Source organism: Oryctolagus cuniculus, chromosome 13 (assembly GCF_051225735.1).
Source record: "Oryctolagus cuniculus isolate XC-2025 breed Fujian yellow rabbit chromosome 13, ASM5122573v1, whole genome shotgun sequence".
NCBI classification, from domain to species: domain Eukaryota; kingdom Metazoa; phylum Chordata; class Mammalia; order Lagomorpha; family Leporidae; genus Oryctolagus; species Oryctolagus cuniculus.
In genome coordinates, this window is record NC_142879.1 from 23,228,259 (window position 1) to 23,300,057 (window position 71,799).

Below are 71,799 nucleotides of genomic sequence, written 5' to 3' on the forward strand. Positions count from 1 at the left end.
ATTCCATTTCAGAAATGAAGGCAAGTGGAGCCACAGTGGGGTGAGGAACCTGCTCAGGTTTTCCCAGTTAGTTGGGTGACTTGAATTCAGGCAGTGTGGTTTGGAAGTCTGAGGATCACTGCTCATTCCTGAACAAAAGACACATGGTGGACTTGTTGAGTGGTCCATATGGAAGCCAGAGTCACTTGTTTGTTTGTTACTGTTTTCACAGGGGTGGGTTCTTCACAGCTAATCTCATTGAATTTTCTAAATAATTATGGCAATGACAAAATCTCAAAGCAATTTTGCAGTGATCAGTTTGCATCCTTTTAGGGCTGCTCTAGAAAATCAGGCAGACAAAAATACTGATTCAGTGCCTGGGTTTTCATACATGCAGAACTTACTAGCCCTGAGTCTTGGGGCTGGATACCTCTCAGCCTCAGATTCCTCTCTGGTGAATTCCTCAAGGGGTTACTGTGAAGAGCAAGTGGAACAGGGTGTACGCAGACTGGCTGGCTAACAGTAACACCTGGTCAAAGTGTTTTACCATCGTGAAGACCATCCATCCTGGGGTGTTCCAGATCATTGCCATGATGTACTGGTATGCCACAATCACTGCTGGAGCCTATAATTCCTTCCAAATAGAATGAAAGTATCAACAGTTAAAAATGGTCCAGCCTTTTTATAGATTAAAGTACGGTAAAGGTGCTCTCTGACTTCTTGCCACTTTGGCTTGAGTTTTCACATGGTTTCATGAGAAGGGAGAAAGGAGGTGAAGTTTGCAGGTGAAGAAGCAATTCAGCAAAGTCTAGATAAATGCAAGGGCATGTCAGAGGTCAAGTGTAAGGTGGCAGAAAGGCACCAGAGAGCCTCAGCACTCGTCATCTGGTACCCTCTCTGGTGGCCAAGAATCTGCCTGTGAGCTGTGCTCACCCAGCAGGGCTGTAGACAGATCTCTTTGGCTGTGTGCTAAGCAATGCCTACAGGAGGAATGAAAGATGGGTCTTGTTTTCACTTGTGGAGCTGATTCTCAAAATGTGTGTGTGTTTACTTATCAGTATACTCGGATATACTGTTGGAATTAATAAAGTAAAAATCCATTGAAAGGAATAATTGAATCTACAGTCGCTTTTTGTTATTATATATTTCTTAGCAAACACCAAAAGGATCATGGTGTGGAAGTAAAGTCAAGTTTTTTCATATTAGAAAGGCAAAGGTGTGGTGTGCCCAGAAAGGGGGAGGAGGCCCAGCTCACTGTGAGCGTGCAGCAGGGTCTGGCTTGGGCAGCTGCTCGATGCCCGCTCTGTCCTGCCACAGGTGGCCAGCGGGCTCTTGGCTCTTGTCAGGGAAGGGGCACATGTCAGAAGTCTGGGTGGATCTGTCTGTTCTGGGTAAAAGACAAGGTGGGCATGGAGGGTGGGGGCCTTCAGGGTGGTGCTTCTTGTCTCCATGGATACTGTGTCTGGGTTGCTGTCACGGAGATGTGGCAAGTGTGTGTCATGGCTGCTAAGCCGGCTCTAGCTCTGGGGAAGGGGTTGTAAGAGTCCAGAGTTTGGCATCAGTGGGGCCTGGGGTTTGAGCTTCTCGGCAGGTGTTGGAAATGGTGGGAGGGTGGCCCCCGAGCCGCTGCCCACACAGACTGGGAGGCAGGAGGGAGGCTGCAGCCAGGGGCCTAGAGGGTCTATGGCGGCAAAGTCAGCCTTAGACACGGTCGGCACAGCGAATCTGGAGATGGCCCCCATCTACCGCGGAAACCAATGGGGCTGCCCCTGCAGGCAGCGAGAGGCGATTCCTCTCAGCTGGGGCGGGCGAAAGCAGTCAGGAAAACTGTACGACTTCCCCTTACTCAACATTCTGCGTGGGGGCCATGCTGTCTCTGTGCGCATCATCAGGAGCGGAGTGGAGTCACGTTCTACCAAGGGGAAGAAAGCTATTTATCTTTTACTTCCCTCCCCCTCCCTCCCTCCCTTCTTACTCCTTTCCTTCTTCTCTTTCCCTCCCCCCTCCCTCCCTCCCATCCATCCATCCTTCTCCCTTCTCGCTCTCTCTTGCTCTGGAGAGGGGGTCCCTGTGGGGTGCTGCCGCTTGTTCCAGCAGACAGCTGGAAGAAAGTAAGATGGCGATGTCAGATTTCCAGCTTGGTTCTGAGTTAGGACCTGATTCCTTTATCAGAGGACTTCAATAGAAAATTTTAATGCAAATAAAATAGTTATATGGGGAGAGTGTGTGCGTGTGTGTGTGAGAGAGAGCGAGAGCGAGCACACATGTGCCTGGTGGGACAGAAATTTCTTCAGTGTTGAGGAGCACGGCATTCCTCGGGAGGCAGGACCTAGCACATTAGAGTTTGCTTGTGCGTTCGTACTTGTTGAATTCTGCCTTCCTTTCTGTCCCTTTTTATTGTTGTTTTCACTCTAATCTTGGTGCCAGGCACTGTGCTCCGTGACTTAGATGTGATGTCACATCTAACCTTTGCGGCAAAATCAGAATCCGCAGCACGGAAAGAGAGGATATCGAGGCTCTTATTGGTTAAGTGACTTTCACAAGGTCACTGAGCAAGAGGCGGGCCAAGCGCTGAGGCCTTCAGAGTCCTTGTTCACAGCCCTTTGCGCATTTCCTGTGCTTTCCTGTGCCCAAGCCTTACTTTCACTTATTAGAATCCTAGAAGCTAGAATTAAAAGTTAGAATTACTGTTCAAACCTTTCTCCCAAATTGTGTGTAATGGGATCACAAATTTAACTTCCAACCTAACAGGGACATGCAGAAGAATAAAATATGAAATTTTACTTTTGTCTATAATTAATTTGGACTTTCTCCCGAACTTCCACTTAGTGGGGGAAATAAATTAACTAAATGTCCAGTCTGATATAACCTTAGTCCAATTTTAAAAGTTAAATAATTCCTTCAGGTAATGTCCAGTCTTTCTGGAGGTTAAAAAAAATTGAAAAAGTCCTTATCTCTCTGGCATGTGGGCATAGCGGGGAGAGAGAGGCATAGGCTTGGCACTGGGCAGCTATCTAAGTCACGATGTAAAACGATTGACTCTGTGACAGCCCTCCCTTCCCAGACCTCAGGGGATTCGCACACAGCTTTATTTCTTCTCTGTGTCACAGTTGGACATGGAGGGGGTGGCTTTTCTCCAAGAGTGACTTAATGGTGCACGCTTGCTCCCTCTGTAAATATACAGCATCTGAGTGTGCTGTGGAGAGGGGGGAGGGCTCATAAGGGAATTGTGCCCGGAGACAGGGGACAGACCTCAATATTGCACATGTTCGTTCACCAGAATCTGGTGGCAAGGTCCCAACCCGACTGCAAGGGAGGTCAGCGTGTGCCGGGCTCCCGTGGGCTCAGGGAGAAGACGCAGATGGGAGGGATCTAGCGAGGCTCCCCATGAGCGAGGGGCTGCCCGCCACCCCCACCACGGTACAGGCTGGCAGAGTCTGCTCTCTGCCTGGTCCTGCACTCACATCTCCCACCTGTTGTTATGGCTGCTGCCGCTCAGGCCCATTTCTGCTGGCACAGACAGCATTTCCAAGGGCACTCCTTGTCTGAACTGGCCTCACCTTGGCTCCCACTGGCGTCCTAATAGGGAGCCCCACACCAAGTGTGGCTCAGCACGCTAGGCAGAAGTCCATGCTCAGGCCCTCCTGTGGGCTCATCTTGCTTTGCCATGGGAGATTCCCAGCCAGGACTCTCAGTGAGGCAGGCATCTCACCCAGGAGCTCCTTGCAAGCCCAGCCTTGCGACCTGAGCGTCAGGGCTACTGTCTGTGTGACCACAGTTAAATAGTGGTCTCTGGCTGAGGCCCAGCCTTGGGGGCTGCCTTTAGCACAGTTCTTCCCAGAGTTCCCAGAGGGACAGGAGGCGGGGCTGTTCCTACTGTCAGCCTGTGCGTTCGCCTTTCCTACCTCTCTGAGCTTAAGGCCAGAGAAGGCCACGAGGTGACGCTGCTGTTCTCTGCGCCTCGTTCCCTTCCCACCACCACACCCAGGATCCGGCAAGGGTGGGGCTCTGCTCTCCCTCTCTGTGCCATGGCCTCCACCTCACAGAGCAGGTTCCTCACCACAGAAAACCTGCCTCTGCCTGAGTCCACGTGTTGTTTGGCATCAACTATTGCTCTGCAGAAGGTCGTGAGTCTTGGGTCGTTTTGCTCAGGGTGAAGGCTAGCTTGCCAGCTATTGTAGAGCATCAGTAGTCTAGATTCTGACTTTCCAAAATTGACTATCACCTAGGTTGTTTTTTAAGGTTTATTTACTTTATATTTGTTTGAATGGTAGAGCAACACACACACACACACACACACAATCTTCCATCTGCTGGTTCATTCCCCCAAATGCCTGCAACAGCCTGGGCTGGGCCAAGGCAAAGCCAGGAGCCAGGAATTCCATCTGGGTCTCCCACATGGGTGGTGGGGACCAAGCACTTAAGCCATCATCTGCTGCCTTCCAGGGTGCCCATTAGCAAGAAACTGGGTTGGAAGCAGAGGCGGGACTCGATCCTGGACCTGCCTTTGCTTACCCCTGCAGCAGAATGCTGACTCAGCTTTTCCTTTTCCTTTTGTAACGGTGTCTAGCCTTTCCCAGCCAAGGCGGATGCCTGTGGTGGAGAAGAAAGGAATGTGTGCTCAGACGAAAAGGAAGCCACATTGATTTAAAAATGACTCAGTTTCATGCAGACGGTCTTAGGGTTGTGGGCCAGGATGCATTCGCATTATTGATTGTGTTCTCAGCACTGTTCTAGGTGATGAGGATAGTGCAGAAAACACAGCAAATAAAATCCCTGCCCTTGAGAAATCCGTGTTCTAGTGAAGAGGAAGGATACAGAAGCAAATGCAAAGTAAAGCAAGTGAATATCTATGTCTCTGTCTCTCTCTCTATCATCCCTCTAACTCACATGTATGTTTAACATGCTAAATAATGGTGAAAGCTAAGGGAAAACAGAAGCAGGAAGGTGGCTAGGTGAGGCAGGTGGAATGTTAGGATGAACAGGAAGAGCCGCATCAGGAAGGAGGCTTTTGGCCGGTGCCGCGGCTCACTAGGCTAATCCTCCGCCTAGCGGCGCCGGCACACCAGGTTCTAGTCCCGGTCGGGGCGCCGGATTCTGTCCCGGTTGCCCCTCTTCCAGGCCAGCCCTCTGCTGTGGCCAGGGAGTGCAGTGGAGGATGGCCCAGGTGCTTGGGCCCTGCACCCCATGGGAGACCAGGAAAAAGCACCTGGCTCCTGGCTCCTGCCATCGGATCAGCGCGGTGCGCCGGCCGCAGCACGCCGGCCGCGGCGGCCATTGGAGGGTGAACCAACGGCAAAAAGAAAGACCTTTCTCTCTGTCTCTCTCTCTCACTGTCCACTCTGCCTGTCCAAAAAAAAAAAAAAAAAAAAAAAAAAAAAAGGAAGGAGGCTTTTGAATAATACCTGAAGGAAGAGAATGACTTTGGAAGAAAGAACGTCCCTGGCAGGTGCCTTCCTGGTTTCCTGAAGGAATATGAGGGAGCCCGTGGCTGGGATTGGAAGTAGAGAGAGCAAAGAAGATCTCAAAGTAATTGGTCACTGTGGTCATGCAGAGGAGGCGGAGCATCTGTCTTTTTTTTCTTGTTTTTTGAAAGGCAGAGTTACAGAGAGAGAGAGAGAGAGAGAGATCGATCCTCCATCCACTGGAAGTGTTTGGAGCACCTGCTGCTTCCCAGGCACATGAGCAGGGAGCTGGATCAGAGGTGGAGCAGCGAGGACATGAACCAGGATGCCTGCATCACAGGCAGCTCCTTGACCTGTTATGTCACGACACTGCCACCCCCCACCCCTCCAGAGTCTCTGCTTTTGACTAAGATGTGGAGTGGGGGGAGGTTCTGAGCAGAGGAATGCTCTGACATAACTTCTGTTTTAACAGAGATACCTCGGGCCAGTGTCATCACTGGGGTTGAGCCGGTGTGGGCCGTCCACCTCTGCTTGAATTGTTACGGAACTGAGGACATGTTTCTTTGTGTGGAAGTCAGAGGTTGGACAGGCTTGATTGTAGAGAGAATCTTCTCTGCTTTTGTCCTATGAGCCAGGGGCTGACAAAGTACTGTCCAGCAGTCAGACTTGCCTTTGCCCACTTTTGTAAGCAAAGGCTATTGGAACCAGCCATGCTGTGCATTTATGTATTACCTGTGGTACATTGTGTTACAGTGGTAGAGTAGCTGCAACAGAGATCAGAGTGCAAGCAAGGCCTAAAGTATATTTACTAACTGGGCCTTTACAGAAAATGCTTACTGACCTCTGATATGGGAAACAAAATGCTGGAAATATAACTAGGAGAGAAAACCAAAACCATATAAGATGTGGGAATAAAAAAGGCATGAAACAAAAATGTGTTAAAATATAATACAAATTTTTATTCTAAAAATGATCATGGCATAGCAGCTCCTGTAAGCTCATACAGGTGCCAGTTTGTGTCCCAGCTGCTCCACTCCAATCCAGCTCCCTGCTAATGGTCTGGGAAAAGCAATGGCAGATAGCCCAAGTGCTTGGGCCCCTGCACTCACGTGGGAGACCCAGATGAAGCTCCTGGCTCCTGGCTTCAGTCTTGCCCAGCCCTGGCCATTGAGACCATCTGGGGAGTAAAGCAGCAGATGGAAGATCTCTCTGTCTCTGTTTCAAATAAATAAATAAAGTTTTTAAAACCCCAAAATTTGCCATAAAGTGAAAGGAAACTAGGAATCTAATTGAAATATAACTCCCTAAGAGTTGGGAGTTTAGATGATGTCAGGAATGAATTTTTAAAATTGCCTTGAGGATGCCAACATTAGAGGAAGAGTTTACCTATTAAATTCCTGCTTTCTCCAGAGGGAGCCCTGAGGATCACAAGCTGGGCAGAAGCATTCCATCATGGGCTAGCTTGGCTGCATCTCTATTTGACCCGATTTGCAAATTACCTTGCCTTCATCTTAAGTGTGTGGCTTAAGTATATGCTGATTTAGTCTAAGAGATCATCAACCCCCTTCCATTATCAGCTCCTGTATATTAATGTCAGATAATAGCTGGTAATAGCCTTAGACTCTTGGAAGTGTGTTTAATTTTGCAAAAATAATGAGGGCTTTCTTCTTCCCTCAGACCCTGTTCCATGCTTCATTCTCTTCTGCTTAAATATCACTGCCCAGTGTGAGGCCACCTCTGGGAGAGGACACTCGTGCTAATGCCCAGGCATGGGGTGCATAGAGCTCAGCTCGCTTCTTACCTGAGCCCTCTGCAAAGCAGCTGCCTGGCCTCCTAAGTGCCCGCCTTCACCACTTTCATTGGTGCCACTCAATGCATGCACAGCCACCAACACATTTTCCAAATTAGTTGTAATTAATCCTCCAGTCATTACAAGCGTGGTATCTCAGGCCAACGCCAGTCTTCTCTTTAATGGCCAACATAGGCAGCATCATCACAGTGAGGTTGCAGCTACCACAGTCCGCCTACAGGAGGAAGTTGTTGTCCAGAGTCATGTCTGTGGCTGCAAATAAAGTCATGTTGGTAAACAGCCTGGCATAAACAGCGGTTACTTAAGCCCCCTTTTGAACTTTTGTGTAGTTGAGGACTTAACAAATGCCACGCACCTTGGAGTCATTTGCACTGTTGCATGAATGTGCACTTTCACTATAGCAGCAGACACTCATGTCTTGGAATCCTCTTGGGTCTCTGGAAAGTAGTGTTAGTCAGCTATTTGTTACTGTAACAAAATGCTGGAGGCAGGTTACTTTATAAAGAAAAGAGTCTTACTTTGGTTCATGTTGTTGGAGTGCAGGATCAATGAGCCATATATGGTGATGGCCTTCTTGCTGGCAGAACCCCAAGGTGGTTTAGAGCATTATACTGCATGAGACGGAGAGTGTGTGAATCTGTGCATCCACGTGTCTAGCCTCTCTCCTTCTTCCTATAAAGCTACCAAGATTCCATCATGGGGCTCTACCCCAGTGACTTTTCCTAATCTTAATCACCCCCAAAGGCCCCACCTCTGGAAGCTGTAGTTGGATGAATTTTCTACCCTCTTAATATCTCACAGTTCAGATGAGACGCCCACATGACTTTGGGGGAGCAAACTGTATTCAGACCGTATCACAAGTTAACACTATGACCCAATAACCCAAATGCATAAGGAAAGTCTGCTGCCAAGACTGGGCCAGGCCCGTGCAGTAGCTTTGTAGGACTGTGTTCGCTCTGTGAAAGTTGAAGCCGTAGAGTTAAAGTGATGCATTCAAGAGCCTTCCGTCTGGAGCTGACCTGGGTGAGAAGCGGAGCATCTTCTTTTAGAGGCTTTGTGTCAGTGTCAGGGGCATGGATTTTTCCTCCCTGTTGGGTTCCTGCTCTCAGCTGGTCTACACCTCCATGGACTGGTAGAAGCTGGCATTCAGGGGTAAGTTAAAAGCTTGTGTGCTAAGAATCTAGAAAAAAACCAGACTCCTCAGATAGACAGGAATGTTAAGTTTCCATGACTGCAGCCCAGTGCTCTCACTCTAGTTTGAGGGACTAATGTTGGCCCAGGGCAGGCTCACTGCGCAGTGTGGCCAGCGGAGATGAGCTCCCGGTTCACTACCATTCACAGGCTGAATTCACAAGCAGTCACAGCGTTGTAGTCAGCAGGTGTCATTGGAGCTGGGCTGTGAGAGATAAGAAGCAGGGACTGTAGAAGCGAAGAGGACATTGTGTGTTCAAGAAACAACTTGGGCAGAAGCAAGGAATTAGAAAAGTAAGAGAATTGCCCAGGGAAAAGCTCATGTTAAGTTGGCTTACAGTACTGAGTACATGAAGAGGAGAAGAAACTCCTAGTTTCAGAAATAAAATCTATTGTGCACCAGGCCCTTTCTGAATGGCAAAGAAGGAGTGGGGCAACATAAAGATAAAAGGGATGTGGCGCCTGCCTCCAAGAGGCTTCCGCACCATGGACGCCTGTGTAGCATCTCTGCGGCTTTTTTTTTTTTTTTTTTTTTTGACAGGCAGAGTGGACAGTGAGAGAGAGAGACAGAGAGAAAGGTCTTCCTTTGCCGTTGGTTCACCCTCCAATGGCCGCCGCGGCCAGCACACCGCGCTGATCCGATGGCAGGAGCCAGGTGCTTCTCCTGGTCTCCCATGGGGTGCAGGGCCCAAGCACTTGGGCCATCCTCCAGTGCACTCCCGGGCCACAGCAGAGAGCTGGCCTGGAAGAGGGGCAACCGGGACAGAATCTGGCGCCCCGACTGGGACTAGAACCCGGTGTGCCGGCGCCGCAAGGCGGAGGATTAGCCTAGTGAGCCGCAGCGCCGGCCTATGTGTAACATCTCTGTGGCAGCAGCCGTTTGCTGTGGTGGGCGTGTGCCCCAGTGATGCTCGAGCAGAGGTGCTACGTGCATACAGCTGGGAGGTGCCCAGGCCTCCAGCCCTGGGATTCGTGCCTGTGGCAGTTGGTGCTGCCATAGTCGGGGAGCTGGCAGAAGAGGGTTCCCAGCTGTTGTAGTTAATTTTATGTGTCAGCTTGACTGGTGTTCAGAGCATCCGGGCATTCAGCCCAATATTACTCTGGACTTGTCTGTGAGGGTGTGTCTGGATGTGATGAACACCCAAATCCATAGAATAAGTAAAGCAGGTTGTTCCCCCTACACACTGTGATGGGCCTCATCCGATCTGCTGTGGGTCTGAGTAGAGCCAAAGGGTTGAGTAAGAGGCAGGTCCTTCTGGTGTGGTGCCGTATGTGAAGCGGCTGCCCCAGATGGCCACATCCCATTATTGGAGCGACAGTCAGAGTCCCAGCTGCTCTACTTCCTATCCAGTCCCCTGCTAATGCACCTGAGAAAGCAGTGGAAGATGGCCTAAGTCCCTGAGGGCCCTGCACACATGCGGGAGACCTGGAGAGATTTCTGGCTGCTGACTTTGGCCTGGCCCAGCCCTGGTTATTGTAGCCATTTGAGGATTGCACCAGTGGGTAGAAGGCCTTTCTGTCTCTATCTCTCCTTCTCTGTTTTTCACTCTGTCTTTCAAAGTTTTTTTTAAGAGGCAGGGCCCCTTGGCTGGCAGCGTGAGCTGGGACAATGGTCGTTTCTGGCCTTTCAGCTTGACTGAAGCACCTGTTCTTTCTTGGTCTCCAGCCTCACACCATCGGCTGTCCCAGGTCTCAGGCCTTTGTCCTCAGGCTGGATTCTGCCGGGTCTGCAGCTTGCTGGGACAGATCTTGGGACTGCTCAGCCTCCTTCATTGTATGTATCCATTTCTTAAATAAAATTCTGTATTCTATTCTATTAGTGTATCTGGAGAACCCTGTCTAAGGCATGAGGTTGGCGGACACTCGGGAGGAAGACAGTAGTCTCTAGTGTTTAGGTGAGGTGAAGCCATGTGTTAGCTGGGCAGAGTTCAGGACGTACCCTTTTCATCCTCAGGAAGCCCCCGCTGTAGGGAGAGGGTGGGGTTAAGAGAACTTGAAATCCCCCACTTTTGGCTCTCAACCCCTTCAAGCCACCTCCAAGCCTTTGGAGGTTTATAATTCAGCCTCCCGCCAGGGGATCTGTGTGGCGACAGTTCCCAGGGAGCGCTGGGTCACCTGGAAAGTGATGTCTTATTTTGCGGTGTTGCAGGAACTGCTGTCTCACACACACACTGCCACACACCAGCACATTCAAGTGGAAGAATGATTACTCTTCATTTTTCTTTTCTCTGTCTTATCAAAAGGCTTGGCCATTAACTAGAAATGCTTCCTTAAAGATTTTCACTTCGTACCAACCGCAGTGAGTGAAGCTTAAAGGGAAAGAAAACTCCACGGGAACAGGGCTATCGTTAGCTACCCATACAGCTCCGGCGCTGTGTTGCGACTCAGACTGGATCTGTTTGTTCTCAGCCGCGTCCGTGCGTCCACACGGGTACACACAGGGAGGTATGGGATCACACTGAAGGCGGTTTTACTACAATGTCAAAAAGATGTGGTCTCCATCCAGTACAACACACGGATGAAACCCCTTTGTATTTCTGAATTCTTTCATCTCACCCTAAAGTGCTATCCTGTATCTCCTTTATCTCCCCCCAGTCCACAAAGTCAGAAGCAGTGGGGCTGGTCCCCCTCGGTGGAACATGAAGACATTTAGGACGAGGTGGATTAAGCGATTTGTTGTGAGTCATGCAGTGCAGTGTCTGGATTAGAGACTTGCTTTCTCACACCTTCCCTGCCTCCCTCCTTCGGCCTTTTCATCTGCCGTCTTTTCCTTCTTCATCAGACGTTTGGAGAGAATCTAGAGGTAATTTCCTACATGCTGATGCTGCGGGAGTGCAGGGTAGACATAGCTCCTGCCTCTGCGGCCTTCTCAGTCGAGCAGGGAACACAGACGTGTTGATGCCTAAGGGCGATGCGGTGCTGGAGAGGGGCTCACCGGGGTTCGCACAGGCACCGTGAGCCACCCGGAGTCAGGGAGGCCAGATCCACCCGGTGTGTTTACGGAAGTGTAGACATCAGAAGGAACATTTGAGTTAGGGATGGAAGGAAGTGTAGGAATTTTATAGGTGAAGGCGAAGGGGCACTTCAGGTGGAGAAAACAGCTCGTACAGAACCACGGCCATGCATCAGGGCTTCCTGCAGTCAAGCGACTGCACAATGGTTGGCTTTGTTGAAACTCCGGGGGCTCCTCTCTGACCAGCTGGTGAGGACTTCCAACGGGAAATACACACCCCCCATTTTGGCTCATCCGCAGGAGTACAGCACAGGCAATGTGTCGTAAACCCTGCCTGACACAGATGCATCCTGCCTGCCTGTTGCCAGCCTCTGAGGAGTGCGCCCCTTTTTTCAACAATGAAGACAGCCATGTCAGTCTAATGACTGTCATATTATCTCCCATTAACTTCATTTATTGGACACTAACTGTTTCTAGTAATAATTCATTCGCTGGTAATGACTTGGTGTCCCATTCCTGGATAATTACTGTCACAAGCGCCATCAGACAGGCGTGTGGAGTTGCTTCCTCCATCTGGTTGGGGCACACATCAGCTGAAGGCTCAGAGCTTGTAGGGTTTTCCTGCATGTGAAAGAGGACAACAGCCTCGTGAGTGATAGGGACAGAGATTTCTGGGGATTCTGAAAACACAAAATAGATTTCCCCCTGTTCTGGAGCTTCTGGACAGGCACACAGGTCTGAGTGTGTGTGCTTGCGCGTGTGTGTGTGTGTGTGTGTACACGCTCTCTCTTATACACAAGTGCAGAAGCTCTGGCTCAGAGGAAACATCGAGTCCTCTCACTCGTAAGGACAGTAATTGGTATCTGGCCAGAGCTTCTGCTGGATTAAGTTTTATAACCCATGACATGCAGAGGCCTCGGCTCCCAGATGACTCCGCTCTAACCATCCCCGTCTGTTTGTGCACAAAGACATGCTGTTTGAGTGGAGAGGCAAACAGGAGAGCTCGGAACTGCCTGTGGAGGAGATAACATTGGGAAGACGAATGAGATCTGCCACAGAATGGAGGGGCAAGGCTGATGGGAAGTATCACAGTGCAGAGAGGAGGAGCCGGGAGAAGCTGGGGAAGAAGGATGGACAGAGGTCAGTGAGGGGACCTTGGGACTGGCCAGAAACCTCCAATCAGGCTGGGAGTTTCCCCATCACTCCTGTAGGGAGAGAATGTTTCTAACAGAAGCCAAACCCATAGTTTTGGTTTTCTCTGTCTTAACAGATTACCACAAACACAGCAGTTTTAGACAACAGAAATCTACCTTCTCATGGTTTCCATGGACCTGAAGCCCAACAGCTTTAGGACTAGGAGTATCTTGAGGTTGAAATCAAAGTGTTGACTGGCCTGGGTTCTCATCTCAGGGCTCTGGGGACAATCAGATCAGGTTCATACAAATTGTTGGCGGTGTGCACTTCCTTGCAGGATGTTGGTGGAAGGCGTTCTCAGCTTCTGGAAGCTTCTCTCATTCCCTGGCCCCCATCATCTTCAAAGCCACAATAGTGTGCTGGATCCTTCCTGTGCTTTGAATCTCTGATGAGGATCCCTCCACTTCTTTTGCTTTCCTCACCTGTTAAGATGTCATTGACTCCTCTCAACACACGGAATAATTTCCCTATTTTAAGAAAAAATGGTTACAGATGTAATTAAGACCATATACATTAGCATATTTATAGTACTGAGGATTAGAGTGTGTAGTATTCTTCTTGGAAATCATAATTTTGCCTAGCATCATGATCCAACTTTCATTTCTTTATTACAGGAATAGCCTTAAAATTAAGAATTATTTACACATAACAAATGACAGAAATAGTTTTGTGCTATCTTATTGATGTTTACTTTTCTTTTCTTGGTCATATTTTGGAATATATCTTAAGCCCAGCAACTAAGACGCTGCTTGGGATGCCCATATCCCTTGTTGGAGCACCTGGGTTTGAATCCTGGCTCTACTCCTGATTCCAGCCTCCTGCTAACGTGGACCTTCAGAGGCAACAGGTGATGGCCAGACATTTGGATTCCTGCCGTCCATGTAAAAGACTTGGACTGAGTTCCTGGCTCCAGAACTCTACCTGGCCTAGCCCCAGACACCTGGGGAGTGAACCAGCAGATAGGGGCACACTCTCTCTCCCTCTCTCTCTGCCTCTCAAATAAATGTAAAAAAATAAAAAATTTAAAATATATCCTATTTGATATGCTAATCATTAATTAATTATTAATTGCTATTTAAGTTACCTAGGGATGATTTATAGTTCCCAGGAGGACATGCACAGGTTAGATGCAAATATTATGCAATTTTATTTAAATGACTTGAGTATGCTTGGATTTTGACATCTGCCAGGGTTCTGGAACCAATCCCATGAGGATACTGAAGGACAACTTAATGTAGCATCTTCTCGTGTGTGTGTGTGTATCTCAAATACAAGGGCACCTCAGAAAGGTTATGAAAATAGAATTAAAGAATAACCTCATTTCAGATAAAAAAAAAAAGTTGAAATCCATGCATACAAGATCCATGATCTTCCAGTTTTTTTTTTGTTTGTTTGTTTTTGTTTTTGACAGGCAGAGTTAGACAGTGAGAGAGAGACAGAGAGAGAAAGGTCTTCCTTCTGTTGGTTCACACCCCCCAAATGGCCGCTAAGACTGATGCATTGCGCTGATCCAAAGCCAGGAGCCAGGTGCTTCCTCCTGGTCTCCCATGTGGGTGCACCTGGGCCATCCTCCACTGCCTTCCCGGGCCACAGTAGAGAGCTGGACTGGAAGAGGAGCAACCGGGACAGAACTGGCACCCCAACCGGGACTAGCACCTGGGGTGCCAGTGCCACAGGCGGTAGATTAGCCAAGTGAGCCGCAGCGCCGGCCAAATCTTCCAGTTCTTGAGAGGGCCTGGCATTGGGTGAGGTAGGTTAAGCTGTAGCATCCCATATGGGAGCCTGTTCAAGTCCTGGCTGCTCTACTTCCAATCCAGCTCTTTATTAATATGCCTGGGAAAGCCGTGGAAGACGGACCAAGTAAGTCCTTGGGTGCCTGCAAGCACGTGAGAGGCCTGGATGGAATTTCAGGCTCCTGGCTTTGGCCTAGCCCAGCCCCTGTCATTGAGGTCATTTGGGGAGTAAACCAGCAGATGGATAATCTCTCTTTGTGTCTCTGCCTTTCTCTCTGTAACTTTGCTTTTCAAATGGATGAATAAATCATTTTAAAAAATTCTTGAGAAATTGGAATTATGAAAAAATTATATGTGAATTTCAAAATTTTAAACAGGCTCATTTTGAAATTCAATTTCTACACACTTCTGAAGCATCTTAGAACTTGTTATCGGCCCAGGTTTCCCTTTCTCTTCTTGTGACTTGTCTATTGTATCTCACGGGTAATATTTTCTAGTGCTTCATGGCTTATGGCTTATGTTCATTCCCACAAATACTAAAACTAAATCCCCAAATCTGACTAATATTTAAATTGGTTTGCATGCAGTGAACTGTGTGATGAATCCACCCATCCACCCATGGAAGAGAGTTACTGACAAATAATAGTTCTTGCTACACACTGGTGTGTCTAACAAGCATCTTTACTATGCAATCATACCCTACCCTGATCTAGCTTTTTTTCATTCTTCATGGATGGTTAGCTCCACTGCATAGATCATAACACTGTCAGTAGGATTGTGGATTTAGTTCTGGTCTCAATCTGTGCCTGAGGGCAACAGCAAGTCTATGACCTCACTGTGCATTGATCTCCAAGGGGAAAGTGCCATAGAGGTGGCGTCTGACCCCTGTACCACCATCCCAACCACCGGGAAAACAACTCCTAAGGTGTGGTGGATACCAGAAGTTATTTTTTGCGTAGGGCAAGGACAGTTATAAATGGCAAATCCATCTGCAAATGGACAAATGGAACTTTCTTACGTGCACAGCAGGCAAGATTGGTGACTTAAAAATTAAAAGAAGGGGCCAACATTGTGATGCAGTGAGTAAAGCCACCATCTGGGATGCCAGCACCCATGTGGCTGCTGGCTCCAGTCCCAGCTGCTCCACCTCTGATCCAGTTCCCTGCTGATGTGCTGCAAAGAAAGCGGAAGATGACCCAAGTTCACCCAAGTTCTGGGGCCCTGCACCACGTGGGAGACCCAGCAGCAGCACCTGGCTCCTGCCTTCGGCCTGGTTGTTCCGGCCATTTGGGGAGTGAACCAGCAGATGTAAGATTCTCTCTCTCTCTCTCTCTCCCTCTGCCTTTGAAATAAATAAGATAAATTAAAAAAAATAGAAAATTTAAAATGAGGACAAAAGAAAAGCCCTTTATGGAGTTGGGTATCATTGAATTCAAACACCATTAAAATAATGAGATAGTTTCACTTTCTAACTCAGATTGTTATTATTCATTTCTTATTTTTTTAACCTTGTTAATTATAAAGGTGGTTAAAATATTTTCAAAAAAGTTGCAAATGGGCTATAGGCTCTGTGTGGTTTTTGATATACCCAAGAGGGAATGGATTCTTATTGTTAGGTGTGGGGAGCAACTCGGACTAGACTAAGTTACTGGAATTAAGACTTATTCTATGCATCTGCTCTCCCACAATATGGCGCTGGGAGAGGAGGAAACAGCTTCTACACAGCTGCCTCCAGTTCAACCAATAAACAGCAGGACCTGCTCCTGATTGGAGGAGAGCAGTGTACTCGGCGTGTGGGTAGCAGAGTTGGGATTGGTGGAAGAGGACTATAAAGGAGGAGAGAGACAACATGCACCAGGAACATCTATCTGAAGGAACACCTGAGCAGCCCCTGAGAGAGCCGGCCGGCGGTGTGCCGCTCCCCTGCGGAAGTGGGGGAAGTGACAGGGGGAACCGCCCTTCCACGGAGGTGGAAGGGATGGTAGCCAACCCGGGAAGAACCAGCAGCAAACCCGGGGAGGGCCGAGCAGACAAAAGAACAGCGCAGGGTCCTGAGTCGTTCCTCCGCGAAGAGGGGGAGCGGCAGTTAGGCACCCTTTTTTGTACAGTACTTAAAGTTAGCATGTGCTGGTTTGGAAATCTTGAATTAAAAATAACCGCATGGCACAGGAGGCTGACTCCCTGGAGCTAGACTGGTTTGCTGAGATTGGATAACCTTTGGAGCTGAGCTGAGCTGGTGGCGGGTTAGGGATAGGGATGGGGAATCAGGTCCACTGGTCTGAAAAGACCAGAAGCTAAGAGATCTGTTGTGTTCAAGAGCCATGAGTTTTAGCTGATTCTGGCCAACTGAGAAAGAGGCCCATTCCTCATCAGATGTGGATGGTGCAGCACTGTACTGGGAGTTTCAGTGGGCTACACAGAACAACTTTGGACTTGAAGCCATAAAGCAGAATTGTCATGAATCTTGCTGTTTTCTAAGCCTACAAAAAGTGTTCTTTCCCAGGCCATAGTGGCTGGGAACAAATAATCTGTATCTATCAATTATGAATGCAGCTATAAAAATAGACCAGGGTAATAACCAAGCACTGTGAGGTGGTGACTTGTTCCCTCCCCATCTCCCCTGAAAGCCACAGTGGACTGTGAAAAGGTTGGTCTGTAATCTGTCTGCACCTCCACAGAGAGGAAAGGTGTCTACAGCAGGGCCTGCCCTGGGCTGCCCCTGAAGACCACCTGTGAGTAGCTGGGTGGCTGGGGAGGAGGCAGTCTAACGTGCGGGCCTGGGCCTTTTAATCTGTGATGGTTGTTCCAATTCCTTGGAGGTGGCATCTTGAATGTAGGACCCCTGCTCTGATCAGGAGTACTTGATCATTTCTGCTGTGGCCAGGTATTTGTTTTGCCTTGAAGCATTTTCATATATAATAAATTTCATATATAATAATTTCACTTTCCAGAAACATTTTTCTTTCCATTTTTTAAAGATTTATTTATTTATTTGACTGTCACAGTTTTATGTGTGTGTGTGTGTGTATATATATATATATATATAAAGAGAGAGAGAGAGAATGAATGAATGAATGAATCTTCCTTACTGGCTGCAACAGCCAGGGCTGGGCCAGGCTGAAGCCAGGAGCCAGGCGCCCCAACTGGGCCTCCCACCTGGGCCATCTTCTGCTGCCCTTCCAAGGCCATCAGCAACGAGCTGGATCAGAAGTGGAGCAGCTTGGATTGGAGCTGGCACCCATATGGGATGCCAGTATTGCAAGCTGTGGCTTTACTCTCTATACCACAACACTGGCCCATCCAGAAACATTTTTCTAACCAAATACACAAAATATATAGTAACAGGCTTCTCCCTTTGTTTCCCAAAAATCCAATCCTAGGTACAATAAATTCTGGAGTGGAGTCACTGATGTGCCCTCAAAGGCTCTAATTAAAAGGGCTGCAGGTAGCAATCTACAAAGTAAGAGAGGGAGTGTCCATAAATTATAATGAAGAATGATGATAAGAACAAACACTGTTACAAATATTTTTAGACATTGCGATGAACCTTTTCTATGCATTATGTCACTTAATCCTCTCAATGACCTCATGAAGTAGGCGTCATGATTATTATTTCCACTTTACAAGGAGGAATTTGAAATATGGAGAGGAGCACCAACCTCCCAAGCTCATTTTTTAATGGGGTTGGGGTTGAACCTGAGATATGAACCAGGAGACTAGCACATGTCTACAGTGAGGAGCAAGAGAGTGGTTCAGATCCTAAGTATTCACTTTTTGGAGGAAGGGAAATCTCTGTGGGTTGGAGTTGTCAGAGAAGTTATTTTGGTGTAGGTAGAAAAATGGGAAAAGACTTGGGTCTATCAGAGTAGAGAATGCTTTCCAGATAATAAGAAAAATGAAAGAAAGCCCCTGGACTTATCTTAAAACTCAAAAAAGACCCGAGAGTCACGTAATAGCAATGGCTAGAGTATTGTTATGAAGTCCTACAGAAACCCTAGCTTTCTTGAGAAAAGCTGCTATTATTGTCAGTTATCCCAAGAGCTAGGGGAAGGCGGATCTGAAAGACTTGCCCCGAAGACCTGACAGTAAACTTGGTCTAATGAAGCTTGTCGTACACCAAGTTTCTCTTTGCCTTTCAACACTTGGGAAGATTCCAAATGGTAGGTGCTGTGGCAGACCCATGAAGAATTCATGCAGTTTTGTCTGGAAGGGAGTGATCTACGTAGGCAGCAAGGATCAAAGAGAACGGCGGCCACTGATGGGAGCATTGCTCTTGATATCACAGAAAGGGAAGCGGTCCCTCTGCTGTGAGGCGGTGTCTCCTGCTCCACGCCATGGTCTCCTCCAGCCTGTGCTACTGGGTGATACAACAGACACTCCAGCAGAACACAGAATGATTACTCAGGAGTGAGGGGCTTGAAATTGAAATGCTCACACAATCGTGAACTCCAACAGTGTTAAAAATAAATCCCCTTTTCTGTTCTGCGTTCCTGGGCTGGTCTCCTTGCCCATTGGCGCCCCCTTTAAAAGATGTGCAGACTGCACGTTGAACAAGATCGAAAGTGACTTTGCAAAAATAGAATGGCTGGTCTCTCCTCTTTCCCTTTCGACTCACAATGCAAGATAAATTCACTCCGCGGGAACCTTTTGTGGGTTGTGCTGCTCAGGCAATTTGCAGTTTTCTGGGGGAAAGGCAGCTCAAGCTACATTTATCACCCCCTGCCGTCGGCTACCATTCAACCCACTTCTACTGAGCAGAGGTGCTGAGGGGCCTCTGGCATTAGAATTCCACATCATATTGAAAGTGCAGGCAAGCAAAAGACAAAGGTATCAGGGCCACTCCAGATCTCCATGGAGAAAGGGGTCAAAGAACGTGACACTGGGTTAGGGAGGCCAAGAATGAGTGTGACGCAATAACAAAAGGATGTGGTTGCTTCCCTCTTCCTCTTTCATAGTTTTTCTTCCCATAATCTGCATGGAAACAGTGACCTTCGTATTGTCATCAGAATCACCAAGTGATAGTTAGACCGGCAGCCTCAATTTCTCTAATTGTTATGCCACTCAACATGGCCCAAACACATGAGTAGCAGAAGGACCTCACCTATCTGTTTTTCTTTCCCAGGGGCTTGTTTTCTAAAGAGGCAAGTAACAACGACCAGATGCTCATAGTGGGGTGACTGGGTGGAGTTAATGAACTAGGGAACTTCAAAAAGGGCACTGAAAATGAAGTTAGATAAGAAGTTGAGGAGCAGATACTTGGTCTACAGTTAAGGCACTGGCTGGGATACTGGCATCCCACATTGGAGTACCTGGTTTCCATTTGTGGCTCTGGCTCCTGGTTCAGGCTTCCTGTTAAATTTTTTTTTTAAGATTTATTTTATTTATTTGAAAGACAGAGTTACAGAGAGATGTAGAGACAGAGAGAGAGGTCTTCCATCTGCTGGTTCACTTCCCAGATGGCTGCAATGGCCGGAGCTGCGCCAATCTGAAGCCTAGAGCCAGGAGCTTCCTCCAGGTCTCCCACACAGGTGCAGGGGCCCAAGGACTTGGGCCATCTTCTACTGCTCTCCCAGGCCATAGCAGAGAGCTGGATTAGAAGAGGAGTAGCCAGGACTAGAACTGGCACCCATTGGGTATGCTGGCGCTTCAGGCCAGGGCGTTAACCCGCTGTGCCACAGGGCTGACCCCAGAGGCTTCCTGTTAATACTTATCACGGCGGGGAGGCAAACACTTGGGTTCCTGCCATCCAATTGGGAGATCTGGATTATGTTCCCAGCTCCGGGCTTTGGCCCCACCCAGCCTCAGCCATAGCCAGCAGTGAACCAGCAGATGAGAGCTCGGTCTGTTTTTCTCTCCCTCTCTGTCTCTGCCTCCCAAGTAAATAAATGGGCATATTTAGAAAAAGAAAACTCATTTTGGGGAAAAAGAATTTTGAAATGAACATATGATTTTCTCCTGCTATGCATTTTCCATTAACATTTGATGTTCCTTTGTGTTAGTCAAGCTAAACTACATTGTGCTGCAGAAATGAACCACTTCCAAATCTCCCGAAACCAGAATGTGTTTCCCAGGGAAGCTGGCGGGGGCTTCTGCTTCCTTCCCAGGGCTGCTGGAGAACCACTCCATTGCTGCACCGTCTGGGACACACAGCTTCCTCCGTTGTTGTGGCAGGAGACCACTAGGCTGAAGTGACTCCCACTGGCAGTGAAAGTCTTAGAAGGGAAACTCATCCTTTCAACTCAGTGTCAAGGTGAGAACGGGCCACTGTGGTCTGCCTGACTGCAGGGAGTAAATGTCCTCCTCCTCTGGGCCTGGAGTAAGGGGAGAAATGATTATGGGTCAGCCCCAGAGGCCTGTCTTACTCTCGGGTCATGTCTCTACTCCTGGCTGGCTAAGTAAAGCAGCCCTGAGTCGAAGGATCGTTTTTCAAATTTAAGTAAACCCAATCGATTTCCCCTTTCTTTCTTTTTTTCTTCCTTCCTTCCTTCTTTCTTTCCTTTTCTTTTCTCTCCTCTCCTCTCCTTTCCTTTCTTCTTTTCTTCTCTCTCTTTTCTTTCTCTTCCTCCCCTCCCCTGCCCTCCCCTCCCCTCCCCTCCTCTTCCCTTTTCTGTTTTCTTTCTCCTCTCTTCTCTTGTTTTCTTTCTCTTCTTTCTGGTAGTGATGTTTGTCCACTGTCCAAGAGTCATGGATTTTGATTACTGAAAGGACTGTAGCGACCCTTCACAGAAGGATGAGGAAATAGACCTAGGGGGTGGTGAGTTTTCCACCGTCTCACCACTGCTACAGAGCCAGGTTGATGTCCAGGCCAAAGCGTTTCCCACAGTGTCCGGCTGCCTTCCTGTTCTCAGACTGGGAAGGTGTCGGAAGGTAACGGTGCAAATCTGACCCACAGCGGAGGTGAGAAGTGGTGAGAATCAGTGACAAAATGGACAGCGTATGGATTCCTCTCGGTGTTCACGTCCAGGGCATTTATTGCTCCATTTAAAACTGATTTATTTTGCATTATTCACACAGTTCTCTACCTGGCATTGTTCTTTTGACTTGTTAATCTTGATAGCAATGACATATTTTTCCCTTTTAATTCATCTCCAGGTTTATATTTGGTGCTAATGCCATATGTGTGTGTTGATTCCTGGCAGTACTTCCTAATATCTTCCTGCCATGGCATACATGAACACGTTTGAATTGCACAGTATCTTGGAGTAAAGCCGTGGGGGCTACTCAGTCCTAGGTACATCAGCTTGTGAGTTCTGGTTGCCTCAGAACCCAGCCTGGCCACCCAAAGACAAGGTCTGTGCCTCAGCACACCAGCAACTTAGTCACGATGCCTGTGTGGGAAGCCCTAGCTCCTACAGAAGAGTGAGGAGCTGGGCGTGTGTTTCTCTTTCAGGCTGATGGTCCTTGGGGCAGAATTATGCTCATATTTCTGCTTATTTGAGAGATGTTGGTTAGAAGTGATTGTCAAGAGGAAAAAAGTCATTTCATTCAACCCCACTTGAAGGTCAGGGGATCTTCTTGGATGAGTCAGATTTCTGGCCATGTGTAGGGGGTGGGAATGGATACCTTTACCCGGTCAGACAAACTTGTAACCCTGGAGTGCTATTTGGAGCCATTCTGGAGGCATAATGAAACCATTTTAAGTAAGGGATATTTTCAGCATAAAGTGCTTACTAGATCAAATACCTCTAGGCTTCTGCGGGTTTCAGAGGAAGCGGAATGGAAAGCTATGCTGATGAAACACTGCTAACAGGCAAATGTTCCCTCTTGCCATGAGGTGAGCCACTCATGGGGCTTAGCTTAGGAGAGAGCTCTTTGGAAGCTGGCTTAGGTAATGAGCATCCACTGGGCAGACCTTGTGAGTATTATTTGTGCCAATGTCTGTGCAAAAAAAAATGTCTGTTCCCTTTATGATTGGGATTTGAAAGGAAAATGGATTGCATGCCATTGGAGAAAAAGGGTTTGATCACCAGCAGGCACTATCTTTTGGTCCTTTATAATTCTTTTCTATGTCACTGTTTGACATCTATCATTGTAATACCGCCCAACCATTGCCTCCCCCTCTTTCTACCACGTGCAGGTCTCTTTGTTAAATAAAAGGATGCTGGTGCTGTTTCCATTGTGTGCATGTGTGTATGTGTGTATATGTGTATTGAGCAATGAGCAGCCTCGGCTGTGAAACATGGGCAGCCGGCTGGAATTTCATTCTAATACGTTCACTGACTCTGCCCAGCAACCCAAATGCTGGGGAACAGACAGAAGTAGGTCAGGATGGGAATTGTCCTATCTCAGCATATTATAAGGTGGGTGTGACAAGTGAGTGAGCTGTCAGTTCCGAGACAGAAGCAGGAAAAGCCCGAGATGGGTAGGGTGATCCTACAATTTATCATCCACTCTAGGGCACTTATCAGAATGAAAGAGGTGCTATTAATAATTACACTGGGGAAATGTGTGTAAATCGGGACTGTCCCAGGCAATCTGGGATGAATAGTGAGCCTGGGGACAGGCTAAGTGTCAAAATGCTAGGAGGGGAACAACCACATCCCAGGCCTCAGTATTTCTATTGAAATGGAAGCAGGAGCATGGCCAAAGCAAAATACTAGGACATTAGAATGAAAATGCAAAAGCTGAGGGGGTGGGTGTGAGAACCGAGGTTTTCCATGGTTAAGGCACACTGAGAAGTGAATGAGTAGCAGAGCTGCTCTTGGGCAGTGGGAGCCACGAGGACCTGGAGTCATCCCGGGCAGTGAGCTTTGTTGAAGGCCAGAAACTGCTTCCCTTCCCCTGTGGGAGCTTCAGCCAGCCGAAAGCTGAAGTTCCCCACCCTGGACACTGGTCAGGAATGGGTAGTCCCTGTCAGTAGAAGCAGCCTAGCACTGCCACGTTCAAGGTCGGAGGCCCAAGAGTGCAGGGGATTTCCAGTGAAAGACTGCCAGGCACGCGTTGGGGGGCATTCTGTTATCCCCACGTGTTCCTTCTGACTTCCATTCTGCACAAGGGACTGATACTGGGTGCAACAAAGTAATAGGCCGAGAGTGTGTCTGAGCAGGGTCCTTTGCTTTAAGATGCTAAGTGAGAGAACAGCATTGCCAGGTGTTCCCAGGAGCGTGGACCTTCCAGAGGAAAGCATCTGACACTCTGCACACCTCAGATTCATTCATTCACTCTTGTTTATTGAGTATAGTGTAGCATCCCAGCTCCAGACTTGGAACCGTGGACACAGAGGTAAATGAAATGTGATGCCTGCCTGGGAGAAGCACCCGCTCTAGAAGGAAAATTCTAGTGAATTTCCTAGTAATATTAAGGGCCCGGACCAAGAAGAGAGAATGTGCTAAAGGGAGTCAGGGAAGTGACCTTTGGAGCTCATGCTTCAAAGGTGGGTTGGAGTTGAACAAGTCTATTGGGTAAAGAAGGAGTTACTAGGCAGAGGAAGCAAGGTCAAGAAAGGAATTGAGATCTAAAAAGGGCAAGCAGCATTTGGGAGTGGGGATAAGACTGAAGCCGCAGTGCAGGCCAAGAGTGAAGGAGCTGCAGAAACTGAGTGTGGGCCTCTGCCGGGCCTCTGGGGCCAGATGCTGAAATGCAGTGGGAGCAGAGGGGGAGAAACTGCGAGGCCCTGGGAACAGAAAGCAGGGGAGGGGGAGTGCGCAGTCTAACAGGGAGGGGAGAACATAGGGGGAAAGCACAGAGGTGCAGCCACCAAGGGGGAGAGAGGAGCGAGGTCCTGTACAGAGGTCTGAGAGAGGTCCACCAGACGCATCCCTGCACACCTCTCTGGGCCTCTGACTCCTGGCTGCTGGGCCTCTGGGACTCCGCACAGCTGTTAGGAGAATGATAGCACAAAGCCTTCCATAAAGGGACCAACCCAGCCCATATCCTTCCTCCAGGAAGTATCTGTGGGGAGACAACTCAGAGTGCTTGTTTGTTTGTTTGTTTGTTTATTTATTTATTGGCCTTAAGCCCTACTCTACAAAGCAAAGGAGTAGTCCTGGTGCCTAGAGAGAGCATGTTGAGCTCATAGATGGAGGATTCGCCAGCAGCCCAGACCCTGGGGCCCTTGGCATGTCTAGGAGCCAGGACTTGAAACGATGGCCGCAGAAAACACTTCCCTAAAATGCTAAGCCACCTGCTGGCACAGTGTGGCCTGCATTAAGGCCTCCTTCATGTCAGAAATGTGAATGTGAGTCCCTAGATCCTGGGCCATGGATTCACTAAGAGACACCCTCTCCCACAGTGGTTCTGCTCCGCAATTGTCCCACCAGGCTGGCTTCCAGGCGACCTAAATAAAGAGGGGAACTCGGCTCCAAAGCCTAGCTCACCCCTGTCATTATGGCCATGAAATACACAAACCCAAACCCTCAGAGAAACACACAGACACAGGGTGCGTTTCTTCTTTATTCATGGCGCAGCTCTGCTTCTCTTGGGAAGTCAGGATTGTTGTCTGCAGCCCAGGAGCACGTGACTGTGTGAAGGCCACAGGGAACACACTCATCAGCTCTCTCAAGCCCTACCTTGTCAGCAGGGGCACAGATGCAAGCAAGGAGCCCTGGTGGGTTAGTACTGGGATCCTGCAGAGTTATTTTTGCTGTTACTTGTCCACAGAGACATATCGGTTAAGAATGGACATCCCATTGGCTGCAGGAATATGACTCTCAGCAGGGGTCCCTGTGCCCATGTCTCATTTACAGGGCTAGAGACAAATGTCCTGTCCATTTGCTCAATAAGTATTTATTGACCAGTGATTGTGTGCTGGGGACTGTACCAGATGCTGTAGACAGTGTGGCAAAGAAGAAGGCTAAGGCTGGGCAAGAGGCTTACCTTCTAATGCAGGGTATAAATGATGAGTTAATGGATAAACAAAGTAATTAAAGATTGAAGTAGAATACCTATAAAGATTGAATTAGAATACCTAAAACCTCTGTCACTTACCTTCTGCCAAGGACTTGTGTATATTTCAAGCTGATCTGTGTGAAATTTTCAATATGTGAACATAATGTAAAAGCATTTATTATACAAAATGGCAATTTTGTAGGTATACCCTAAAATGAAGCCAGTTAATTTTTACAGTGACCCTAGAGATAGGTGCTGTTAAGACCATTCTGTCAATAGGAAGTGGTGACAGACAAAAACAAGATACCAAGATTTACAGAGCAAATTCGTGGCCAAATCAAGGTTCAAATCCAGACAGTTTGGCTGTTTCGTTATAGACACAGGATGGGGCGGGGGAAGGGTACAGAAGGCCCCTTAGAATCGACAGTGAGAAAAGGCTATTCAGAGGCAACACTTGAGCTGGGACCCGGAGGTTGAAAATGATCCAGTCATGAAATGACCTTGAGAAATGCCACTGCCAACCGTCAGGTCCTCTCAACCCTAACAGAAAGAGACTTCATCTGCTGGTTCACCCCAAAATGGTCACAACCGTTAGGGCTGGGCTGGGCTGGGCCGGGCTGGAGCCAGGAGCTCCATCTGGGTCTCCCTGGGTTTGGTAGGGGCCTGAGTACTTGGACCAGCTTCTGTTGCTTTTCCAGGCCCATTAGTAAGGACCTGGATCTGAAGCAGAGCAGCTGGGATGCCAGTTGACACCTAAGAAGTGATGCCAGTGTGGCAAGTGGTGGCTAACTCACTGTGCCACAACACAGGCCCACAGACACGTAGTGTTCCTTATTCTGTGAACCACGTATCGCAAGGTGCACGATTCCCACTGAACACTGCTGGAGCTGCCTCTCCTGCACGCCTCTGTAGCACTTCCTGGAAGGAGTACGGCCTTGGATCCGGCCTCGTGTTTGAACCTTCTCTGGTCTTTGTGAAAGAAGCAGCTCTAAGGACCCTTTCTTTTCTTTTCTTTTTTTTAGATTTATTTTATTTATTTGAAAGACACAGTTACAGAGAGAGAGACAGAGAGAGAGGTCTTCCATTCTGTTGGTTTACTCCCCAGTTGGCTGCAATGGCCAGAGCTGTGCCGATCCAAAGCCAGGAGCCAGGAGCCAGGAGCTTCTTCCAAGTCTCCCATGTGGGTACAGGGGCCCAAGGACCTGGGCCATCTTCTACTGCTTTTCCAGGCCATAACAGAGAGCTGTATCAGAATTGGAGCAGCCGGGACTCGAACCGGCGCCCATATGGGATGCCGGCGCTTTAGGCCAGGGCTTTAACCTGCTGCTCCACAGCGCCAAGGGCCCTTTATTTTCAAAGAATTTTATGTTCTAGGCCCATGGCAGAAACCCTGGCAGTGAGAACACTTTTCGGTCCTCCTTCAGTTGTGTATGTTTTCTATATGAAAAACTTGCCTCCTCAAATGCTGTCAGCCCCATGAATATGAATTTGTCACCAAGCCTCCCAGGCTGAGCCGTTTTCAGTGCCTGGATCCCTTTCCTCTGTGGCACTGACTGTGTGTTTATGTGCTGTCTGTAACTAATGTGAGAGTCTCCAATGAGTTTGAAAAGCAACCATGGTGGGGTGTCTGGAGCAAACAAGTCCTTCCACTCTTCATTTCCACATTGCCACAGCTGATGACTGCCCCTTTCCTGGCCAGCCTAGATCTGCACAGGTCTGCATCGCTCACCTTCAGCCACCCTTGAACCTGACATTGTGGGCTCAGCATTGAGTTGTCTCCCAAATACTCTTGTTTAGGACATTGTGCTCGGTGCTCATGCTTGGACTTCATTTTCCTGTTCCAACTATTACCTCTTTACTTTCGTTTTGAAGTGGACACTTGCCTTTCTTTGTGTTCAAATTGTAACCCAGTGAATCACTTGAGAAAACAATAATTCTGTTTCTCCCTGGCATTTGATTCTTACCAAGTTTTCTCAACTATAGGAAGGCTGCCAGTGAATAGCTGTCGTGTAGCTGGGAGCCTAATTTCTACTGAAAATCGGGGAGGTGTCCACTAGATATCGAGTTCTATGTCCTCCTTTCTGCCTTGAGTCTGAAGCTTCTCACTCTTACCTCCTCTTCTCTTCATCCATACTTGCTGTTTGATTGGATTAGGGTTGAAGAAGTAACAGAGTGAGTGCCCTCAGAATTGGGCCTCAAGTGAAGAAGACTTGGGGTTGATCTTTCGTAGGCATGCCTGTGAGATACGGTGTCGTAACCCTATGAGACATATCCTGATGATGCTAGCATAGACTCTGGACTGACATGGACCTACAGGCGAATCCTGGAGTGCTCACTAAATCTCTCTGTCCTTCCAATTATCCTCCCATAATGTAAGCACACTATTAATACAAAATAATGCTCACAGAGCAGTTGTGAAGTTTAAAAATAACATAGAGGCTTCTGTTTCACAATAGAGTCACAGGGATGAGATTCACCATCCTATCTGAAGCAAAGAGAGAAAAAGCAGACAAAACATATAGAACAATGGTTTCAAGACATGGACAACAGGAAAAAAGGAAAGTGGCCAACTCAGAGATGGAAAACCAATGAGGCGAGCCCTGCGATTATGCCAACTTGGTGCCCTGAAGAGTTTCTAGTCTGTGATGCAAGCAAAGGAAAGCCAGGCAGAGCTCGCCAGACTTCGTGACTGGGGACACAGGTGGAAAGGCGAGGAGTTCAAGGTGTCTGGAATTTCCAGACAGAGTATTGATAAGTGAACTGCTGAGAGAGAACCCCAGGCTCCCCTATCAGGTGCGTGCAGAACACTGATCACAGATGAATATCCGAAAAATATCCACGTTTGGGCAGGTGTTTTGCCTAGTGGTTAAGACACCATGTCCCATATCACAGTGCCTGGTTTTGATATTGGGCTCTGCCTTCTGACTCTAGCTTCCTGTAATGTGGCTCTTGGGAGGCAGTGGTGGTAGCTCAAAGATCAGGTTCCTGCCGTGTGTGAAGTCTACATTGCATTCCTAGCTCCTGGCTTCAGCCCAAGTTGTTGGCATTTGGGGAGTGACCCAGTGGATGGAAGATTTCTTGTGTTCTGTCTCTGTTCTCTGATGGGGTTTGCTTTCTCTTGCAGATTGGCAGATGATCAAGATAGACCATGTTCTGGGTCATAAAACAAACCTCAGTAAATTTAAAAGAATTCAAGTCCTAGAAAATATGTTCTCTGACCACAATAAAATTAAATTAGAATCAATAGTATAAAGAAACTCCTCAAGGATTTTGAAACTAAATAATACAATTTAAAATACCTCATTTCAAGGAAGAAACCAAAGCATTTCAAATTGAATTAAAATGCAGCATTTTAAAATTTGTGGGATGTATTTGGGGGAGGAGGAATTACAGCACCAAATATCTGTATTAAGAGAGAGCAGTCTAAATTAATGATCTCAACTTCTGTGTAAAGAAACTAGAAAAATAAGGTGAACTAGAGCTAAAGTTAAAAAAGAAATAAGATCAAAGCAAAAATCAACAAAATAGGACAAAAGCCTGGCTAGAAATTTGTCAATTTTATTTCTCTCCAAGGGACACACTTATCAGAAAACAAGGAGAAAAGACACAAAGTACCAATAGCAGGATTGGGAAGTGACATCATTATAAGTAGTGAAAGAATAGTGAGGGGCCGGTGCTGTGTCATAGCAGGCAAAGCCGTCGCCTACAATGCCAGCATCCCATATGGGTGCCAGCTCGAGTTTCGAGTCTCGGCTGCTACACTTCCTTTTTTTTTTTTTTTAAGATTTATTTTATTTATTTGAAAGAGTTACAGGGAGAGGTAGAGACAGAGAGAGGTTTTCTTTTTTTTTCTTTTTATTATTTTTTGACAGGCAGAGTGGACAGTGAGAGAGAGAGACAGAGAGAAAGGTCTTCCTTTGCCGTTGGTTCACCCTCCAATGGCCGCCGCGGCCGGCGTGCTGATCCGATGGCAGGAGCCAGGAGCCAGGTGCTTTTCCTGGTCTCCCATGGGGTGCAGGGCCCAAGCACCTGGGCCATCCTCCACTGCACTCCCTGGCCACAGCAGAGAGCTGGCCTGGAAGAGGGGCAACCGGGACAGAATCCGGCGCCCCGACCGGGACTAGAACCTGGTGTGCCGGCGCCGCAAGGTGGAGGATTAGCCTAGTGAGCCGCGGCGCCCCGGCCCAGAGAGAGGTTTTCTATCCGCTGGTTCACTCCCCAGATGACTGCAACAGCAAAGCTGTGCTGATCCGAAACTAGGAGCCAGGAGCTTCTTCTGGGTCTCCCATGTGGATGCAGGGACTCAAGGACTTGGGCCATCTTCTGCTTTTCCAGGCCATAGCAGAGAGCTGGATCAGAAGAGGAGCAGTGGGACTCGAACCGGCACCATATGAGATGCCAGCGCTTCAGACCAGGGCTTTAAACCACTGTGCCATAGCACCAGCCCCTGGCTGCTCCACTTCTAATCTACCACTCTACTATGGCCTGGGAAAGCAGTGGAAGATGGCTCAAGTGCTTGGGCCCCTGCAGCCATGTGAGAGACCCAGCAGATGCTCCTGGCTCCTAGCTTCAGATCAGCGTAGCTCCGGCCGTTGCGACCGTCTGGGGAGTGAACCAGTGGATGGACCCCCCCCCCCCCCCATTCTGCCTCTGCTTCTTGGTAGCTCTGCCTTTAAAATAAATAAGTCTTTTTTAAAAAAAGAATATTGAGAGCAATTTTATCTCCACAAATGTAACATTTTAGATAAAACTGAAAAATTCCTTGAAAGACACATATACTGACACTTACTCAAAAAGATAGCAATAACCTGAATAGTCCTATATCAAATGAAGACATTGAGTGTATAGTTAGAACATTTTTTTTCACAAAGAAAACACTAGGCTTAGACAGCCTCATTAGTGAGTCTTCTTATATATTTAAGGAAAAAATAATACCAATTCTATATAAAATGGTCCAGAAAATTGAAAATTGAAAAATAATTCTCAATTCATTCATTATCTTAATTCCAACACCAGGCAAAAACACTATAAGTAAACTACTTACCAATGTACCTTGTGAACATAGATGCAAAAATGTTGACAGCTTTTGTCAAATCCAATCAAACAATATTCAAAAAGGAGTAAACATCTTGAATAAGAGAGGTTTACACTAGGGAAGCAAATGTGATTTAACAGTTGAAGACCAGCCAGTGAATCTACCAATCAACTCACCATATTTTCAAGTTAAAAAATATCCATATGATCATTTCAATAAAGCCATAAAAAGCACATAATAAATTGAAACACTCATTCTTGAAAAAACTCTCAATAAAATAGGAATATAGGGCAAATTTTCAACTGGATAAAAGGTATGTCCAAAAATATTGACAGCTGACATACTTTTATGTGAAAATACTTTATGTGAAAAGAGTGAATGTTTTTCACCGAAGATCAAGAATAGGTAAAATCTACTTATTTAAAAATATATTTATTTTAGAGGCAGATACACACACATACACACACACAATTTTCCATCTGCTGGTTCTCTTACCAGATGCTCACAACAGCTGGAGCTGAGCCAGGCAGAAGCCAGGAACCAGGAATTCAATCTGCATCTCCTACATAGGTGGCAGCAACCCAACGACTTGAGCTGTCAGCTATCCCAGGGTATGCATCAGCAAGGAATTGGAATCAGGAATAAAGCTAAGATTCAAATCCATGCCTTCCAATGTGGGATGCGGGTGTCTCCAGCGGCATGTCAACCACTATATCAAACACAAGTTCGTTTGTTCGTTCCATCCTCCCTCCCTCCCTCCCTTCCTTCATTCCTTCCATGGTTTATTCTATTTATTTGAAAGAGTTACAAGAGAGAGAAAGAGAGAGAGGTCTTCTATGTGCTGGTTCATTTCCAAAATGACTGTGGAGCCAGAAGCCAGGAGCTTCTTCTGGGTCTCCCATGTGGTTACAGGGGCCCAAGGACTTGGGCCATCTTCTACTGCTTTCCCAGGCTACAGCAGAGAGCTGGATTGGAAGTAGAGAAGCTGGGAGTTGAACCGGCGCCCATGTGGGATGCCGGTACTGCAGGCTGGGTCCTGATCCCACTGTGCCACAGTGGCGGCCCTGAAACACACGTTTGTTCTTTCTCTTCTGTCCAACATTATAGATTGTGGTTAGCGCAATCAGGCAAGATGAAGAAGTAAAAAAGAAAAGATCTGGGTTGGAAAGGAAAAAGTAAACTGTCTTTGTTTGCAGGTGACGTGATTGTGTATAGAAGTCTCGTTCGACCTCTTCTGGACATTTTCAGCGCGGTGAGTCTTTGCCTTGCTGAGCTAACCCTTGTACTGAAGGATGTTTAGCAGCATTGTGGGTCTTTGCCCGTGAGATGCCAATAACACTGCCCTCATGTCTGCTTTCAAGCCATGACAACCATTGATGTCTCAAGGCACTGCCACTTTTGTCTCCAGGAGGTAAAAGCCATTCTAGCTGAGAGTCACCGGTAACAAAAAATGTAATGGAAGCTTCAAAAAAGCTACTCTAACTAGTGAGTTTAGCAAGATCATGTGTTACCAGATCGATACACAAAAATCAATTGTATTTTATATCATACTAGCAATGAACAAATGGAAATTGAAATTAAATAACAATACCATTTGTAATCATATAAGAAATATGAAATAGTGGCTAATCTGACCAAAGAAGTTAAAAATCTTTATGCTGAGAACTACAAAATATTGTCGAGAGACATTAAAGAAGACCTAAATAAATAGATATACCTTATCGTTGGTTTGAAGAATCACATTGGCAAGATGTTGAATGTTTCTAAATTGATTTATAGAATTAATGCAATCCCAGTCAAAATCCCAGCAGGCTTTCTTGTAGAACTTGACAAGTTGATTCCAAAATTCACTGGCAACAGAAAGGATCTAGAATAGCTGAACTTTCAATAAAAGAACAAAATTGGAGGGCAAACACTACCTGATTTCAAGATTAATAAGCCTAGAGCGATCAAGATGTGTGATGTTGGTGTAGAGGCAGATGCGTGTACCAGTGGAAAGCAATAAAGTCCAGAAGGCCACACATATATGAACAACACACTTTTGACAAAGGTGCAAAAACAGTTCAGTGGAGAAAGGATAGTCCTTTCAACAAACTGTACTGAACAATTGAATATCCATATATCAACAAAGCAAAGCAAAGCAAATTTCAATCCCTATTTCGCACAATTTTGAAACATTAACTCAAATGCATTGTAGATTTCAGTGTAAAAAGCTTCTAGAAGAAAATATAGGATAAAATATTTGTAATATTGAGTTAGGCAAAAGTTTCTCAGGTAATATACCAAAGAATAAATTGTTAAATCACACTTAATGAAAATTAAAAACCTCTCCTTTTCAAAAGTTAGTATTAAGGGAATGAAAAGACAAATTGCATTGGAAGAAATATTTGATAAAGAACTTATGTCTAGAATATAGGCAGAACCCTTAAGTCTCAACCGTAAGACATCAACAAAATTAAAACCTTGCACTTTAAAGGGTACTAAATTTTGTGTTTCAAAACTAAAACTTTTGTCCTTCAAAGAAAATAAAAAGATAACTCACAAAATAGGATTTCAATTAAGATAACTGATTAAGCATTGCTAAAGATATTTGGCAATGAATTGCTTCTGGGTTGCTGGTGCTAATGTCCCATGGTACAACCAGTTTTTTTTTTAAAAAATTATTTATTTTGCTTTTCTTGTATGGGGTGGGGAAGAGGGAGGAAGAGAGGGAGGGAGAGAGGAGAAAGAGAAAGACATCTTCCATCCACTGGTTCACTCCCCAAATGCTTGCAACAGCCAGAGCTGGGCCAGGCCCAAATCCAGAAGCCAGGAGCTCCATTGGGGTCTCCCATGTGGGTGGCAGGGCATCAAGTACTGGAGCCATCACCTGCTGCCCCCCAGGACGTGCGCACAAGAAGCTGGTTAGGAAGCAGAGGAACTGCGGCTCAGACCAGCGCTCTGATAGGCAGCACAGGCATCCAAGTGGTGACTTAACCCCCTGTGCTGCAGTGCCTACCCCTGTGACAACCTACGTAGCAAAAATGCTGGCAATTTCTTCAACATTCCATATCTGTCTCCCACAGAACCCAGTGGTCCCATTCCTGGGTTTTATCTCACAGGAATGAAAACACGTGTCCAATAAACGTTATACACAAATATGCAGTTTTATTTTATAGTGCAAAACTGAAAACAATCCAAGTGCTCAACAAAAGGTAGGTGGATAAGCGAATTGCGATCTACATTGCTCAGCAGTATAATGGGAGGAACTATACGAACTGATTCACTTATTTAAAAAAAGTTAGAAAATGCAAAGCAAATGTAAAGCAACAGAAAACAAATCAGTGGATGCCCAGGGAGGCATGTGAGAGTTGGAGGAGGGAGGGCAAAAGGAAATTTGGGGCAATTTTGGACATTTTCATGGTCTTTATTGTGGCGATAATTTTATTATAGTATACATATGTCAGAGCTTATCAAATTGTGTACTTTAAATATGTGTTGTTTATTGTATGCCAATCATACCTCAATAAATCTGCAGCAACAAAGATAATTCATATAAAGTTCCTGGGCTTGCAGTAAGAGCCTCTTTTCTGTGATTGCTCTTTTGTTGCAGACACTGAAATTATAGGCTGGAGAAGTGCCCCACGCTGGCCCGGGGAGGTACCTGGGACACGGTGGTGACTGGCCCGCAGGTTGCACATTCCCCTCACCAGAAACACTGGCCAGCAAGAGGAGGTGAGCAGTGGGCTGGTTGATTTGGTCTTCACTGTTCCTGTACCCACATGGCATCCTCTTGCAGTCTCAGCTTTAACAATTATTTCCTTATTTTGTTGGGATTTTCTTATGGTCACTATCACCGATCTACTCTACCAGTATTTGTTCAACAGCGTGTATAGGGAAGACACATGGTAAGTCTACCATGGCACAAAGAAGCAGACATGTGAGAAGAACTGTGTGACTACAGGGACCTCATTGCCTATGAGGGCTGGGGTGATGTGAGGACACCCATGACCGTCGGAGGCAGAATGGGACTAGAATTTGGGGAACCTGCAGATACTGACGTGGGAGTTTATGGGGATGAGAGTCCCACCTGCTCCTTTTAAGTTCTGTGGGTTCCTCTCAACACCCAGATTCCTTTTGCTTTCCATTGTCAGGAAGGCTGCAGATCTATCCGGTGGAAGAAGGGAACGTGTCTCCTTGCTGGTTGCTTGCTTGTTGTCGGTACCCAGAGGAACGGAGAGATTCTGAGCTATCAGGTGACTGGGGAGGGCTGGCGTTTCCTGTCTGTGCCTGTGCTTCTCTCTGCCTCTTCCCTTAGATCTGCAGGCTGAGCTTGTAGATCTGATTGATGGAGTGCTTCTAAATACAACGTTCAGCTGTGTGTTTGCATGCCGCTCTCTGTATGGGTGGCTCGACAGGCATTCAGATTCAGCGGAAGAAGCATATGCACCTCACGAGGAAGCAGATGCTGCTGTGTAATCGAGAGTCATTTAGGAGGAGCAGGGAAGGTGAGGAAAGGACAGACCCTTCTTCCAGTAGCAGGAGGCTTTGTGCCGCTTTGATCCCATCTTTGAGGCTTCTGTATGTTTGTGTGTGTCAAGCAGCTGCCCCAGAAGCCTGGGACACAGTTCTGATGCTTGGTATGCAAGTATGAAAGAAGCAGCCTGAAGCCATGTGAGCTAGGGGACTGCAGATGCCTCAGAAGCCAGTCACCGCCATCAGAGGGCTTGCATCATTAGCGGATAGGGCAGAGAGGGCCTTTAACGGAGCTACCAAACCCACAGCCAAGAAATGAATACGGGGTGGGAATTTAGCCTCATGTTAAGATGCCTGCATCTCGCATCAGAGAGCTTGGGTTTGAGCCCAGGCTCCTGAGTTCAACTTCCTGCGATAAAGATCCTGACAGGTGGTGGTGATGGCTCAGTTAATAGCCTTCCTGCCACCCACATGAGAGACTGAGAGTGTGTTCCTGGCTCCTGGCTCCATCCTAGACTGGCTGTGTCCACTGTGGGCATTTGGTGAGTTAACCAACGAGTGGGCACTCTCTTTGTGTCTGCCTCTCTCTCTCTCTCTCTCTCTCTCTCTCTCTTTCTCTCACACACACACTTTTATTTATATTTATTTTATTTATTTCAAAATAAATTTGAAAAATAATATAAGTGATTTTAGAAAAAGGGAACGCAGTGAGGCACGGTGTGGGAATCACGGTGCTTAGACACTGAGCTCTCAGGAGCACTGAGGCTGAGGCTGTGCTCTGTTGCTTCCTGATCTTGGGCCATCTTGGCAAAATGAATGGCTAACTCACAGATGTGTCTTAGGAGATGTAAGACAGGGATAATAGCAATATCAGCAATGCCTGCTTCTGAGAGTTGTTGGAAGGGTTAACAGGACAATGTCAAAAGTGCTTGGCTGGGGAGCACCCACGTACACAGAAAGGTGCCTCTTTAGGTGGTTCTGAGTGTAGGGGAGGGTGGCATTGGCTGGGGAAAGGCATCTGTAGCTGCCAAAGATGTTTCCTCGGACTGAGCCAGAGTCCAGTGAGTTGTTCAGCGGTCGCATCTGCAGTGCACAGAGACGCCATTCCAGGTTTAAACCACGGCCCGCTCGCAGCATTGGCTCTCACTGCCTGCAGCCAGAACATCAGAGAAGGCTGCCTCCGCTGCTTATTTCATCTCCCGGAAAATGAAATGTTTGCTTGCTTGTAGAGAAGGGCTTGACCTTAAGCAAAGTAAAAACTCACAACTTCCAGGTATCAAAATCACTTGTGTTCACCAATTTCTCTACAAAGAAGGAAATTTCAGGGTACCGTGCTCTCTAGTTGGCCGTGTAAGGGATGTGAAGGTAAATGTCACAGGACGACCAGGTTGCTCCTCTCAGGAGGTAGAACAGTCCCCTGTAGTGCCACAGGAAATGTTTTGTTGCAGGACTCTGGTGCTCTTATTAGTAGGTCACGCGCCTGTGCACATTTGGAACCAGCAGTTACTAAGTTAATCTCCTTCTACTCAAAGAAACATGAAATTTCAATCCCCTGAAATTTCCATTGAATGAACAAGGGGACTTAGTGCTGTGTCATAAACTGACATCTACTACAAAGCTGTCATGACAGAAACGGCATGGTATTGTCATAAAATCAGGCACGTAGGCCAATGGGGCAGAAGTGAATCCATGTACCCATCGCCAAATGATTTTTGGCAAAAGTGCCAAAAAGAACACATTGGGAAAAGGACAATCTCTTCAATAAATGCTATTGGGAAAGTTGAATATACACACAAAGAATGAAGTTAGACTAGCTATATGTAAAAAGAACTCGAAATGGATCAAAGACTTAAACAGAAGATCTGAGACAATGAACTACTAGAAGAAAACGGGGAAAATATTTCATGACATTGGTCTGAACAAGGATTTTTTGGGGAAAGGCCTCAAAACTAGACCTCAAAAACACAGGAACAAAAGCACCGGTAGGCAAATGGGATTGCAACAAACTAAACAAACTTCTGCAAAGCAGAGCAGATGAGAACAGAGTGAAGAGAATGGGAAAAATATGTGCAACTCATACATCTGACAGTGTGTTAATATCCAGTATGTACACGGAACTGAAGCAATTCAATAGAAAAAGAACCAAATTATCTGATTAAAGACTCAGTAAAAGATCCAGAAAAAACATTTTCTCTAAAGACACCATATAAAATTCTCAGCATTTCTAACCATCAAAAATACAAATCAAAATCCCAAAGAGGTAATACCCCCTCCCATGTGAATGCCTAGTATGAAAAAAGATAAAAGACAGCAATGCTGGTGAGAATGTGAAGAAAAGGGAACCCTCACACACTGTTGGTGGGAATGTAAATTAATACAGTCCTTAGGAAAACTGTATGAAGCTTCTTCAAAAAACTAAACATGGAACTACCATATATCCAGTAATCCACTACTGAGTATTCCCAGAGGAAATGAAATCAGTATGTCAAAGAGATACCTGCAGTCTGAAGTTTCCTGAAGCACTGTTCACAGTTGCTAAGCTATGGAAGCAACATAAGCATCTACGGTTGGATGAATGAATAAAGAAAATGGGATGTCTATTTATGATTGGATACTATGCAGTCATAAAAAGCATGAAATCCTGTCACGTCTAACAACGTGGATGCACCTGCAGGACATTACACTAAATAAAATCATCCAGACACAGAAAGACAAATACTGCATAATCTCACTCATACGTGGCATCGAAAGAAGTTGATGCTATAGAGGCCGGTGCTGTGGCGTAGTGGGTAAAGCCATTGCCTGCAGTGCTGGCATCCCATATGGGCACCAGTTCCAGCTCTCTGCTATGGCCTGGGAAAGCAGAAGGTGGCCCAAGTCCTTGGGCCCCTGCACCCATGTGGGAGACCCAGAAGAAGCTCCTGGCTCCTGGCTTCGGATCGGCACAGCCCTAACCGTTGTGGCCAATTGGCGAATGAACCAGCAGATGGAAGACCTCTCTCTCTGCCTCTGCCTCTCCTTCTCTTTTTGTAACTATGACTTTCAAATAAATAAATAAATCTTAAAAAAAAGTTGATGCTATAAAGGTAGAGAGGAGAATATAAGGCTGGTGAAGAGAGGTGGGTCAACAGGTACTAGGTTATAATCAGATGGTGGGAGTAAGTTCTGTTCTGTGGCACAGCAGGGTGAGTATAATAATAATGTATACTTCAAAAAGTTCATGGAAATCAGAACTAAAATACTAGATTATTTTGGTGCAAGAAATTTTGAAATCCATGCATAGTTTTTTCATAGTTCACATTTCCAGTTACTGTTTTAAGGTCCCTCACATGTTTCAAACGAGTAGAGAAGGTTTTTAATGCTCTTGCCACAAAGAATTAAATGTTTTAGGAGATGGATATGCTAATTTCCCAGATTTGATCATTCACAATTTATCTACATATAAAAGATCACATTGAACCCTATAGTATGTACAATTATCATGTGTCAATTAAAAATTAAATAAAATGAGGTTGGTGTTTTGGCATAGTGGGTAAGATCACCGCCTGTGATGCTGGCATCCCATATGGGCACTGGTTTGTGTCCCAGCTGCTCCACTACTGATCCAATTCCCTGTTAATGGTCTGAGAAAGCAGCAGAGGATGGCCTAAGCATTTGGGCCTCTGCCCTCCACGTGGGAGACCCAGATGAAGCACCTGGCTTTGGCCTGGCCCAGCGCTGGCCATTGCAGCCATCTGGGGAGTGAACTAGCAGATGGAAGATGTCTTTCTCTCTCTCTTTCTCTCTCTGTAACTCTGACTTTCAGAATAAACAAATCTTTAAAAAATTGAGAATATCTAGTATGAAGACAAAAAAGAAAAACATAACAAAGGAAAATGAACAGAGCCTCAAAAACCTGCAGCACCCCATAAGCCATCTGGTACAGGATAAGGTGAATCTCACAACAAGAAAAGAAAAACAAAACACTGACACATTTTCCAGCTTCTCTGAATTCTTAACTTCACCTCTGCTGAGAAGTTTGCCCTTTCAGCCATGTCTCGTGGTTGCTGACTGGTTCTCATCCCCGCCTGCTGTACAGTATGAATGCTGCACGTCCCAGGCCCACCCACCATTGCTTGACCTCTTGGGCATTTGCATCACTGCTGGAAGTGCTTTTACTGGGTTATACCTGAACCCTTGCCCATTTGGGGCATAATTTCCCATCTTCTCTGAAAATCCAGACACATATGTGTCGCTCCCCGTCTTCGTGGAGGAACGACACAGGACCCTGCGTTGTTCTTTCGTCTGCTCGGCCCTCCCCGGGTTTGCTGCTGGTTCTTCCCGGGTTGGCTGCCGTCCCTTCCACCTCCGTGGAAGGGCGGTTCCCCCTGCCACATTCCCCACTTCCGCGGGGGAGCGGCACACTGCCGGCCGGCTCTCTCGGGGGCTGCACAGGTGTTCCTTCAGATAGATGTTCCTGGTGCATGTTGTCTCTCTCCTCCTTTATAGTCCTCTTCCACCAATCCCAACTCTGCTACCCAAACGCCGAGTACGCTGCTCTCCTCCAATCAGGAGCAGCTCCTGCAGCTTATTGGTTAAACTGGAGGCAGCTGTGTAGAAGCTATTTCCTCCTCTCCCAGCGCCATATTGTGGGAGAGCAGATGCATAGAATAAGTCTTAATTCCAGTAACAGTCTAGTCCGAGTTGCTCCCAGTTGCTCCCCACAATATGGAGCCATGGAGATGGCTAGAGGGTAGGATGAGAAGGTTGGCGATGTCCTCTATGCTATGTTTATCTTCAGTCTCTCCTAACCAATGAATGAGCTGCAGATGGCACAAGTGAATCATGACAGGTATGTATGCTATCATCGATATTTTTATCACATAAAAATGTAACCTTGACACATGCTTCACAAGTCACATAGGCAATTTCAGGAGCTAGCCTGTTTCATGCTCACATATGTTTTCAAAGGTTACCGATTTTTTGCTTATGGAATACAGAGATGTTACATTGGGACATTGGGGTGGCATAGACAGGACCTCTAGGGTAGACGGAATCACTTTGCCATTCTATCTGGATGAATTGCTGAAAGTCTCAGGAACTGGGCCGGCGCCGCAGCTCACTAGGCTAATCCTCCGCCTTGCGACGCCAGCACACCGGGTTCTAGTCCCGGTTGGGGCACCAGATTCTGTCCCGGTTGCCCCTCTTCCAGGCCAGCTCTCTGCTGTGGCCCGGGAGTGCAGTGGAGGATGGCCCAGGTCCTTGGGCCCTGCACCCCATGGGAGACCAGGAAAAGCACCTGGCTCCTGGCTCCTGCCATCGGATCAGCGCGGTGAGCGGGCTGCAGCACGCCGGCCGCGGCGGCCATTGGAGGGTGAACCAACGGCAAAGGAAGACCTTTCTCTCTGTCTCTCTCTCTCTCTCTCTCACTGTCTACTCTGCCTGTCAAAAAAAGAAAGTCTCAGGAACCACCCCTCGCACAGACCAAGCCAGTACTAATGTGCATTAAGAGACCATATCCCTGGTTTTCTCTGTGCATGAACAACTGTACTTCTATTGCAGTTGTACTTGGAAACCTCAGCCACAGGTCCCATCAAGCAGCCCTGCTCCAGGGGTCCCCTGGAGCCCCTTCTCACCCCTCCTGGGGTTTCTTATCTTTTGGTTCCTGTTCCTGGAGGAACTGAGTTTCCTTGCCTCCAAAACAGCAAAGGGACTGTGCCTTCCTCCTGCAATTCCTTATCCTGCACCCAATCACCATGGTTATTGTTCTGCTGCCTCAGCTGCGTTCTCTCTGCTGGGTAGGCACTTTGTGCTGATACCCATTCCCTTTCCACGTCTTTTGTTGGACAGATAATGATCGTGGTAACAGCAATCTTTCTCTTTTGTATGATGCCTCCTAGTTTTCAGATCACTTCCTCTGCTGCTCTCTGAGTTTTCCCTCAAAACATCCTGGCTGGGTAGGTGGGGATGTGCCGTCCGCATTCCCACTTTACAGATGAGGGCATGACACCCACCCTCTGAGCACCCACGGCTAGAAGTGGCAGAACCAGACCTGGAGCTGCAGGCCTTGGCTTTGAGCTGGGCTGTTTCCGTGGTTGGTGCATGATTTCCTGTGGGTGAGGAGCAGGAGAAAGCACCGGGATAGGGATGGGGAAGCCGTAGGCTGAGGAACCACAGCAGTGGTGGCTGTGGTGGAGCTGTGAGCGACATCTGAGGAGATGCAGGGGGAAGGCCAGCGTGGTTGGGCTGAAAATAGGCCGAGTTAGGAATCCGGAGATGAAAGTTGAAATAACCAAGAAGTGTAGCAGACACTCAGGAGGAGCGCCACCAGTTGAGTGAACACAGGAATGAGGAGCATCAAAGAGTTTTCTTGAGCTTCTCTCCGAGGACTGGCCTGTGTGCTTACAGTCAATTCACACGCCTTAGGTAGGGAGAATCAGGACTTCTTATAGCAGTGCTGAGCCCCAAGGGACGTTGGGCAATGCCTGGAGATATTTTTTTTTTTTTTTTTTCAGTTCTCAAAGCCTGGGAGAGGGGGAGAAAAGGCTAGCAGTGCTTCCAGATACCCTGCAAGGCACAGGTCAGCGCCCACAGCAAACACTCATCCAGCCCCAAATGTCAGCAGAGCGGGGGCTGAGGCGCCCAGCGTTGCCACACTTGCCCTATTTTCAGCAGAGACAGTCTCGGCGTGGCCTTTATTACGGGTCTGTAAGTAAGACTGTTGGGTCATGCAGTTCTTAAGAGAAGGAGAAGGGCTTCAGGAACTGTACTTGATTTCAAACCAAACATTCCTTCAGCCAAATACCAGTATTTGTTTGCTGTCTCCAAAGTTGACCACTCCTGCTTGTATGAATAACAAAGGATGGAATAAGCGCCAAAGATGGTTTACAGGGATCCGCTCCCAAGCGTTGGCAAAGTTAAATCTGGAACATCAGTAATTAATCTGTGCAGGCCTGAGAATGGGGTGCTCTGTTGAGAATTAGAAAATTCAGGACAGAACTGATTTACAAAATTACAGACGAGAATAGTGTGTGAGATTGGCAACTCCATGGGACGTCAGGGCTGGGAGATATCTTTGAGACTTTGCCATACGCTTTCTTTGACACAAGGGGAAACTAAAAACAGCAAAGTGGGACCCAAAGCCGAGGCTGCAAGTGACAACACCTCCTCCCGGTACGTTTCATGTCCTTCCGCTTGCACAGGAACCACCCTGTTTTTACTTCCTCGGGTTGACTTGGGCATTGTTAATTCTGATAGCAAGAAACCTTAGACTTGCTATCTTGGGAGCTAGGGTTCTTTGGTACAACGTTGAAAACATGATAGTTAACATTGCTGTTGAAAATGTATACCACATTTTGCCCTTTCTGAAATTCTCGACACATGTTTTTTTCTCACCTGTAGGCCTCTGTCCCTGCTGCCCTATTGTCTGGTTGCTCTTCTGTCACTTTTCAAATCATCTTTCCTTTGGAAGCCCATTCTCCTCTCCTGGAGCTCACCCTGACTCCACATGCATACACAGCTGCATGGAGTCAGTTCCTCTATGCCGGACCCTCTTTCTTGGCTACGCACGTACTTCTGCTGTATCATGTTGGATATTGTGCAAACCAATAAATAATACTCCCCTTTACTCCTTTGAATTCAGAATCCATTGAGGAATAAGGCACAGTTGTCAAACAGATGGAAATACACATCTCAGTGGGTGACCTTTATTATACTGCATGTTTCATTCTGTGGCCAAGCGTGGCTCACTAGTGATTTGCTCTGGAGTTAAACTCACCCATGTAGTTATGGGCAAACAGCTAGAAAGGTGCCAGGCGGAGGAGTGAGACAGTGGGAAGAAAGAGGCCTCACCATTTATCCTTAAGGAGATTTGTGATTTTTTTTTTCTTTTCTTGGGGACTAAGTATTTCACAGTTGACATAAAAATACACAGTCTGTTTCCTCTGTTAGATTGTGGGCAACTTGGGGGCAAGGATACCATATGGTCTATCTTTGTTTTCTCAACTCCAAGTTTAGTGTCTGGTGTATCGCACGTCTGCTAAATGAATGATGTTAGACATGCTTCGTGTCTGCTTCTTCTGCCTCATCTCATTCCTTTCAAACAATAGTTAGATGCTGTCTCCATCGGTTCTGCAGCATCCCACCCATGTTTTAATAACTCATCTCGCAATGTCCCTGCAAAGTTGCTTTCCTCTCCCTTTTGCAGAAAAAGGGAAATGAAACTTGGAGCCGTTTAGTAACCTGCTTTGTCATTGAAGTCAGCCAGCAAGCGAGTAGTAAAGCCAGGTTCAATGTGTCAGCCACCTTGGTCTTCACAGAGTGGGCGGTGGCTTTCTTCCTCTCTGAATTAGAGACCTCCCCTTTCTTCATCCTTTCTCAAATTTTTAGTCAGCTCTGACCAAGGAAAGGCTTTGGCTAGACTTAATTTTTAATCTAGTAAGTGCAGCGGAAGACTTAACTGGCTTCACTTGCCCTGCCAAAATCTCTCTCAGTGAAATCACTGGGCTCTGTGTAGTCCCCAAACCACCACCCGTATCCTGAGTGCCAGAGGCCCTTTCAAAGTTCTCACGCTTCATCCAAAGCCCACTTTGAGCTGAGAAGGTCTGTCCTGAATCCTGCCCTATTGACAGCTGTGTCTCACCTGAGTACTTTCTACCAACGTGGTCTGCCCACCTGGGAGGCACCTCACTGCCTTCCCCTAGCAGAAAACAGTGTGCAGAGATCTTAGACTTTGCTTCTAGCTAGGCCAGCCCAGTGTTTATCTCTAGAATGCAGTGTCCTAGCCAGGATCTAGTTGCCTTAGTGGACAGGGCTCTGGGAGATCCCAGCCCACTCTTTTTTTCTTTCTGTTGTCACCTCTCTGCTACCAGAGGCAGAGTGTGATGTGTTGATGCTAGGAGCCATCATTTTTGAGTCAAGTGGGGACAACTTGATTTCATTTGTTATCCCCTCCCCCCTTTTAAGATGAAGACACTGGGAGCTAAGGCAGCTGAGAAACCTGAACACAGCCGTGCATCCCTGATGTTCTCGGAAGGAACTGAAGGCTTGGAGAATATTCCGCAATCGCCACACACCTCTGCGTGGCCAGGATGGTGTTTCACTATACAGCCAGCCTCTCCCCTCTGGCCTCTGCAAGCTCCTGCCTCCCTATTCAATCAGAGGGACATAAAGTGAGAGGGAAGAAAAAAAAACATAAAGAAAAGACCAAACTCTTTCACAATTCAACAAAGCTCTGATCTGACATGACAAGGCCAAGTCCATCTTTTCATGGTGCCAATTATTTAAAGGGCATCGATGCCATGGCACTGTTAAAGTAATAGCAAAGATGGATTGTAGGACATTGTGGATCAATGTGCTAAGTGTTGTTCAACTTGTTCAATGAAATAAAGCATTGGATCATTAACCTTACCAATGTCAATGTGTTGTCACTATCAAATTCCACTAAATGAATGTCTGTGGCCCTCATTAACAAGTGCACTTTGAGGCAACGAATGTATTAATACCTTATTGGCTGATAATAAAAGGAGAGACTCTCCGGGGCTGGGCAAAGAGTCAGGACTGAGGCCAAGAGTATTTGACATGGAGGGGATGAGTGACAGCTGCAAGTGTGGAGCTGTGGGCTGGACCTGGACCCTAGGGAGAGGAAGAGAGATGAAGAAAGGAAGGTGTAGAGCTGTGTGGACCTCTGCCTCCCAGAGAGGTGGGGCTGGACTGGGCAGAAACTGATGGACGATCGGAGATGCCGATGGCAATTTTTCATCTTGGCTTCTTTCAGGATATCTGAAAGGGTTAACTCTGGTTTTTCACCTTAATTCAGTTCAGAACTTCAAAAGAATGGGAGGGTACCTAGAAGGAAAGCAGTGAGCAGCTGTAATGTGCACTAGAGGGCCAGTCTACAGAGCATCTGCCTCCCCCTCTTGCCTCCTGTTCCAGTGTCCTGGGACGCAGAGAACCAGGGAGGGATCTTCTCACACTGATGGAGGCAAGGACAGTCGGATGCAGTGCAAGAGCCCCGAGTTCTGCTTCCAGATCTGCTGCCGTTGTCAGCGAGGCAGTTCCGTTCTCTTGGTCCCTGTTTCCTTGTTTGTAAAGCAAGGAGCTTGGAGAATGACATCAGTGATTCTCAAACAGATTTTTTTTTTTTATTTTTCTGAATCTTAAGCATCTCTGGGGATGCTGGGAGCCACCGGGGGCTCGCAGGGAGCAAGGACAGGAAGAAGCAGGAATCTGGGCTTGGAGGGGAGAAAGGGCAGGAAAAAGCAGGGATCTGTTCCCTTCACCATGTCTGCCCGGAGTGGCTCTGCTCGCATCCATTGTGTAACTGGCTTCTGCACATTACATTGGAAAAATGGACCACTGTTACAGCAGACGAATCAAACAAGTAAACAAACAAATGTGAAACAAAAACCCTGAGCCATGCAATCCCCAACATTTAACAATTTTTAACACCAAAATGTACTAGCTGAAAAGTGATAAATATAGTCTGTCATTTAGGCTTCGTTTCTGCTGTCAATCAGATAGATTTCCCCCCCTAACAAGGGTTCTGATTATCCTGGCACCACATAGAAACAACTTCATTGTGTCTCTCCCATCCGTCCGTCCATGCGTTAGTGCCTCATGGTCTGATGCATAGCTCCCCAGAGTGGGAAAGCATATGAAAGGGAGCCAGGCTAAGGAGTGCGGAGGGGAAGAGATCTCAGGGGAGGGGTGGTGGTTCCTAAGAGACGCTGATGCAGAGAGAAGAGGGAGGAGGTTGGGCACCTGCTGTGTGGCCATGCTCATCTAACAACCAATAGGCTTCTGATTGTCCAGTCATTTCTGAGAACTGTTTGCCTAGGTACTCCAGGTTCTGCATTACTGGCTGAGTCAGGGTGACTTCTTTGTCTCCAGGATGCATTCTAAGTGCCTCATTTATCATAAACTTCTGGGGGTGGCTGATTTTTACTCTTACTCATTCTCCAAACTGCCTGCAAATGTTTCTCCAAACCCACAGAAGCTCTTTTCTTGCATAAAGGTTTACATTGCCATTTCCTGAGCCCAGTTCTGCAGAGTCATTCGTTTAAGGCAATGCTCTTGGCCCCTGCTCCATAGCTCTGCTGGTTACCTGTCCCCATTAGGGGACTTCCAAGTCAAGCCCCGCAAGAAGTGTGTGCATGGAAACCATGCAAATGAATATCATGGAGCTATGAGTGGAGTTATCTTCAGTGTTTTTTTTTTTTTTTAAAGATTTTATTTATTTGAGGGGTAGAGTTACAGACAGTGAGAAAGAGAGAGAGAGAGAAAGGTCTTCCTTCCATTGGTTCACTCACTCCCCAAATGGCCGCATTGGAGCTTGCCGATCCGAAGCCAGGAGCCAGGTGCTTCCTCCTGGTCTCCCATGCGGGTGTAGGGGCCCAAGGACTTGAGCCATCTTATACTGCCTTTTCACGCCACAGCAGAGAGCTGGATTGGAAGAGGAGCAGCTGGGACTAGAACCAGTGCCCATATGGGATGCTGGCGCCACAGGTGGAGGATTAAACCACTGCGCCACAGCGCTGGCCCCTACATGTGTTTTCTTAGAAGGGAGTCAGGAATGATTATTTTAAGGAATGTGCTTTCACCTGACGACTACCCCTTGAAGGCAAGAACTGGGTTAGAGACTTCCACCTCCCTACTATAAATCTGCATCCACAAATGAGTCACATGGGGCCAGGTGCCTGGTAAGCAGGTGGTCAGCTGATTCAGCAGGCAGACCTGCGGATCTCCCACCCCCAGGAAAGCTTTGGGAAAAACAAACTTTAGGTTCCAAGTGAGCACCCAGACTGCTGTCCGTGTTGGGTTGTTGTCAGAATCCGAGTTTTCCTGATCTCTCTCTCTCTTTCTTCGGGCTCTTCTCTACAGGTGGAGTCACTTTCTTAGGACTCGTTTAATATGTAGATTTGTACTTGTGTTTTAATATTTTAGACACATACATGCGTGCACCTCCAAAGACAAAGCTGTGAGTCAGTAGACATCCCCCTGGCCAGCACTTCTGCTTTTTGAAAGTCTGAGATGTCAGGCTGGGCTGTGCTGGTCTTGCAGGATCACATTTTGGTCACCACTTCCCTCTGCCCTCCCGTTTGTGTACTTGTCCCAGACTGTTAATGAGTTGTATGGCTTGAACTCCGCTACCGATATGCCCCCTTGCCTTTGTGATGGCTTCCTGGATCCAAGAGATTTTGCATAATTTAGTGATATCTGAGCACTGCGCATTGGGCCAGATGCTGGGGATACAGCAGTGAACAGTGAGCATCCTCTTTTGCTTGAAATCTTGGGAGGACTAAAAGATCAGAAAACCGGCATGAACTAAATAATGTGAAAAAGGCTAGCTTAGAATCCAGCACAGAATGCTATGGGAGCTCACAGAAGGGGCCTTAACTCCCGGTGCAACAGGACAGACTTCCTGGAGGAAGTGCACTTGATCTGCCGCTTGGAGTCAGACAAGGGAGGAAGCCGGGGGGTGGGGGTGGGGGACTGCATCCACAGAAGTACACTTTTGATGACTGAATTCCCTGCACTGTTATCTGACTCCCTTGTCTTGGTTTCTGTTGTGTTTAGGGTAAAGAATGCTGGGATCAGGAGTCAAGAATTAGTTAATTTTTTGTTTTTAATTTGTTGTGTGATGATGGAGAAGTTGGTTCTTCTCTTGGTGTCTCAGGGTTGGTTTCTGTATGGGATTCAGAGAGAGACTTTATAATTCCTCCTGTTTCCTCTTCTCTGAGTTTCCTGCTCTACATCCTCTGTCCCTGCACAAGATGAATCTTTCCACTCTCTATGCTACATGTGTGTGCCATGCATTCATGCATCTATGTGTTGGTAAGGCCTGTCTATAAACGGCTGCTGCTATTTTGTGGAATTAAAGCCATATGTCTGGGGGAAGACATTTTTATCAGGATGTAATACAGTACATAAAACACACATGCAGGCACACACACACACACACACACACGCCCTCTCCAGAGTAAACAGCTCAGGAAGGGCGGGGGAGCCGAGGGTAGATGAAGAGGAGCAGAGCACGGGGCTGTCATAGCCCATGGCTTAAAAATGGCTTGAGTTGCAATTAAAAAAGGCCAAGGCCAAAGGTTACTTCCTGGCATTTCATTCGGGGTGGATAATTTTAGAGGGTGATGTGTCTCAGCTTGTTGAGATATTCTGAGACTTGCCACAGCCTAAGTCTAGTCAGTCTGAAATAAAAATCAAAGAGGCTGACACACGGAGACACCAGAGAGAGGGAGCTCATGGGCAGACGTTGAACGGAGGGAAAACTCAACTTGATTGGCAATGCTCCTCGAGCCTTACTTCTTGATTAGTAATAGAGATTGTATAATTTTAAAATTATTAATTATTTCCGAGAGCATATATGATATCAGGTAGTCGTAGGCAGTCTTGTCACCGAGAAGGTTAAATACTCCCTGTACTTGCTAATTACCTAATCACCATTACTCTTCTACATTAATTCTGCCCCAGAATTCGTTATGACTGGATTAGGTTATTCAAGCTTGCAAGGAAAGAAATAAAACATCCTGTTGTTTGCACTGATTTAGTAGCCACTGCAACACCCTGCCACCGATACCACACTTACCCAGAACGGTGTGGAATCATCTCTCCTGCCAGTCTGCTACGCTGGCTCCCAGCGTCACCCCTGTGTGTCTACCAGCAGCAAGTTCCAGAGCGAATGCAAATGAGCCCCTGCCTGGGGAGGTCTGAGGCCCCCAGGGAAAGTGCAGGAGAGGAAGGTGAAAGCAATTAGGGGCTCCCTCTCCCCCTGTCCCCCGGGAGCTTGTTTCCCCCTCAGACCTTCTCCCTGCTCTGTTGCATGCAGGCCTCTAAGCAGACATGTCACCAGCTTTGTCCTTTGGCAAAACTGTTGGCTGAATCTATGTCAATGCAGCCGGGTGAGGCCAGAACCCCCTCACTTGGCCTTGGCCATGGCAGGAATTCATGGAAGCTATAAAGAAGGATAAATGAAATCAGTCACAAAGGCAAGCTTGGTTTATGCAAAAGGTGCCCATGGCTACAATTGAATGATCAGCCTTTGTGTGAGTGAGGGCATAGGGAAATAGGGAATCTGACACCTGCTATGTGTTGTGTAGGTCTTTTGCCTTTGGAGTTGCATAAATATATGCTTGTAAAATATTAAAACACCAGGGCTGGCACTGTGGGGTAACTCATTAAACACCGTCTGCCATGCTGGCATCCCATATGGGCACCAATTCAATTCCCGACTGCTCTGCTTCCAATCCAGCTCCCTGCTAATGAGCCTGGGAAAGCATTGCCGGAGTTCTTGGGCCCCTGCTCCATGTGGGAGACTGGAAGAGGCTCCTGGCTCCTGGTTTCAGTCTGGCCCAGCCTCAGTCATTGCAGACATTTTGGGAGTAAACCAGCAGATGGAACATCTGTCTCTCTTCTCTCTCTCTCTGTAACTCTGACTTTCAAATAAATAAATCTTTAAAAAATATTAAAATATTAGTAACACATCTCTATATTAAATTATAGATAATTGATTGGGTTAATGATGACTTACTTTATGTAATTAATTTGACAGACAGATACAGAGAGGAAAGAGAGCGAGCAAGCATGCACTTGCATCTACTGCTTCCCTTCCCAAATGCCTCTAATGGCAGGGACTCAGGCCAAATGTAGGAGCCAGCAACTCAATTCATGCCTCCCCAGTAGGTGGCAGGAACCAATTTACTTGAACTCTTACAGCTGTCTCTGATGGTCTGTGTTAGCAGGAAGCTGGAGTTAGGAGCTGAGGTGGGTAATGATTCCAGACACTTATGTGTGGGCGATGGTGTCTTAACTGCTAGGCCAAACATCAGCCCCTGCATTTTATGAAAAGATTGCAAAAAGTCTAATGTATGATAACTATTTTAATTTTAAAAAGTACCCAAGAACTTGCAGTACAAAAGATTGTAAAGACACAGCCATGATGTTAACAGCAATTGTACTGGATGATTTTGTTTCTATTTTTTTATTTTTAGAGATTTATTTATTTGAAAGAGTTACACACAGAGAGAAGGAGAGGTAGAGAGAGAGAGAGAGAGAGAGAGAGAGAGAGAGAGAGAGAGAGAGAGGTCTTCCATCCAGTGGTTCACTCCCCAATTGGCTGCAACGACTGGAACTGCACTGATCTGAAGCCAGGAGCCAGGATCTTCCTCCAGGTCTCCCATGTGGGTGCAGGTGCCCAAGGACTTGAACCATCTTCTACTGCTTTCCCAGGCCATAGCAGAGAGCTGGATCGGAAGTGGAACAGTCGGGACTCAAACAGGTGCCCATATGGGATGTCGGCACTGAAGCTGGCAGCTTTACCTGCTGCACCACAGCACTGGCCCCGTTTGTATTTTTCTTAAGGCTTTCAAATTTCCTGCAATCAGTACATATTACCATTTTAATTAGAAAATGCTCAACAAGCTTTACTCTTGTCTTGGAAAAAAGATTTATTGGTTTATTTATTTGGAAGACAGAGTTACAGAGAGATAGAGAAGGACAGATAGATCTTCTACCAGCACTGGTTCACTCCCCAAATGGCTGCAACCAGCTGAAGTCAGGAATTCAGGTCTCCCATGTGGGTGCAGGGGCCAAGGTATTTGGGCCCTCCTCTGCTGCTCTCCCAGGCATGCCAGCATGGAGCTGGATTGGAAGTGGAGCAACTGAGACTCAAGCTGGCACCCATATGCAATGCCAGCATTGGCAGGCAGCAGCTTAAACCCTGTACCACAACACCGGCCCCTACTCTTGTCTTTTGTCTTTCAGGCTTTAGTTTACAATGACCATCAGATGCCTAGATAATCTCACAGAACATCTGTAGTAGTAAAATTATGCGAATCATCTAGGAAATTATTAGAATCCTGATGACTTTGTTAGCATGGATCCATTTCAGAAGTGGATTAAAACTGGTTTAAAGGCTTTTAGTCACAGGAAAAACAAAGTAATAATACATGACGCATCGTCTTTCCTTTTTGGGATACTAACCAAGGGAAAGGAGGCATGGCAGAGCGGTTAGAGTCAGTATGCTCCTCTTCACCTTGACTCTAAACAGGCTGGGGCATCTTCCTTCTTAATGTGAACCCTGTGGACCACGTGACTTCCAAGTTTCCCCAGATCTGAAATTTCCGAGTGCTCTAGTTCAAGTCTACACTGAGTGCTGCTGCCCAGTTGGTTGACAGTCAGCTTCTCTTAGCACTGAGAAGATGTGGCAAAATGGAATTCTCCCAAGGAACAAATAGCTACCACACGTCTTTGGTACCCAAGCATGGCTTCTTTTTACTTGTAGAAGAACCAAGCTCTCGGACCAAAGTACTTTGACTCCCTGAACCAACCTCTATTTTGGTTTCAGTTGTAAGATTATATTTAAATAGAAGGCAGTCTTGGGCATCTTTAGTGTCATTGAATCCTGAATCTACACAGCCTGTGAATCGCACCAGGCTGCCTTTGTCCTTGGAGTAGACACTGCATGTGGCCTAACGGAATCCGTATCCCTGGTCTTGGCTGTGGAAGGAGTGATGCTGGAAGTACTTCAGTCATCTTGGACTGCGAACACACAAACCTCGGGGCAAATGCCAATATTCTGGGGAAGTGAAAAAAATAAATGAATCTGAAAGCTTATGTCTCAGAGCAGTTGCATTAAATAATTCTAGAAAAGCCTGCCTCAGGACTTCTTATAATATGGGATAACAAATACCTTTTAAAAGTTGAGTTTTCTATTACTTGAAGCCCAGAGGATCTTAATTGGATTCTGCCTTTCTTAATTACTTCTGATCCAGATAGAGAAGGTAGTTAATGATCAAAAATATCTTAAAACGTCCTATGATAAAGCACTAAAAAACGACCAGGAATCGAAGCTGTTTAGAGCTTCAGTGATGAGCAGGCATGGTGCTGGTGCAGGAAGCGCCAACTCCAGATGCCACTGCCGGGCGCGTGGGCTTGAGTGACAAAGGGGCCTCGCAGCATGTGATGGCAGGTGCACCCACGAAAATTGCACTGCCTGGTTTTGAATTGTGGCTGTCGCTCCCCGTCTTCGTGGAGGAACGACACAGGACCCTGCGCTGTTCTTTTGTCTGCTCGGCCCTTCCCGGGTTTGCTGCTGGTTCTTCCCGGGTTGGCTGCCGTCCCTTCCACCTCCGTGGAAGGGTGGTTCCCCCTGCCACTTTCCCCACTTCCGCGGGGGAGCGGCACACTGCCGGCCGGCTCTCTCGGGGGCTGCACAGGTGTTCCTTCAGATAGATGTTCCCCTTAGATGTTCCTGGTGCATGCCGTCTCTCTCCTCCTTTATAGTCCTCCTCCGCCAGTCCTAACTCGGCTGCCCACACGCCGAGTACGCTGCTCTCCTCCAATCAGGAGCAGGTCCCGCTGCCTATTGGTTGAACTGGAGGCAGCTGTGCAGAAGCCGTCTCTCCCTTCTCAGCGCCATATTGTGGGAGAGCAGATGCATAGAATAAGTCTTAATTCCAGTAACTCAGTCCAGTCCGGGTTGCTCCCCACAGTGGCCTTGGCAAATCATTAACTATGCAACCATAGGAAAATTATTTAAACCTTCTAAGCTCTAGCTACCTAATCTATAATGCATCAACAACAATAGCTATGCTATGGGGTTGTTGTGAGGATTCAATAAGACAATTCAGGGCTATTAGAAAAGTTCATAGAAAATGGAATGAAAATTCAAGTTGATTTTACTGAAAACATTTGGAAATACTGCATAGTTTTTTTCGCTATACATATTTTCTTTTACATTCTGAAGACTCCTTCATGCATGAATTTGAAACTTTTTTTTTTGGTACCAAAATACTTATCTTCTAGTTCCGTTTTCTGTGAAGTTTCAAAATATTTATTTATATTTATTTGAAAAGGAGGGAGCAAGAGAGAGAGAGGGAGAGAGAGAGATTGAAAAGAGAGAGAGATTGGAGAGAGAGAGAGAGAGAGAGAGAGAACTTCCATTCACTGGCTATGTCCCCAAACACCCACAATGGCTGGGCTGGGGAAGGGGCTCATAATCTAGAGCTGGAAACTCAGTCCAGGAGCAGGTGTCTGGAGGGGGTGACAGGATCCCAATCACCTGCTGCCTCTTGGGGTGCACGTTAGCAAGAAACTGAAATCTGAAGCAGAACCGGGACTTGAACCCAGGCACTCTGACATGGGATGCAGGTGTCTCAAGCAGCAGCTTAACCAAACACCATCCCTCTCCTGGACTTTATCAAGTGCTCTTGTACAGGTAAGAATCTTTCCTCATTTAAAGTGCTACATGTTTACTGTGCTTGGCGATGTGTGTTGGACCATGTATGTACCACTTCAAACTCTTCATCTACCTTTTGTTACAGAACAGTACTGTTCCACATGTAGCCACTAGTCACAGGTAACTATGTACATTCACATTCAAATGAATTAAAATCAGCTAAAGGATACCGATTGAGCCCTGCGGTTTTACCAGCCCTGTGTTAAGGGCTCAGCACTCACGTGCGGCCCATGACTATCACGGCGGACAGCTCTAGTATTTACTATTTCTGCTAAAGAGCTTTCTGAAGCAATCATTTCAATGCACTGCGGGCTTTGACCAGCTTCACGCAGGTGCAATCAGCCAGCACTTGCCTCTGGTCCCCACCACTTACCCCTCATCTGCTGCTGTGAAATTCAGGCAACAAATGTATTCTGCACTCGTACACGCTCAGTCCGCAACTGAAGTGGAGTTCATGTGTGTGGGACTGTCCTTGACCAATGAGGAGCGGGAGACCAGGATTAAATGCTTCGTCCCCATTTCCCCCAGGCACTTAGTAATATTCCTGGAATATTTAGTGATGCCTTAGTGAGGAAAATCCAGGGCAGTCAGGCACCCACTGCCCAGAAGGGTGGCTGTCTGGAATCAGAGCTCTGCTCTCACTCCCCACTTGTGAATTCCTGCTCCTTGGGCTCACATTTCCAAATGCACTCCAGCTTTTGTCTCAGGTTCTGCTTTCAGGGGATGCTGGCTGAAAAAGCGCATGATAAAATGTTAGCTAATATCTTTACGCTAATTAGAGGGAGGGAAACATTCATACGTGATATTTAAATATCAGCAGACCATTATAGAAAAAAAGAAAAATTTCACCAAGCACATAGAAATTCTACATGTAAATAAATGCAAAAAGCAATAATAAAGATGAAATTAAAAGTTACAAGGTTTCAAAAGTACCAGAAGAAAACATCAAATAAAAGCCTTCTAGACAGAGATTCAGGATAAATAAACAATAGGTAGGAGTAAACTAACTTAAATTTCTACAAGTTGTAAAGGGCACATGATATAACAATCAAAATACAAAATGACAATGTAAGAAAAGAATTTCTATTATAGACAATGGACTGAGGAAAATAACAGCGCTATTCGTTACCATTCTAGGATTTACTCTAGCTGTAGAACTCAGTCAATTAACCATTTCCCCAATATGGAGACACTTTAAAAATTTACACACCAATAAGAAAAAACAGCATACGAGGAACCCTGCACTCTGACTGGCATATTGTAGATAGCCTCTAAATATTTGTTTGGTGAATAAATATAACCCCAAGGAATAATGGTCAAAGTATTTAAAAATGCAATTCACTGGATAAAATGGGTTATAAAAATATTATGTTAAAATCCACTAGAGATCAGAGAATTACTTATTTTATTTATTTATTTGAAAGAGTTAGAGAGAGAGAGAGAGAGAGAGATCATGCATCGACTGGTTCACTACCCAGATGGCTGCAATGGCCAGGACTGGAGGCTGAAGCCAGGGAACAGGAGCTTCATCCGGGTTTCCCATGTGGGTGGCAGGGACTGACACAGTTGGGCCATCTTCGGCTTTTCCCAGGCCGTTAACAGGAAACTGGATTGGCAGTGGAGCATCTGGAACAGGAACCAACTCCCATGTGGGATGTTGGCATTGCAGGTGTCAGCTTGACCTGCTATGCCACAATGCTGGCCCCTAGAAAAATACTTTAAAACAAGGAAATGGCCAGCGCTGCGCCTCACTAGGCTAATCCTCCTCCTGCGGCGCCGGCACACCGGGTTTTAGTCCTGGTTGGGGCACCGGATTCTGTCCCGGTTGCCCCTCTTCCAGGCCAGCTCTCTGCTGTGGCCAGGGAGTGCAGTGGAGGATGGCCCAAGTCCTTGGGCCCTGCACCCCATGGGAGACCAGGAGAAGCACCTGGCTCCTGCCATCGGATCAGTGCGGTGCGCCGGCCTCAGCGTGTCGGCCGCGGCGGCCATTGGAGGGTGAACCAACGGCAAAGGAAGACCTTTCTCTCTGTCTCTCTCTCTCACTGCCCACTCTGCCTGTCAAAAAAAAAAAAAAAAAAAGAAAGAAAAAAAAAGCGTCTTTATACTGATAAGATTGGCATAAGTATAAAGGATTGATGACACCCAGTGTTAATGAAGATACAGAGGGAAAGGACTTTGCTATACACAATGATGTAAAAACAAATGTAATTTTACATTATCCATCAAAACCTATGATGTGCATATCCTTTGACCCATAAATTCTACTTCTAGAAACGCCTATGTCTTGGTATTTTGGGGCTGCATAAGAACATACCCAAGGTTGGGAAATGTATAAATAACAGAAATGTACTGTTCAGAGTTCTGGAAGCCAGAAAGGCCTTGGCAATTGCAGTGTGGTCCTCAGAGGGTTGCTACGTCCTCACAGGACAGAAGGGGCAGCAGGGACTAGGGGGTCCTTCGACCCCTTTGATATGGGCACTAAGCCCATTCACAAAAGCAGAGTCCATCGTGCTCCCAAGGGGCCCCACCTCTTAACACCATCACATGGGCATTAGGGATTTTGGAGGGGCCCTCAGCATTCAGGTCACAACACCATCCAAAACATACTGCAGAAGTTAAGTGTCCAGGGATATGAGGGCTGTGGTTTAGGGATTTTTGTTACTAGGTGCTGGCATAACAGAAAGCCAACAGGGACTAAATGTCCGCCACTTGAAGAAGTGAATTACAGCACAGCAAATCTATGGGGTATGAGATAGCCATTATGAGACCGAAGCAGATTCAAAAGGATGCCCATGGTGACGGGTTGGATTGTGTCTGCTCCCAAGGTGTGTGGAAGTCCTAACCCCCACCAGCTAAGCATGTGGCCTTATTTGGAAATAGGATATTTTCACAGGCAATCATGTTGAAGGAGGTCATTATGTATAATTGGTGGGAAATTTGGAAATGTAGGCAAGAGCGAGGTACACAGAGGGAAGACAATGACACCAATGAGAAGACACAGAGAAAAGATGGCTGTGTGGTTGGAGTGAGCCATGTACAAGCCCGACAGGACCCAAGACTCTCGGCAAACGCCAGAAGCCAAAAGAGGCGAGAGAGGGTTCTGCCCCAGAGCTGGCGGAAAGGGCGTGGCCCTGCCGGCACCTTGTTCTCAGACCCTTGGCCTCCAGAGCTATGAGACCTTAGGTTGCTGGGGAAGCCACCTGGGTGTTGGTGCTTAGTTAGGGCCTAGGAAGCTGATGTATTCAGGATCTGTTATGGAGACAAATATCAAGTTGCAGACCAAGAAGCATAATGTGCATGTATTAAAGTGAATGTCTCTGTGCTGTGTTGCACTGTGCTAGTGTGCACACAGGAAGGAAAGCTGCTGGAAGCAATCCACGTGGCTGCCCCAAGCAGGGGACTCGTTGGGTTGGGCCACCATAGCAATGATTAACTTTTTTTTTTTTATTTTTTGACAGGCAGAGTGGACAGTGAGAGAGAGAGACAGAGAGAAAGGTCTTCCTTTTGCCGTTGGTTCACCCTCCAATGGCCGCCGCGGCCGGCACACTGTGGCTGGTGCACCGCGCTGATCCGATGGCAGGAGCCAGGTGCTTCTCCTGGTCTCCCATGGGGCGCAGGGCCCAAGCATTTGGGCCATCCTCCACTGCACTCCCTGGCCACAGCAGAGAGCTGGCCTGGAAGAGGGGCAACCGGGACAGAATCTGGTGCCCCGACCGGGACTAGAACCCCGTGTGCCGGCGCCGTAGGTGGAGGATTAGCCTAGTGAGCCGCGGCGCCGACCATGATTAACTTTTTATTTCACTGATTCTCTATACTGTTTTTCCCAGTGAGCATGGATTACTTTGTGAGTGTATTCTCCCTCTAAACGTCCAAGGACCTTGTACAAGCAGGCACGTTTTTCTGGAGGGGGAGAAGAGAAACAAGAGGTTGAGGAAGAGGCGGAGGTGGAGGAGGAATGACGCATAGAATGTTAACTACGGGAGGCCTCAGTGTTTGGCCACCCGGGCCTCTGAACCTTTGCAGAGAAAGCACTAGCTCTTCGTCTGTCAATGGCGCAGGTGCAGAACTCTCAGTGCCTCTGAGCTGCAGGGAAGAAGTCAGATCGTGACACGGGAGGAGGGAGCGGCACCTTTTCCATCAGCAGGCACAGCTGCCGGGGTCCTCCTCCATGCCGCTGTTGGCCACGTTCCTGGCTGACTTCATAGTATCTAGGACTCAGCAGCAGGGCATGGTGCAATGATGGACCTGGGAAATTAGGTGAACTCCAGTCCCCTCTCACCTCCCTCTGTCCCTGAGTGCTGAAGTGTCTGGAAGGATGGGGCAGGGCAAGCAGGCAGGGGGACCAGGGGAGCAAAACTGAGAGTCTGAGGAGGTTTCCTTGGGTCTCTAGGCAGCTCCTCCTCCTGTTCCAATTCTCCTCCCCTTGTTTCACCACACTCTGTCCCTTCCCATCTTCTTCCCACTGCTTCTCTCGTAATATGGACCTTTAAAAAATTTATTTATTCAATATTTGAAAGGCAGAAAGAGAGAGAGAGAGCGCCCGAGTGAGTGCCAGAGATCTCCCATCCACTGGTTTATTCCACAAATGCCCAGAATAGTAAGGACCAGGCCAGGTGACAGCCAGGAGCCAAAAACTCAATTCAGGCCTCCCATGTGGGTGGCAGGTACCCAAACACTTGAACCACCACCCGCTGCCTTGTAGGAAGCTGTAATGGAGAACGGAGCCAGGCTTCAAACCCAGGCCTCTGACATGGGATATGGAGCCGCCAGGCAGCGTCTTAACCCCTGCACCAAACACCCACCCCGCTTCCCTCTTGTTTTCAAGCTGAGACAGGGTTTGATCTCACCAAGATGGCGCGATGATGGCTTCTTTTGTAACCTCTCTCCTCTGCAAAGCCAGATTGAACTGCAGATGCAGAAAGGGTAAATCCCTTGGGTGCCGAACAAGGGCTGTCAGAGGCTGTCAGGTGCCTCTGGCGTCCCCTCAAGGCACATTCGTCATGGATGAAGAAGAGAGAGGGGACAGCAGGTGCTCTGAACAGACAATCGTAGCATCCCCTCCACAGCCTTTTTCATTTGATTGCCCATTCTAAAGACAGGGAGACTGAGGCCAAAAAGAAATAATGTGTCCAGATCACACAACCGCTGTGTCCTAATTGAGGTTTGAAACAGGTGGTGGTTCTGGCTGTGGTCTCCAATCACTTAGCTGTCTGTGACACTGTTGTCAGGGCTGTAGTCACAGTACCCCTGAGTGCAACCTCCTGAAATCACACAGGAGCTCGCTGGCATCTTTTCAGAGCCAAGTCATGGACTGGGAACCAGAGAGACAGCTGGAATCTATTCCTATCCTCTAGGAAGTCAAGTAATTCCGTAAGCAGCTGGCAGGAGGACCCATTGCCAAGGTCTCATTAGACTGCTGAGTATGCCACTGTGATCCTGTAGAGACATGATTTGCTCGAGGGCAAGTGGAATCCCCACAGCAGGTGGACTGGAATGAGATCTCCAGGGACTAGGAGAAACCTCTCTCTCCTCTGGCCCAGTTCCATGCTGAATGTGCCACCCGGGAAACCGTTACCTTGCCCTGTACAGAACAGGATGGCCCTTCCTGGCCATGCACAGACACCCCTACCTGGTCTCAAACTTGCGCTCCACAGGCAGGAAGGGCAGAGCCCGTGACCTTCATCCCTGTTAGCAGGACCTGCTGCCCTTGGTGACAGCAGCGCTTGTCTCTGGCTATTGTAGTGGTTCCAGTGTGTTTAGTGCCTCTAAAAGCTGGTGGATGGAAAAACCACACACACAGTGCATTGTTTTGCAACTGCAATTTTTACAATTTTCAACCCGATGACAAGGGGATCAAGCAGCACAGTTGCACAGGAAAGCAGAACAAGGCTGCTGGGCTCCAAGAGCTGTCTGCCTGTATTAAAGTCTTCCATTGTCCTCTGTTCTTTCCCCCACCTTGCTCTCTTCTCCAATAAGAGATTTTGACTCTCCAGGCATCCTGAATGAGGTTTATGGATGAGATTGGTATTTAAGACTCCGGTAAAGCATGACCTTCAGCTTCTCAATAAGCTGCAAGGACAATCGGTGGTGCTTGGGACCTGAGACTTTAATACCCACCAATTGCTTCTCTCCAGCCCATTATGCATGAGAACTGCAACCGGCTCACCAATGGGTGCCTGGCGATCCGGGGGTACCTCCGAACCACAGACCCGTGGAATGCCAGAGCTGGGGAGGACCTTAAAGATCGCCCAGCATGCCCAACCTCCTCATTTTTATAGCTGAGGAACCTTTCTCCAGGCGTGTGTGTCTTGTCTGCTCTAAGTAGACACCCTGGAGCAAGGCTACACATCAGGGGCCTGTCTGCTAGTGCTGCACACTTGTGGGTCCCCTGGAAGCAAGGGCAGGGGTGGCAGGCATGAGTTTCCTTGATACTGGATGTGGACAAATTGCTTGCTGCTGCGTGAGTGAAAGGGAGCTGGATCCTTAAGGCAGTTCTTTAGGAGGGCGGGAAAGCCAAATCTTGTGTCCTGTCCCACCCACCTCTTACTTGCTTGGCAGAGGAATCGTGGCATCCTCCACAGTCCCCCCTGCAGTGATGAAGTCACTGTCACTCGTGTTCTCTCACTTCCCCTCATCAGCCTGCAGCGTGACATCCACAGCTGAGTTGCTGAGCACTCCCCACGTGCGGGACACCCTTCTGAGGGCTTTGCGTTTTTAAGCTCACTGAATGTTTAGAGAGCTCCCAGGAGGGAGGTGTGAATATTAACCTCATTTTATAGGTAGGGCAGAGATGAAGTACATTATCCTAGGTCACATAGCTATGTCATCGAAGTCTCAAAACAGGAGAAGTACTTTCTTTCCTCCTTTTTTTTAAGGATTTATTTATTTGAAAGTCAGAGTTACACACAGAGAGAGAGTGAGAGAGAGAGAGAGAGGTCTTCTATCCGCTGGTTCACTCCCCAATTGGCCACAATGGCTGGAGCTGTGCCGATCCGAAGCCAGGAGCTTCCTCCGGGTCTCCCACACGGATGCAGGGGCCCAAGGCCTTGGGCCATCTTTTGCTTTCCCAGGCTATAGCAGAGAGCTGGATCAGAAGTGAGCAACCGGACTCAAACTGGCGCCCATATAGGATGCTGGCACTGCAGGCGGCGGCCCCCAGGAGTACTTTCACAAGAAAAGCTACCAAGTCAGACTAAACTTCTGTAGAGAGAGTGTGTGCTGGTGGTGAGCTGAGGAGAGTCTGATAACTTGGGGTCTCAGAAACAGAACATCGCTGTCCTACCCACATGGACTCTAGTTGAGAAACTTTGCACACTAGAAGTGATATGGCCTTGCCACATAGAGAGAGGTCTGAATTCCTGCTAGGTGGCCTTGGGGAAGACATGCTGACTGTCTCAGAGGTTCCATTGTCTTGGCTGAGCCATTTATAGAGCTGCGGTGAAGGGTGGTTATGGGGATGATGCATGCCTGCCGCTGTTGGGAAGGTCCCAGTAGGGCCTGGCACGGATGGGTATTTAATATGAGGGACAGCAGTGTAGGCCTCCTGGAGTCTTTTTTCTGCACGCACTCAGGAACCGAAGCACAACCAAGTTAAGCAGAAACTTGCCAAGGATGGTGTTCAGCCAGCTCGTCAGCGGGGAGCTGGGTATAAACCCAGGCAGTCTGTCCGCAGAGCCCACACACTTTGATGCCTCACCACACTGACTTCCCAGAAGGCAAAGTACACATAAGAGTGAATTTCTCCCTTCTCCTTGGCAGCGAGAAAGCTCAAACCACCGACTCTCTGGAAAAGGCAGGATGGAGACGAGGCTTGAGAACTGATGACTCAAATCATGCTTCCTTCCAACTTGCTGGATGTCTTATCCCCTCTCACTCTGGAGGTGGGAGGCCAGGAGTGCGTCTCCTCATCCCCTGCTTTCTTAGGTCTTCATTTACACCCATTTCCCGTGTGTGCCTATAACCAGCTCCTTCTTGCACTTTCAAAAGTATATGAGTATGCATGAGTCTGGGGAATGTTTAGGTTAAGGAGGGCCTTAGGTCAAGGGCAAAGTTATTGGCACATTCTTTAAAGCAGAGAAGCAAAGTTTGGGACCACATTTTTTTTCTAAGGGCTGAGCTTGTCAGTGCCGCAAGAAATGAAGACCACATGACTTCCTGTAATCTAGGCTTCTTCAGTCTTGTCATGGTTGTACCATCTATGCCTTTGCTCTTGAATGAGTCTCACTAATGCATCCCAAGGGCCATCAGAGCCCCACAGTGACAGCTTAACAGCAGGCAATCACCCCCTGCCTCCGTCCACATGGTCAGGAGCAGCCCACAGGCAACCTGTTGCTGATGGCAGGGATAGGAAACTTGAACCAAGCAGTGACCTCTATTGCCTGGGTCCTGGAGTTAAATTTACTGGCATAATTGCCCAATGTAATTTCTCTGCACCTCTTTCTACTAAGTGCTCTTTAAGAGCAAAGCACTTAGTAAATTATAAGGAGGTACCAACACAAAAGTGCTTACAAATAAGAATTATGGAAAATCAGAAGCCAAATGCTCACAACAGCAATTTTTTTCCCCTGTAATCTGAAACAGCATCAGAGCTGTGCAGAAGGGGTGAGGTTTCTCAGGCAAGCGATAACATAAGCTGTTCATATATTTTAAGATCTAATCTATCATTTTAAAAATTATTTTATTACAAGGCATTTTTATTAAAAAAAAATAGAGTCCATGGTCCAATATTCCACAGAGTGCCCCCAGGGAAGCCAGATAAAGAGGAATAATGGAACTAATGGGAATTAACCTTATGGTGTTAACCCACCAGGCTGAGCGAGTAAGAGGCACAAATTGGCAGAGTGGGGAATCAAACTACCAATCAGTCCGAGCCAAGTGTGTCTGGTTGCTGTTTCTGCTGGTTTTCATTTCAGACAAGGGAGTTAGTCACACAGCAGACGGCATCTGACCTCACCACAGCCGTGGCAGGAAGACACAACACCCAGGCTTTCTGGAATCTTGTGCAATCCCACAGGAAGCCATTGAGTTTCTTAGAAACGGTTTCAAGGAGCCAGCCATCTATCAAAGTGATTGTGTGTTTGGCAGCTCCACATCAGTCACCTCCTGGGTACAGACATCAAGTGCAATTGGGCACACAGTCCCCCCACGTCTCACCATCACAGCTGGAATTTGTGGCATCAGGTTTGTGAGAAGCTATGTTTGGGAGAGCAGCAGCTCAGGCATTTTTGAAAGCCACAGATCACACACACACATATAAATAAGCCTTGTAGAGTGTATAGAATACAGCTGCATGTTGCTTTACATCTTCTGGTTAAGATCAAGTGCGGAGGGGCCGGTGCTATGGCTTAGCGGGTAAAGCCACCGCCTGCCCATCCCATATGGGCACCGGTTCGAGTCCCAGCTGCTCTGCTTCCGATCCAGCTCTCTGCTGTGGCCTGGGAAAGCAGTGGAAGATGGCCCAAGTCCTTGGGCCCCTGCACCCACGTGGAATACCTGGAAGAAGCTTCTGGCTCCTGGCTTTGGATCGGCACAGCTCTGGCTGTTGTGGCCAATTTGGAAATGAACTAGTGGATGGAAGATTCTCTCTCTCTCTCTCTCTTTCCTTCTCTCTCTATATAACTCTGACTTTCAAATAAATAAATCTTTAAGAAAAAGATCAAGTGTAGAATGTGACAGTGCAGCAAATTCAACCCTTTTCCTCCTTCCCTTCCTCTCTGTGTCTCCAGCCTAGTAAGATGATTGGCTCTCTGAAACTCTGTCCATCTCTCTGACTCCATAGAGGTTAACAGTGAGCTCACACAGCATGGAAAGCTCATCTCTGCTTAGAACCTAGCGTCTCACACTCCCCTCTCTATTTCTAGCATTGTCAGCATGTGTCTCTGGGCTCTTACTGCTACCAAGGTCATGACCACCAGCAAGTTGTGGGCTACTTCACGATGGAACTGACTCGAAAGGCTTTCAATTCCTGGATGATGAAACTTCCACCGTTTTTGCTTTGGATGGTTATACTGGTAAGTCTGGCAAACAACTCCAAGGAAGGAATGAGTCACAAAGAATACACTACACTCTCATCCCTAAGAGCTTCCCTATCACACCTGGGAGATTCCTACATGTAAGACTGACACACAGAAAGTCTCATTTGCTTGCCAGATGAGAATTCCTTTCCCATACTCATTGCCAAGGTCTCAGCCAGCACTAAATGCATCCAGCAGCCCGAGTGGCAGAAAGACTCTCAGAACATACAGTCTGCAGGTTGCAGACAGTACACCCACCTCCAGTGGTAGACAGGGCTGCGACTTCCACAGGTAAGTGTTGCTTCCCTTAGCTGTCCTTTCTCCACCACCCTGCCCGCATCCCACGGAGAACAGCATTATTAAAATACGCTGGGGCAGGCAGGGTGGATGTGGAAGGAAATGTGATTTTCCTACCATCCCTCCTCTCCACATCATCAAAATTGGTCAGTCTGATAATGCTTTATATCCTTTACACATTGTCAGGTAAGATGCATTGTGAAAGTATATGGCTTAACAAATATATGGTAAATAAGCATTTCCCTGTCCTTTTTATCAATAAATGAGTCACAGAAAATTGAAAGAGGAAAGAAAGCTGCTTTGTAGAAATGATAGATATTGTCTAAAACTCCATAGCTTAAACATCCAACTTGCCGGATTTTAATGGGGTTGTCATCACCGGACTGTTAGCTTAACTTATGAAAATCAAGGAAATGCCTTTTTGTTGCTTCATAAATCCTGATGAACAATAGTCCGACAACAGAAAACAAGCTCTGATTCTGGAATGATTGCTCTCTGTGAGTCGCCAGTAATGAAGTATGAAGGAAATCGAAGACTTACTGCTTACAGATATTAGCGCAGACCCAGATGGCTCAATTTTTTTTTTTACCGTAATAGATAATTCTTGAATTATGTGCCTAACAAAGACAAATTCTAGCGCTAACGGAAGGCATTTATTATATTAACAAGTGTGTTTTCGATTCCTTCAAAACAGAATGTAATTTAATCTCGGCTTCAGAGACAGATTGGAAATGTTAAATGTCTGCTTTCCCGAAGTGATTTCTGCCGGGAGAAAAGTAGTCACCATCGGCTCGGGCTGTGGAACTGGGGCAAAGGATGTTTATCTTAACAGCACAGAAAGGGAGAAGTTGTGGAAAATTTTTTTCCATTTTCTTTTTCATTTTTTAAATATAGAGCAGATTGTATATATCCTAGTTCTTCCCTGGGGCAGCTTCTGCTGTGCTGAACATAACATTCCACCGTGAGAAAGAACCATTATCCAGCGCTAAGACTGGAGACCCGTCTTAGTGCTCTGTGCTGGCCATGAAAGCCCGAGAGCTGCCCACTGGCCTTCACTGTCATGCCTGTTGCTCCAGGGGCTCAGGTGGGTGTGGCTAGGTCACGACCAGAGATTTGTGACTTCACGGTGTCCAGAGGTCCCAATCAGTAATCATCCTGAAGTCCTAGGGAACTTGGATACATTGTCACGGGAGGCATTCACAACAGAAAGACCGGAGGCTGCTGGGCGTGGAGGGAGAAGACGGTCACGGTGGTCGTTTGCAGGGGGTCTCTCAGGGGGAGAGGCAGCTCTGGCCGGCACTTTGCAGAAGCAGCATCCAAGGGGCCTCATTCCAGGACTTGTTTCTGGGCCTGGAGCAGGAAAGATGCAGGTGCGGGAAACAGTGTCCGGGGAGACTCTGAGAGCTCCGGGTAGAAAGCAGAAGTCAGGTCCCAGGAGCGGGGTGGGAACAGGGAGTCGTGCAGCCAAGCAGGTGCCTTCCGGGCACACGGGCAGATGCTCAGTGATGGGCACAGCTGTAACCTCACCTGGAGGTGGGTAGGAGTTGCTAAGAGTGTCACACCAGCTCGCTAACACTGAGAGCTGCCAAAGGAGAGAATCAGTTGTTTTGCAAAAAAGAAAGTGATTTTTCCAACTCTGCTGTTCGCATGGAAGCTGGTTGACACTTCCGCCAGGGATGCTGTTCAGCGGATGCCAGGCCTGGGTGCTGCGAAGAAGCACAGATACTATGGGATGTGTAATAGGCAGTTCCTCCAGCAGGGGGAGGGCAGACTTCCTGGAGGAGGTGATTTTGTGATGAACCTAACAGGTGAGTAAGAATTAGCAAGGGATCAGAAAGAAGAGAAGTTGGTGGAAGCTGGAGAAAAGAACAGCATGGGCACAGCCATGGAGGCAAGAGAGGGCAGGCCCACGTCAGCTGTGATGTCTGCACAGGGGGAACCTTACACACACACCTTCATTCGCTAAAGTCAAAGCTGAGGCGGGCACACCTGCATTGTGATGTGGGTGAGAATGACCCATGGGCAGTGGATTAGGGACACAGGGACTATTTGTTGCAGGTAAAGTGTGTTGACCAAAGCAGTGCAGGTTTATGGTGGAGGCTAGAGGAGAGTGGCGTGAGCTTGCTGCAGTGTGGTGGGGACATCCAGAAATGTCCTCGTGTAAAAAGGCAGAGAGGTGAGGAGTCCCCTTGCTTGCCCTCAGATTTTCCGGAGATGGTAAGACAAGCCCTCCTCCCCCAAAGTCTTGTCCAGAGCACAGCTCTCTCCTGGGGGTCTTTCAGGAACCCCAAGCCCTAACTTTGGCCAGCCTGTCACCATCACCCAGAGAGAGCCTATAGTACAAGTCAGTTGGGGGTTTTAGCAGAGAAAATGCCTGTGCTTCCTGCCAATGCTATCCAGCCCACCGTGTATTCCGCACGCATCCCGGGAGGGTTTGGTGGTCTTTGTTGCGTAGCGAGAACTGGAGATTAAGGGATGGGAAGTGACTCAGCCCACGTCCTGGCTCCTTCAGAGGTGGTGCCACTGCAGTCCAGGCGTGATGATTGTCCCCTGGGCAGGTGCTTTCCACTGTTGGGTGCTAGAAACCATGGTTCCTCCCAAGAAGAGCCCCACCCCCAGGAGAGTAAGTAGGGCAAATAAAGGGATAGACTTCAGGGGACTGTCCTCCAGGACAGGCATATGTCCTTGGAGAAGGTCACGTGGACTTTTCTGAGTGAGGAGGAAGGAGGGGGCCTACGTAGAGCAAAACCTCAGAATGGCTGATAAGCATTTGCTCTTCTATTCTGGGTCTTTTCTTCTTCTTTTCTCTATTGCATTGCTGTGGAGGTGAAACCGCCTGAATCAGCACTGAATCATTTAGCAGGAAATGATGAAAACTGTCATTTTCCTCTGTCTGCACCGTCACACACAGCAGAGAGAGCCGAAGAGGACGGTGGGCCGGCTGACAATGCCTGGGGCCTTCGATGGCTTGTGGGTGGGCAGAGCCCTCCATCTAATCAGCAGTCACTCCCTGGGGTGGGTCGGGAGTGACTGTGAGGCTGTCCCTGCAGCAAGACGCCTGCTCCCTAGAGCTAGGGAACAGCTCTGCCGTGGAGGTGGAGGGCAGGCAGCAAGACACTGTGGGTCCCCTGGGGGGTCCTGCACCCGGAATCAGGGCCCCTGCCGTGAGGGGACACCCAGAATCCTCCAGGCGCTTGCAGCGTCTGTGTGAAAGTGCACTTTGCTTGAGAGGGAGGGGCTTTTCTGGGCTTCCTGTGGTGACAGGTGCTTTTACCGGAATACCTTTCTGTACCCTCATCCGGGGAGAGACGCGAGCTGTTCTCTCCATTTCTTCATTTCAAAGTGCGCTCAGGATTTGCAGGAAAACAGCAAGGCTCTGTTGTGTTCGGCTACTTCCACCCTTGGAGCCTCAGTTTCCTCTTTGGTAAAATAGAGATGTTAATACCAATAGCTGTAGCATTATGGAGCTGAATAATGACATAATGAATGCAATGGGACTTTGTGAAGTGCACATCATTACATTATTCAGAGTCCAGGGTCCTCGGGGGCACTTCAGAGCCCTGATTCCAGCACTCATCCTAGACAAGCAAATACACAACTCTCTCTCGCCCACTCCTCCTCATCCTCAGCTTAATGGCTTTAATGCAAACATAGACATGACCACTGACCCATGTACTCCAGTAATGGGAATGAGACAGGCCCCAAATCCTGCATTGCCTCTGCTTTCTATTAAACTGAGACACTGTAGCTATCACCGTGCATCGTTCATTGCCAAAGAGAAAAGCGAGCAATGTTGTTATCAAGCCACATGTTTTTAGATGTCCAGATTTCTGGCAATATTCATATGGCCATTTACTAATTATGTTTCATGAGGGCGGGAGAAAGAGCGAGGGTAATGCAGTTGATGATTTCTATCTTAATTGGGCAAGCAGATGGACAGTCAAGGGAGCCCCTCCAAAGCTGTTGTGTGATGCGAGGGAACGCGGCAGGGTGCTCAGTGAACCACTATGGAATTCCAGGACTGTCAGCAGTGAGGCCACACTCACTCACAAAGATCTGCCTAGGACAGCTCAGCCCACCTAATTTTTCTGTCTTATGCATTATTTAACAAATATGTATCCAATTTCTACTATTTAAAAAAAATGTCAAAGATCCATGGGTAGGTGAGATTGGGGCATAGTGGTTAAGATGCTGCTTGGTGCCTCTGCATCTCAAATTGGAGTCCCCAGGTTCAAGTCCCAGCTCTGTCCCCTGTTCCAGCTCCCTGCTAAAGCACATCCCGGGAAGCAGCAGGTGGTGGTTCAAGAAGTTGGGTCCCTGCCACCCCCACGAGAGACCAGGTTGAGTTTCTGGTTTCTGGCTTTGGCTTGGTATGGGAGTGCTCTCTCTCTCTCTCTGTCTCTGTGTCTCTGTCTCTCTCTCTGTATGTGTGTTTCTCCCTCTATCTCTCTGCCTTTTACATAAAGTACATAACTGAAATTTTTATAAAGATCACTTTGGCTGTTGAGTAAGGAATGGACTTCTGATAGCACGAACAGAACAAGCGTCAGCTGGGAGACCACTGTAGATGAACGTGAGTTCGGGTGGTGGCAAAAGAAGCAGAATGGAGATACTAATAAATACATTGGCATGGCTTGCTGATAATTGGGACATGGTTTGTGAAGACAAAAAAGCAAAGGAATCAAAGACGGTGCCATTTGGTCATGCACACATACAGGGCAGATGGGGAGGAACAAGTTTTGGTGCATCACACAGAATCCAGAATTCTGTGCTAGATAGGAAGTATTTGAGATGCTTTTAAGCCATTCAAGTGGAGATAACACATTTGCACTTGAGTGTGCAAGTTTGGAGCCCAGCTGGAAGAGAAATCAAGACTACAGAATACAAAATGGAAGTCATCAGCATATTGATATCTAAATCCTAGGGAATGACTAGGATCACTTAGGGGATGAGTGCTGACAGAGAAGCAGACTCGATACTGCCACTCTAAGATTTAGAGAGAACCAGAGGGGCCAGTGCTGTGGCATACTAGGTTAAGCCTCTGCTACAGCACTGGCATCCCATATGAACCCCGGTTCCAGTCCCGGCTGCTCCACTTCTGATCCAGCTCTCTGCTATTTCCTGGGAAAGCAGTGGAGGATGGCCCAAGTGCTTAGGCCCCTGTACCCACATGGGAGACCGAGAAGAAGCTCCTGGCTCCTGGCTTCAGATCAGCTCAGCACTGGCCATTGCAGCCATTTGAGGAGTAAGCCAGTGGATGGAAGACTTCTCTCTCTGTCTCTCCCTCTGTCTGTCTCTGAAACTCTGCCTTTCAAGTAAATAAATAATGAATCTTTAAAAATAAAAGAGAGAAACCAGAGAGGGAGGTGAAAAGGAGCAGCTAGGGAGATGAAAGGTGTGTGAGGTCTTCGGAAAAAGGACTTATTGCACCTAATTCTCAAGCTTCCTTGCACCTTCTGTGAATGTGGCTACCTTTTGCCTTGCAGACTGGTAAGTTCAGCTACTTGGACTTCTGCCTGCCTTTGGACTGCGCCCCCTAGCCGTCCAGGGTAACGAGTTACCTGCTTATCATAGTTGATAGTGCCACACTTCTATTTTATTATTTCTTCCTATTATTTTCTCTGACTTTGGGGAAGCTGGTTGTATCCTTTGAACCAGAGGTTCTTACTCCATAACCACCCCAGCTACTTCTTCCTCTTCTTCCCTGCCACACTCTGCCTAGGCTGCTCTGCCTTCTGCAAACAGGGAGTCTTTATCCACTCCATCTGGCTTATCCATTGAGAGGCCTCAAGGTTCATTTGTTTCTCCATTGTTATTTGCAATTTATCTGATCCCAAACCTGACATTATATCTCATTGTGAGATACGCTTGTCTGCCTGTTGTTTATCCAGCACAAGTATATTATTCTGCGTCAATTTTTTTTTTCCTGCTCTCCTCCAACATGGGGCTGTGTCACAACTCAGAATCTGATGTCTCTGAATCATTCTTAACTGCCAAGATCAGGCAGAAGTCACTGCCACCCGTGTTCCCCCCACTGCGGAGAATTCAGGTCCAGTTGTTTTGCCCTTGGAGGACACTCCCCCCTCATTTTGAACTCATTCTTCCCTTTTTTACCCTTGCCCATCTTTGCACATATTTTATTGGCTATCCGCCGCTTGCTTCTCTGATCGGGAGACCAGAGAGGGTGGGCAGAGGATAAATATTTTATTTTTGAGGCTTGTTCAGCAAGGTCTATTTGGATGAAGATGAAATGTCAGCTAAAGTCCCTGAGTGTGAAGAACATTGTGCTCAGCCTTTTACTCCCAAGGCAAATTCTTTGCTTAAGTAAGGGTTTCTTCCTTGATTACAGCTCTTATTATTGAGATCCTGTCTGAATTTCCCAGGTGTGTTTTGAATTTTCACAATCTTACTCTGTACTCTACAGAGTCCGTCTCAGAAAATATATTTGCCCATGCTCCCAGCTCTGATGGAGCCCGAGTTCTTACCTAGACAGATAGCCCTGGGAATAAAGGGCTAAACAGAAACACAGTGTCTGGGCCTGCCAATTATTTTTCCCAACTGATGACACTGACTGTTTGTTAATGGGTACATCCATTAGGTGTCATAGTGTTTTTGTTAGGGTGTTGCCTCTCTTGATTTGCAAGCTCTGAGAGAAGAATGAAGAGAATAGGTGAAAATGGAATAAATAATATTTGATTCATTCATTCAGGCAATGCATACTAAGCATTCGTGATGCACCAATCAATGTGCTAGTCGTGAGGGTACAGAAATGAACAAGAAAATGCATTCCGTCTTCGAAGAGCTCTGTGTCTAGTGGGGGAGAGAGAGACATGCAGACCAACAGCTCTAGCACACTGGTAGGCTCTCCGACAGAGGTCTCTACAGAATGGCGTAGGGACCCAGAAGGTGAAGTCACAGATCGCCAAAGGACACAAAGAATGAACGCGTGAATACCTGGGGTGGGGCATGGCTCAGGTCCAGGGCAGCGAGGCCCCGTACTTGGGTGGAGGAATGGCAAATGGTGTTATGTAACCAGGAGGGGTGCGGGGGGCAGAGGGAATCAGGATGTGTGGCTGGAAAGGTGAAGGGGAGGCTGATGTATCTGTACTCCGGCTATGGAAAGGTCACATCTCAGGTTCAAGGTGCCTCCCTCCTGCGACTCAAGGGCAGTACGAGGTTGTAGACTTTCCAAAGGGGCAGCAGCCTGAGTCACTCATTCAACCACACCTTACGTAGGCTTCTGCTTTTCTTCTCTATGGAAACTAAAGCTTGGTCAGAGCTCAGATTCCACTGACACTCTTGGGGTCACAGTCAGCTGTCACAGACTTGGGGTCTAACTAATGTTGGCTTCACAGCGTCCTTGTTTCTGCTTAAGTGACCCTGCCTTCTTTTATTCACTCCCTTTGTAATCTCTCCCGATCTAATCACACCCACTCTTGTATCCTATCCCAGTCAACGCCGTGCTTTCCAGGCCTTTGGCCAGCAAAGCAATGGCCAGGGGTGACAGCGCTGCACACCATCCTGGAAACAGCGGGCCGCTAGGGCAGGCAAAGGCCCATCTTAGTAGGATCTACTGATGCCTACTCGCGAGAGAGCATGGATGCGGTGACGTTATTCCCGGGTGGGAACCGGGTGGGCAGGTGCGGAGTTAATAGCACACACCGCTGAAAGGAAAGGCAGGTGTCACTTCCAATGACAGACGGAGAGGAGAGGCAGAGACTGTCGAGTGTGGGAACCTGTAAAAAATACTAGATAGGAATGATATTGGGAGATTAAATGGAATCATGGCAAGTAGCATGAAAGAAAGCTGAAGAGGGAAAAGTAGCAGGCGTGGTGAATTATGACACTGAGTTTTTTTCTCAGTCATTACTTGCCCTCCTTCCACCCCCTCAGTCGTATCAGAAGTAGCAAGAGCAGGGATGGGGAGTGCAAGGAGGTGGAAAGAACGAGAATGTCACTTTCTCAGTCTCCGGGTCCCAGGGCAGGTGAACAAAGCTAAAACGGCAGTTTGCTCACAGGGACAGAAGCCAGCTGGGGGTTCAAATTGCACCAGTGGGGACGTGAGGCCATGCGTAAGGCAAATGGGGTTGCAAGACACTGAAATAACAGAGGGATGGCACTTGATTTCCCTGCATGGAAATCTGTTGAAAGAGGAGAGAAAGCCATCTGCCTGGAATGGGTAAATACAGTCATGCGTATGCCCAGGAGAGGAGCTTATTTTCTCCTTTTAAACAATTTTAACTCAAAATTTTATGTGAAAACACTATCAATACTAATTTTCACTCAGTTGCAACCAGAGAGTATTTTATATTCTGTTTTAGCTTGTTGTTATTTTCTTTTTATGTAACATTGTAGCATTAGCATTTTTCACATTTCTACACAGTCCTCGTGGTTATTTTAATGACTGCATAATATCCTAATACACTGTTGAATTGTTAATTTAATCATATAGCTGAGATTAGCTCTGTATCTCTTTCTGGTCTAATATTTTAGTATTTTATGGTTATCTTTAATCCCTCTGCTCCATCCAAGTTGGCCTACTTTTCCTTTCTCAGGTGTCTTTGAACTTTTCTTCTTATAAACACCTGTACAACCACATGAACGAGCACCTGCAGAATGCCTGCCCGACTTCACTTCCACTGGCCCTGTGGCCAGGGTGGCAAAGCCTTGGGTGTTAG

The 71,799-nt window shown here is 47.3% G+C and overlaps 1 long non-coding RNA gene across 1 annotated transcript; it reads left to right on the plus strand.

The window, feature by feature from the left end:
* Positions 1–31,316: 31,316 nt before the first annotated feature.
* LOC149122520 (uncharacterized) lies at positions 31,317–36,627 on the plus strand. The gene is made up of 3 exons (XR_016219307.1): positions 31,317–31,379; positions 33,720–33,841; positions 34,261–36,627. It is a non-coding gene; the product is annotated as an uncharacterized LOC149122520 (long non-coding RNA).
* Positions 36,628–71,799: the final 35,172 nt, after the last annotated feature.